The 71,854-nt window shown below is 48.8% G+C and overlaps 1 long non-coding RNA gene across 1 annotated transcript; it reads right to left on the bottom strand.

Annotated features, from left to right (window-relative positions):
• Window positions 1-38,455: 38,455 nt before the first annotated feature.
• Window positions 38,456-57,473, bottom strand: LOC108583661. The gene is made up of 3 exons (XR_001898479.3): window positions 48,398-57,473; window positions 42,972-47,979; window positions 38,456-40,868 (listed from the first exon to the last, which is right to left on the bottom strand). It is a non-coding gene; the product is annotated as an uncharacterized LOC108583661 (long non-coding RNA).
• Between the last annotated feature and the right edge of the window lie 14,381 nt (window positions 57,474-71,854).

Genomic DNA, 71,854 nt, shown 5'->3' with positions numbered 1-71,854 from the left:
CACAGTGGGCCAGGCCTTGGCTTCTGCACCAATCAGTTCCAAATCTGCTCTGTCGCTTCCCAGCTATGTGACACTCAGAAGCAGTGTCACTCTTCCCATGAATGAAAAGGGATTCATAATTGCCCAAAGATTCAATTAAGTAAAGTTTGTAACAGCGCCCATCACAGTGCCTGGCAGCGAATCTGCCTTCCCTCCGCGCTTCTTGCTTCACCTCTGACTTACTTTCTGACCTTGAACAAGTGCCTGGGCCTCTCAGGGCTCTGTTTTCTCATCAGTAAAGTGAAGGGGTTTGGCCTGAGGCTTAGTAGTGAGGCGCTGTGCAACATCCCTTAAAGACCAACTGGGACTGGAAGTGGGGACCAGGGAGGCTCTGGCTGCCTCTGAGCGCTCTGAGCTGTGTGCCTCACCAGGGAACGTGCCCACATGCCAGACAGCTCACACGTCAGCCACCTCCAGGCTGCTGTCGCCCCTGGCAACACCTACCTGGCCTCTGTTCCCTTTGATGCACTCATGCTCAGCATGGCTCAGTTGACAAGAAATTGCCAGGGGCAGCATACTCAGTTCACTGTGGTCTGGGAAAAAAGGAACTTCAGATTAAATCTATCATGATGATTAGGTTTGTAAGCTCTGGGGCCTTCCAGGGGCCTGAGAGCCTGAGCTTTAAGAATTGTCCTGTTTGGGATGGAATTATGAGTTTAAACCTGTTGGATTTGAGGCCTGGGGTTGCTGGAGGTGCTTGCAGAGGCCTGTGTCCCTGGGAAGTGTTGTAGCTTAGTGGTCACAGTGAAGGGCTGTTGCGTGCCCAGTCTGCTAATCTGCTAGGGTTGTTTAGGTTCTCTCTGACACTTAGTTTCTTCCTTTGTAAGGTAGAATTAATAACATCTACTGTAATCAACACATGCTGTTTTTATTCCCTAGTCATCCCTTCCTCCTCTGTGTGTAGTACCACCTTTACCCTTCATTTAGGAAACTGAGCCCTTTGCACTCCCCAGGCCATGAGGTTCAGAAAGGATTACTAATAACAGCCCACAACCTGCCTCCCCTCCTTAGAGACAGTTAAACGCCCAGCCAGACCAATCATAGATCAGAGATCCATTGATCACAGATCCATAGATCTCTGGAAACTGACTGGTCCAAGAAATGGGCATGTGACCCAATCAGGCCAATTGGAATCCCTGTCTGGGGTTTGGTCTCCAGCTATTGGGAGACAGCAACTCTTTCTCCACTATGGAGTCCCATTTGGGATGACGCAAGCTTGCAACTCCTGCCTCCCCTCTTTTGCCTGTCCCATAAGGTGGTTAAAGGGAGCGGGGACAGGGCCTGTGGTGGGAGTGACCAGGGAGTTTCCAAGGAAGAGGAGGCCAACATGAGTGGATGGGGGCCATGGAGAGCATGAGCCAGAAAGGTAGACAGGGCTGGATCGCTCTTGGCACAATAAAAGACGTTAAGAAAGAAGGAGATCTGATTATCTAATTTGAATCCCTGGATCCAGCCATGCCTGAAGCAGGTTTATCTCTATCCTTCCCAGTTCTTGGAAACACTGAACTAACTCCTTCTTTAGTTTGACCACTTTAATTTAGTCTCCAACAAAAAAGTCCTAACCAACTCATCTACTTCTCTGGGGGGCTGGGGGGAATAAAAGAGGTAATTGAAGTGGAGGGCTTGCAGGAGTGGGCTCAGTAGACACTGGCTTTTCTTATTGCTCCTGTCACAGTCACTGTGTGTGTCTCGAACACAGGTTGGGTTCCACTTGCCTTTGTGGTCCCAGTTCCTCACCCCCATTGCCTAGGAAGACAGAAGACACTCCAGGAGAGAGGACCAGCCTGAGCAAAGGGTGGCTGTGGGTAAGCAGAGATAGACTTCCAGGCACTTGGAGCCACTGTCCCTCTGCCTCCCCACCTGAGGGGCCCATCAGATCCCCCACGTCCTGAGCAAGCTTCCTCTGAAGGAGACAGTATCTGTTTCCTCCAGGAGTGGAGGGGGTGAGTGTGAGAACTGTACTGACAATTTGTCAGCCTGGCCTCAGTGGGTGACCTACTGCTCACGTCATGCACCCTCACACCTGACCCATCCTGGTGCAGGTGCATGTCCCCCCTCAAATCCTGGATGCAGCCCAGGCCAATAGCTGCACCTGTGCAGGGCCCAACAGGGGTGTCTCAGCCCCTCTTCCTGCCCATCATGGAAGAGCTTAGAATGGGTGAGTTGCCATGACACTTCAGGATCACTTGTTTCACAGAGGGGGAAACTGAGGCCCAGAGAAGGCAAGGGGCTTGTCCAACATCACACAGTAATAATGCAAGGACACTAATATTTAAGGTGTTAGCTTTTCTGTGCTTCCTTCACGTGTCTTGTCAGAATTTATCAATGCCACCATCCATTCATTCATTCTTCATTTGTTCATTCGCTAACTTAAAAACACGATGATGAAACCCCAGCTTCTCCTGAGGTGATGAAAAAGACAGAAAGGGCCCTGCTCTCCTGGGGCTCCTGGCTGGTCCTCAGGCCCCACGCTTTCTGTGCTTCTGTGGTATCTCACATGGCTGTCTCCTCACCTGGCTGGGAGCTCCTTCCGACCACGCCCGTACCACCTGTCATCCGTTTGTGTCCCCAAGGCTCTGCGCAGGACTTAGCTGCCAACAAGCAATAATGATCCAGAACTCAAATGGGGCTGGGTGCGGTCGCTCACACCTGTAATCCTAGCACTTTGGGAGGCCGAGGCAGGTGGATCACTTGAGATCAGGAGTTTGAGACCAGCTTGGGCAACGTGGCGAAACCCCATCTCCATAAATAAATAAACAAACAAAATAAGTAAAATAAGTAAAAGAACCCAAAGGGGAGCCAGTTTTGGAGCGGAGTCGTAGAGTTTGGCATCAGAAGGTGTGAGCCTTGATTTCTCCACCTGTCAGAAAGAAACAGTAACACTTCCCCCATGAAATCATTCAATGAAATAAAATGTGCAAGCCGCCTGGGACCCAGGGGGAGTCACTGCATGTCCTACTGTGGAGCTTATCACCCCACTTCCAGGAGTCAGGAGGAGCTTCTGGGGCAGGGGCACGGTCTCAGTCTCAGGGCCTGAGACACAGGGGCTGCTCAGGAGGTGTCTGATGCACAGAGGAGGGTGAATGAGACAGTGTGTATCCGAGTCCTCTTCCACCATGTCCGCCTCTGTTCCCATCCTCCCTGTTGCCTCCTGCATCCTGACCATGGCCACCCTGTGACCGAAGCTCAGTATGCGCTGCCCTTCCTCCCCGTCATGCCCCTCTGGTAACTGGGAGGTCCTTGTGTTCATTCATGGGTTACATCAGACATTTAGTGTGTGCCTACCATGTCCCAGGCTCTGGTCAAAGCACATTGGATAATGAAGAGAACAAAATTGCCCCAGCCCCTGCCCTGCCTTCTGGCACTTACAGCCTAGAGAGGCAAATGGATGAGAAACAAGGAAAGAGACTAGCCTGAAAGGCTGGTGCTGAGGAATGCAAAGAACATAGTCCCAGCAGGGGAAGGAAAGGGAGGGTGGCTGGTTGTGAGGAGCTGGCCAGTGACAGAGACCCCATCTCTGTCATTGCTTCCCTCACCATGGACCCCTGCCCCTTGCACAGACTGCACTAGGAGGCCTGGCAGTGGGAAGTAGAGCTCCAAGGGAAGTGGAGGTGAGGGCAGAAGAGCTGGGGAGACAGCAGCACCCCATTCCTAGAGCTAGGACCCAAGTAGGTAGGGCCAGGGTGCAAAAGCAAGGAAGCAGGAGGCCAGTCCATGTTGCAGGCAGGGCCCAGGCAACATCCAGGGTCCAGGCGACATCAAGGCTGGCAGCCAAGTAGCTCAGTCTTCTTGGGAACAGGCTTGGTCCATACACCTGTCCCTGAGCCTCAGTGTCCAGGAGGTTTCACTGTGGGACCACACAGACTGCAGAGAGCCCAAAGAGAAGGCCTTGGAGCGTATATTTACACACTTTTTTTTTTTCCCCAGATAATCACTGCCAGCTCTGAGCCAGACTCTGCCTGCCAGCTTGGGAGGAGGCAGCCATGATGTCCCGTAATGGGGCCCAAGGAGTTCAGGCAGAGGATGCTGAGCAGGGGCAGAAGCAGAGGGTGGAAAGATTGACTTAGGGGGATACAGGGACTTCATCTGGCCCTGCCAGCAGGAAAAGCCCAGTCCTCGTTCCCATCAGATCCTACCCTGCTTGAGTTTCCAAGTTGCCCCATATTCCCTGACTCCACCATCCTCTGCCATAGATTTCAAAACCTTGGGGTCTGTCAATAAGTGATGGTGAACCCAAATGGGAGCAGTCCCAGGAGAGCCGGCCCTTCCTGTCTTCTTAACCATGTCAGTAGAAGCTGGGTTTATTAGTCTGTTTTCACGCTGCTAATAAAGACATACCTGAGACTGGGTAATTTTTTTTTTTTTTTAAAAAAAGGGGGTTTAATTGGCTCACAGTCCAGCATGGCTGGGAAGGCCTCACAATCATGGCAGAAGGTGAAGGAGGAGCAAAGTCACGTCTTACGTGGTGGCAGGCAAGAGAGAATGTGCAGGGGAACTGCCCTTTATAAAACCATCAGATCTCATGAGACTTATTCACTCTCAAGAGAACAGCATGGAAAAACCCATCTTTATGATTCAATTACCTTTCACTGGGTCCCTCCCAAGACATGTGGGGATTATGGGAGCTACAATTCAAGATGAGTTTTGGGTGGAGACACAGCCAAACCATATCACTGGGGTTTAATTATTCTGGTTATAATTGAACTATAGTTCAGTGCACAAACAAATGAATGGTGGGATTGGTAAATTCTGACTTGGAATAGGGGAAGGGAGCACAGAAAAACACAGTCCCCACACCCAGGGAGCAGCCTGCAGGCCCAGGTTGCAGCTGGTCGGCCCGCTGGTCCGCTGTAGGACAATTAATTAACTAGTCGCCATGTGGGGCATGTTGGCATTGCACCCCGCCAATCCAGCTCACCCTGAGGACACACATGGTCAGGTTGCAGACAGGCCTGAGTCCGTCACATGGAATCAACCGGGTCAGGGAGTCACCAGCCCCACTGGTGACAACAACAGAGGCAAAATGGGGCAGGGCACAGAACAAGTACGGGCCTGGGGGTCACTCAGATTGGGCTTCAAATCCTGGTCCGTCTACTTGCTGTGTGACCCTGAGATTAGATGCTCCACCTGAGTCTCTGTTTGTCCATCTGTAACGTGTGGGTAATAATTTGATTTCCCTCATGGGTTTGTCCTGAGGATGATACTGAACCGTTTACTCTGAGTTCATTCATGCTGAGGCTCTTTTGCTCATTTCCTTCTTTGACCACCCTCTTGTCCACCTAATGAACTCCTGTACACCCTTTAGAACCCAACAGAGCTGCCCCCTCCTCTAATGGCAACCGTTGTTTCAGCTTGTAGCATCCATTCCTCTTGCAGCTCCTTGCAGGACCTTGGTTTCTCCTGGGGAGTGACTCTTGCCCCACTTAGTCACATGACCCCAGAGAAGCCGATGCTGCCCTCTGGCTCCATGCGAGGCCCGTGTGGCTAACACTGATTAAGTCCATCCCATGCGCCAGGCTCTGTTCTAAGTACTTTACATGGTCACCATGTTTGAATGCCACTAATAGAGAATGAATGGTACTATTTATTAGCCTGGAAAGAGGTTTAGTGCAATCCCATTTGGGTAAACTGCAGCGATGAATATTTATGCAAAGAGGGCGAGGTATCAGTCAGAATCTTGGTAGGAAATAAATTCACTCTGGGTGGTTCAGACAGAGACTCTAAAGCAGGGACTTCTTGTGGAGGTGACAGTAGGGCCAAAAGACCGTGAAGGGGTGTGAGGCACCCAGAGAGTAGCAATACCAGGAAGCCATTGCCACCCCTTTTGGCTGGAGGGATGAGGAGAGGAAACAGCATTTCTGGAGCCAGGTGAGAACTGGAGCCATGTGGGAGGGGCCTCCCTAGGAGCCGTGGTCCCAGCCATGGAACAGCAGCTGCCTGAGACCTGGAGTTGAGGCAGGAAGGAGCAAGGAAGGAAGACCTCGGCCCTCCCCTCCCCTCACCCTCACTCTTGGATCTCCTACTGGAGCCTCCCCTGGGTCACATCAGTGAAAGACAGAATGCAAGGAGCCTCCTGGTATAGTCCACACAGGCCGTCCTGGGGCCAGGTCAGGGCAGAGGCGAGGAAGGTGGGACAGGCAGGGAGTGGTGGAGGGAATCCCAGCCATAGAATATTCCTAGCAGTGTTAAGGGTGTTAACTCTGTTGCGTTTGGGATTTTAGAGTCTTTGTATTTTGGTGTCATTTTAATTTTCACAACAAGCATAAACCGTTTTTAAAAATAAAATTATTTATTTATTTTAAATAATGAGAATGAAGAACACTGAGGAGCCATACAGAAGTGCTGAGATGTCTCCACCCTCAAGGGCAGAATGTGGGTGAGAAACAGGGGAACTTGACCTCATGGCTCCACTGGGAAACGGTGTCACAGGCTCTTTGAGGCTGGGCAGATGCAGTGGTGCTGTGGTGACACCGTGGGCCAGGAGCCCAGAGACCATTCAGGCTCTGCCTCAGCTGCTGACTTGCAGTATGACTTTGAGCAGGTCCCCCCGCTTCGGGCCTCAGTTTCCCCATCCTGTATAGGGGGATGCACCCTGGGGAGATCCTTGTTTCTGGAAACAGTGGATCAGGAGCCCCTGAGAAGTAAATAGGTGTTGGTGCTGTCAGGAGGCGGCATTTCCTGGTTATCAGAGACAGATGACTTCAAACTCATCCATTTGAAGGAAAATAATAGAGAAAAACGTCTCCTGGAAAGTGCTTGTGGGACTTCCAGGATAATTAAAATCCAGTTATGAACACTCATAGTTAAAGTCTGCTGGGACAGGTGAGAAGCTGAGAGCCAGGTGCTGCTGCAGTTGCCTGGGAGGAAAGAGAAGAATCTGTGGCAGCAAGAGGGGGCCTGGCAACCCGAGTGGGGCAGAGACAAGGATGGGGCTGGGGCAGGATCCTGACTCTGCCACCCTTTGGATGTGTGACCTTGGACATACCTCTGTGCCTCTCCAAGGCTTTATCCCAGCTCTAAAATGAAGGGGTTAAACAGATAATCCCTGTGGTCCTGCCCAGCTTTGTGTCCATATTAACTGTGGAGTCTGGCAGGAAGCAAGACTTTGGAGGCAGATATTTCCATTATTATCATCATCAGCAGTAGCAGCAATCTCATTATTATCATCACTATCACCACTATCTTCATTTTCTTTATTTCTATTTATTTATTTATTTATTTATTTATTTATTTATTTATTTTTCAGATGGAGTTTCACTCTTGCTGTACAGGCTGGAGTGCAATGGCGTGATCTTGACTCACCACAACCTCTGATTCCTGTGTTCAAGTGATTCTCTTACCTCAGCCTCCTGAGTACCTGGGATTATAGGCATACTCCACCAAGCCTGGCTAATTTTTTTTGCATTTTTAGTAGAGACGCAGTTTCTTCATGTTGGTCAGGCTGGTCTTGAACTCCCGACCTCAGGTGGTCCACCTGCCTTGGCCTCCCAAAGTGCTGGGATTACAGGCGTGAGCCACTGCACCCAGCCCATCTTCACTTTCATCACCACTAGAATCTTCACCATTATTTTGTAATGCCTTGTGGGAGGGATGCCCAATCCTGGCACCACCATGCACCCAGATGAACTGACCTCCTGGATTCTGCATGGTGGGTTCACCTCCAAAGCTGCACTTCCCAGGTCTGGGAATCCCTGAGTCTATCTGTCCTGGGTCTGTTTTGGGCTTCAGGGGGTGGCTGCATCACTGCTCTGCCATCTGCTTCTGGATAGGCCCTGACCCTTGGGCCTGGACCAACTCAAATCTGACCAACTCAAATCAGACCAACTCTTGGCTTCTTGACCACACCACCACTTGCTGGATATTTCTCTATGACAGCTCATTCCACAGTGCTTGAGCCTGATCAAGGAGCCTGGCGAGTGCTCACCTCTGGACAGTAAAGACATTGGGGGTAATCGAGGCTGGGTCCCTCATCACACTCCCTCCTCATGGTGCCCAGCCCAGCACACAGGCATCCCATGTCCATAAGACTTTGTGGAAATAAGTAGAATATTTAAGGGGTCAGAAGTCATTTTCTTGTTAGCAATGTGGGAGAGAAAGTAAGAGAGAGAACTATTTATAGTTGTCATCACTATAAACATTACCGTCTTCACTATTAACATCACTGTAATTGCCACCATGTTCGTCATCATAATCACCGTCATCATCACCACTATGTTCACCATCATCACCATCCCCATCATCATCATCATCTTCACCACCATCACCATCATCACCATCTTCAATAAGACCATCACTATCACCATCACCACCATGCTCACCATCATCATCATCACCATCATCTTCTTATTATTACTTTACCGACGACGACATTATTTATTTACGACGATTAATGACGATTATTTATTATTTTATGGACACGACATTTACGACGAATGATGATATTATTTATTTTATGAAGCGATGATTACTTACCATTATTACTTATTTATTTAACATTTATATTTAATTTTAAATTTATTTTATTACATTATTTTATTTGTTTTACGACATTTATTACTTATTACGATTTTATTACTTTATTATTTATTTTGACGATTACGACATTACGACGAAGCGCGATTTGAGACATTATTACTTACTTATGTTTTTAATGACAGGATTGACATGACATTATTTTTATTACTTATTACATTATTACATTATTTTCTACTTATCAAGTGACATTAATAATTTTTATTTTATTTAATAATTTCATTGGCTTATTACTTACTTATAGCTTTATTTATGACACATTACTTACTTTATATTTAATGACATTACGAGACATTTTATTTAATATTTATTACACATTTATTTTCTGACATTTATTTATGTTTACGACATCTTATTACGATTTATTATTACACACAGCCCATTGCCATTACCATTTCATTATTCTCATGATTAATTAGTAATTACATTACTTAGAGCGGGATTTCATTGTGCTTCTCTTGACTTTTAGTACAACTGAGGAGCTTTACTTGCTTTGCTCAGTAAATCTCCACTGTCATCACACTCAACTTATATCTAAGAAAATAGAGGCTCAGAGAAACCAATAACTTGAAGGGGGCAGATAGACAGAGACAGGAACAAGTGCTAACTGAGCCCAGAGTTCATAGTTTAACAATCACAGGATACCTGCCCCTGTCTGTATGAATTGACTCAGATCTCAGGAGACTCTTGGACCCACCAACATCACTGACCATCTTCTCCAATTCTATCATGGCCCATATGGGGAAACTGAGGCCAGGAAAGGGAAGGTACTTGCCAAAAGCTATGTTTTGAACCAGCAGCAGAGCTGAGCACAGAAACCAGATCTGTCTTCTCTCTCTTACCTTCTCTCCCACATTGCTAACAAGCAAATGACTTCTGACCCCTTAAATATTCTACTTATTTCACAAAGTCTTATGGACATGGGATGCCTGTGCTGGGCTGGGCACCATGAGGAGGGTGTGATGAGGGACCCAACCTCGATTACCCCCAATGTCTTTACTGTCCAGAGGTGAGCACTCGCAGGCTCCTTGATCCAGGCTCCAGGCTTGCTGTGGAATGAGCTGTCATAGAGAAATATCCAGCAAGTGGTGGTGTGGTCAAGAAGCCATGAGTTGGTCTGATTTGAGTTGGTCAGATTTGAGTTGGTCCAGGCCCAAGGGTCAGGGCCTATCCAGAAAGCAGATGGCAGGCAATTCAGTGCAGCCACCCCCTGAAGCCCAAAACAGACCCAGGACAGATAGACTCAGGATTCCCCGGGCCTGGGAGGTGCAGCTTTGAGGTGAACCCCACCATGCAGAATCAGGAGGTCAGTTCATCTGGGTGCATGGTGGTGCCAGGATTGGGCATCCCTCCCACAAGGCATTTGGGGAGGTGGGAGCAGCTCCAGAACCAGGAGCTGGGCCCCTGACAGCCCTTGAGGTTACACTGATGACCTGAGAGGGAGCCACTCGCTGCCATGATTTCAGCTTTCTCCGAGTGAGCAGCTGAGCTCATGTCACTGCAGCCAGGAGCTCCCAGCAACTGATCCAAGAAGCCAGGTGCCATCCATGGATGCACCAGGCCATTCAGCTGGGCTTTGGGCTGCACACCCCCTGCTAAAGTACTGGCGTCTCATCTCACTACAAATTGTGCTCTGGGTTCCACAGTTTATCTCGCTGACAATCAGATTCCCCATGTGCCAAACTGGAGCTAAGGACACCCGCCTCCCAGGCTGCCGTGAGGACCAGATGAGGAGGCCATTTTTCTGTTTCCAGAGCCATAATGTCTTGACCATGGTGCTGATGATCCCTGTGCCCTTTCTCAGAATCCCCTAAATGAGCCAGACATTGTCATTGTCCCCCTTTGCCAATGGGGAAATGGAGACTCTGCCAGATCAGTTCCACACCCAGGTCCCCAGCTATGAGTGGCAAGGCCAAGACACACCACCAAGCTCCAGCAGTCCTGTGCATCCTTCTGCTGCCTGTGTGCCTCCCCTCTTCCCCCTCCCACAGCCCAGTCCTGCAAAGACAAAACAACGTGCCCGCTGTGAAGGGAGGTGGTGAGGTGGTACTGGCACAGTAGAAAGCAGAGCTTTTGGACAAGCATTGAACCAGACCAGGGCTGGTTACATGCAGCTTTTATGATCACCCTTGCTGGGAGCAGAGACCAGAGGGCCAGGCAATCTGGTTACATGTGTTGAAATATTGCTTGATGGTCCCTCTGTGAGGGGACAGATTGGCCTGACATATTGGATTGGGGGAAGGGAGAAACAGACACGGAGAGAGGGAGAGAATGTGCACAGACTCGCATGTGAGGACATGGTGAGTGTGAAAATGAGCTGCTTTTGTGGGGCTGGAGTGTCCAAGGGCATTTTGAAAAACAAAATCCCTCCCCAAGAAGACACAGAGGGCACTAGCAGGTATGAGACTGGCACAGCCCAGGGCCTCCTGCAGAGCACTGCATGGGCAGGGAGACCCCATGAGGGCCAGATCTACACTGAACAGCAACAGAGGTAAATCAGTACTGACCTGTGATCCAGGTTAATCGGCACTGCCCTGTGGCCCAAGTAAAAGAGCACTGCCCTGTGGCCCAGGTAAATCGGCACTGCCCTATGTCTCAGGTAAAGAAAAAACTGCAAACCTGTGTCCCAGGTAAATGAGCACTGCCCTGTGGCCCAGGTAAATGAGCTGTGTTCAGAGGCAGGGGTTGGGCTGAGGATGAGATGGGGGTGCCTCCCTCCTCTCCCATGTGAGGAACTTCAAGATTTTCTTCCATCTATGAGGGAACAAATCATATTAGCTGGCCGATGGGTGACCCCTATCTGCCTCTGGGTGTGAGGGATGGGACTGGGGCCATCCCGTGGCCTCAGAGGCCATCTCTGGTCTCCCAACACATACCTTAATCCTTTCTTCATGCATCCACTCAGTAAACATTTGCTAACCCCAGCTCCCTGCCCAGCCTGTCCTGGTCTCTGAGGACAAGGAGGTGAGTGGATATGGTCCCTGCCCTGGAGGTGCTCGGACAAAGCAGGGGGGCAGTTGGAGGACCAGGCATGCACAGAAGGGTGTCATGAAAGCCTCACACCCGCCAGCATTTTCTGAGCATGCACCACATGCAGGCCCAGCAGAGGGCCTTCCACGCCTCCCTCCCTAGTTCTCCAGGCACCCCAGGACCACTGCTGCTTCCTGCCTCACAGCAGTGGGAAAACAGAAGGCCAGCAAAGCTGTCCCTTGTCGGAGGCCCCACAGCCAGTCAGGGGCTTCCTTTTTTGCCTATGACTGTGTAAGAAGTCATTTCAGAATGTGTAGCTTACAAAACAACACCCTGCAATTCGTCAGGGCCTGGCAGGCATGGCTCAACTGTGTTCCCTGCAGCATCAGCTGGGGTGACTTCCCTGGGGATGGCAGATCATTTTCTAGACGGCTCACTCACATGGCTAACAAGTTCGTGCTGCTGTCAGCTGTGAGTTCTGTGGGCTTTGGATGGGGTTTGCTTCCTCTTCACCTGGGCCTTTATGTGGGCTGCTTGGGCTTCCTCACAGCATGGAGGTGGATGCTAAGCAGAAACACCCCAGGAGAGCAAGGTGGAAGGTATATTGTCTTTTAAGACATAGCCTCACTAGTCATATAGCATCATTGCCACTGTGGTCATGAGCCTGCCCAGATTCAAAGGGAGGGTGCATAGACTCAACTGCTGCATGGTAGGGGTGTCAAAGTCACATTGCAAGAAGAGCATGCACATGGGAGTTACTGCTGGGTCACTGTTTGGAGGATATAATCTGCCAAAGAGGCTGAGGACTTCAACCCAGGTCTGCGTGACCCTAGGCTGAACTTGAATGGGAAAGTCCTTGCCTGTGTGGAGTGAGGCGGCTGTGGACAAGCAAGCCTAACTGGGCTGTCCAAGAACCAAACAGAAGAGCCAGATTCTCCTTGGCTAAAGCCAAGAGTATGAGTTGGCTTTAGCTGAGCTAGGGACACTCCTGGGGAGGAAGATGATGTGGAGTTCACTTTGGGCCATGATGAATCTCTGATGCTTGGTAGACATCCAGCTAGAGGGGGGAATAGGAATCCAGATGCCCAGAGTTGGGGGAGATGTCTGGGCTGGAGATGTAACTTTGAGAGTTGTCAGTGTATAGATGGTTTTCAAAACCACAAGACTGGATGGCATCCCCAAGGGCACAAGTGTAGACAGTAGATGAATAAAGTCCAATCCTCAGCATTAAGAGGTTAGAGACTGAGACAGGACAGCCAGGGAGGTTTCCCAGAAGCCAATGAAGGACATGGTTTAGGGAGGGGACATGGCCAGCTGTATCAAGGGAATGAACATGCCAAGTCTGCTGAGGACTAAGGGTTGATACTGCATTCAGCAACATGGAGGTCATAGGTCACATAAAGATCGTAGGTGATGTGGAGGTCACAGGTGACATGGAGGTTATAGATGACATGGAGGCCATAGATAATGTGGAGGTTATAGGTGATATAGAGGTCATAGGTGATGTAGAGGTCATAGGTGATGCAGAGGTCATAAGTGATTTGGGGGTCATAGGTGATGCAGCGATCGTAAGTGATATGGGAGTCACAGATGATGCAGAGGTCCCAGGTGATATAGGAGTCATAGGTGGCATACAGCCATTGGTGGAGTGGTAGGAGTGAGAGGTCGAGGGGAGAGGAGTTGGAGCCAGGGATGGCAGACAGCTCCTTGGAAGCGTTTTCTTGGGGAAGTGTTATAGAATATGGCAGAAAGGGTGGCAGTGTCAGGACAAGAGCCAGCCACCTGCTCTGCACAGTGGCCAGTAGCTTTGCTCTTCACCCTGTTGGATGTTGAGCTCCTCGAGGGCAGGAAGCTCATCTGTTTTATCCCCATGTGTCCATCACCCGGTGAAGGGCTGGGTGATGTGGTTGGGCAGTGTTGGAAAGAGGGAGAGAGGAACAGAGGGAGGCTAGACCTACATACCGACTGACCAGGGGCCTTGCGTGGCCTCTCAGAGGAGCTGGGGAGGTGAGCTCTGTATTAGGTGGAGCACCAGCTCCAGAACCCACAGGACAAGGTCCTGCCCCCAGCTCCACACCCCATAGTCAGGTGACCTTGCACAATCCCCTAACAACCCTGCAATGAATATAACAGGACCTATCTGCAGGATTGGTTGTGAGGTCTAGGGACAAAATATTTTAAAAGGGCCAGCATAGTCCTTATGACATAATTGGCCCTCAATAAAGGATATCTCATACCATAATACTGAAGCCCCTGGATAATGAAAATGGTGACGGTCACCTTTCATTTTGTGCCTATTCCTGTGTTGTGTGCCCTACAGCCTTTATCTCTCCCTTACTCCATATAGCAGCTCTTTAAAGTGGGGATTCCTACCCCTTCAGTTTAGAGATGAGACATGGAGGCTCAGGGAAGTGAGTTTACTCACCCAAGGTCACCTGGCCAACATATGGCAGAGCAGGGACTTGAACCCGTGTTTAGGCTGACTCCATACCTGGGCCTTTATCTGCTCTGCTCTGTGGCATCCTGGGGTCAACAGCCTAGGATCCCCTCAGTGCAATGCCAGATGGGGAATTTGTGGCCTAAGCACGGCTTCCCAAATGCTGTGAAATGTGTCAGAGGTGGTGGCCTCTTGGACAAGGTGGCCTGGAGCACAGGAAGATGAATGGTCTAGCCGGGCTCTGTCCAGGGCCTCTGGCCAAGCAGGTGTGGGTAGAAACCTCCACCCATCCAGGCCCCAGCAAATAAGATTTCTACAAGCGTGGATGGGCCAGCTGCCTGTTACTGCCAGGAGCTAAGTTGTTTCTTTATGCCATAATAAATCTGGCAGTAGGAGTCAGCGAAAGCAATGATTACTTCTATGACCTCTCTGCTGGTCCCTGATTGGGGCGCATTATATACCCCAGGCACCCAGGAGATGGAGCTGTGTCACTGATGGATGCCACAGCCACTTGCAAGGCCCTCACTGGGAGTGGGGCCTGGCCACTCTCTCTCCCTGGGCTCCATGGACCTCTCCCTGCTGACCTCTGATGGACAGGAGCTTAATGAGCTTTGGCCTCAACACCCCCATGGCTAAGGGCAGTGTGGAAATAATGGAGTCATTGCACAGGCAGGATCAACAGGTTCAAGTCAGATGGTGGAGAATGAGGGCTTTGGACATGGGGATGTGAGAAAGCAAAGTTTATTCAGCCCTTAAATACACATTGCTAAGTGCTCTCCAGATTGTCACACAGCAGCCTCCAGTGATGCCTGTGAGGTGGGTACTGTGATCATCCCCATTTTACAGATGAGGAGACTCAGGCTCAGAGAGCTTAAACAACTTGCCCCAGGTAAGAGAGCCAACAAGGTCATACAAACAGCAGCAACCAGTGTGATCCTTTGAGAAAACAGGCCAGACCCCATCACTCACATGCTCAAACCCTCCAGTGCCTCCTACTGCTCTGCATGTGAGCACTGCGCTCCTGACCGTGACCTCTGAGGCCCGCCTGCCCTGGCTCCGCCCTCTCTGGCCACATCCCTCTTGCACGCTCCTGCATGCTTCAGCTTCTTCCCTTCCCCCATCACTCCGAGTGCTTTGCCTGGATACCCTTCTCCAGTACCACACACCTGGCTCCTGCCTTGTGTCCAGTCCCCAGATCATTGTCCCCTTCCTGAGATGCCCTCCCTGAATACCCTGAGTGGCCCTCCAGCACCCACTGCCCCGTCTCTTTCAGGGCCCATCCTGTGTCTGTCCCTCATTGCTTTCTCACAGTGGGTGATGAGCTTGTTCATTCACTGGGTATTTGTTCCCACCAGACTGTGAGTGTCGAGAGGCCAGGGCCATGGAGGTCTTGTTCTCCTGTGTCCCTTGCACTGGGCATGGTGCCTGGCACATGACAAGAACTCAATGAGTATTTGTTGAATGAATGAACGTTGCAGAGCTGGGGCTGGAGCTCAGGTCTGTCTCACTCCAAAGCCTATACTCTTAAGCACATCATTTTTAGTCATTGGATGACCACATGGCTTGATGTCATGAGGCTGGATTCCAATGCTGGCTCAGCTGCCACCATGCTGTGTGGCATTGAGCAAACACCTGGGGCTCAGTCTCCTGAACTGTCCATGAGGAGGTGGAACTAGGTGCTTTCTATGAGTGTATTCTAAATAGGACAGCATTGGGTTAAACATCCCTCAGACAATAGGGCTGACATTAGGCTATTGGCCTAAGCATCTAGTTTCTGAGCCCAGTGGCTTTGCGCTGACTTTAGTCTGATGACTTGCACCCCCACCCTGGCTGGTCCTGGTGATCACAATAGTGACTGTTGTGCATTGTCCCTAATACACTGTTTCTAATATTCTCAGCACCCCCAGAGGTGGGTATCACCAAGCCCATTTGACAGACAAGAAAGCCAAGGCTCAGGGAAGAGCTCTCAGTGTCAGAGCTAGAAAAGATTCAGTCTCTGGACTAGAACTTGGGACTGACTCCAAAGCCAGTGCTCATGCAAACTCAGCAACAACAGCCAGTCTATGCCTGCACCACACCAGCTGTTTGAGGCTGCTCTCAACCCTCAGCCAGGCTGTTCTCCCAAGTCTGCTCTAGCTGGGCTCACCTCCACTGAACCTCATCATCAACAGCCTCTCCAGGCCCAGGGCTGGCAGGCGGCGGGCCGGCTTGAAACACTGCCGGATCATCCTAGCCTGCTGAATTCTCACAGTGAGGGTGGCCCGAGTCAGCGGGAGCGCAGGAGCTGAGAACTCCTTTCAAGAAAAAGGAAACTGGTCTAAGCTCACCTTCTACTCTCTCCCTGGGGTGGGAAGAGGGACCTGACCAGAAACGTCATTTTCTGCTCATTTCAAAGTGAATAATGTGGCTTTCTTGGGCTGTGTTTATTCTCTTGATTTAACGCATTCTCTGTTTGAAAAGAACCGGAGGCAGAGTCCCCTTCCTAGGTCTCTTTCCCTGCTGAGCTCTGGGCTCCCTTCCCCTACACCTTCCTCTCAAACCCTCACCCTGTCCTCTGGTCAACTCTGAGTACCTCTGCCCATCAAGGTCCTTTAAAAATCCAGGTCCCTTATGCTCCCATCATTGGCCTCTCTCCTCACCTCTGACTCTTTTGGACCCATCCAGAGAAATTGCATCCTTGTGCAGAGATGAGGATGAGCTTGAGTATTGAGGAATCATGGAACTTCTCATTTAACCAGATTCTCTGAGAGAACCTCACAAAATGGCAAAATGTCACAAGGCTGGTGGCACGGAAAGAGCCAGGGTCTTTCCTCGGCCTCAGGATCAGGGTGACTGTGGTCCACGCTCAGCTCAGCTTCCATCCCACGCATTTTACAGATGGGAAAACTGAGGAGGAGGAGAATTTGTGATAAAAGCTGCTCACCTCTGCACTGCTCAAACCAGCCTCTGAAGGACTTCTCCATCCACAAAGACCTTAGTTATTTATGGAACTTTCATGGGAATCAATGTGCAACTGGGCAGGTCTTATCATTATTTCAATGAATGGGTATGGAAACAGGCCCAGAGAGGGAAAGTGACTTGCCCAAGGTTATTCAGCAAGTGAACTGCAGGGCTATTTCAAGAGCCAGTCCCCTAACACCCAGTGAGATCTTTTCCATGCCTCCTACTCCTTACTTTAACCAGGACTAAAAGTAGGAGGGGAGGAGATGGGGAGCCAGCGAGGTTCTGCCCCAGGACCATGGCATGCACACTGGCTGGTGTCCTCTTTGTGCCACCCATGTCCTGCCAAGCTCAGCAAAGGACCAAAGTGACCATTGACTTTCACTACTCTGGTCCTGAGACATGGAGGGGCTGCCCGTAATGACAACAATGCTGCTAAGCTGTATGCCAAGTCTGGCACCAGTACCATCCATCCCTCCCCTGACCTTCCTGTGGTCCATACCCACTCCCACTGCTCTACACTTCAAATGCTGCTTCAGGCCTGGGCCCTCTTCATGGCCCCTGTCCAGTCACCAGTCACCATTTGCTCCCAGAAAATAGTCCGACTTTCTCCCTGTTTGGGAAGTAGAGGCCATGAGGCACACACATCCTTCTCTTCCTTCTATGGAAGGGCATATTTACCTGTTCTCAGCCATTTTGTGGCAAAGTCCACCCTCCCCCAGTGGAAGGCACCTTCCCACCTGGATCCATTCCCTCTGCCTCTGCAGGGTTCCATCCACATCCGCATCTCTGGAGTTCTGGCTCCATGTATGGGTAAAAAAAAATGTGTGCTCAGCTCTCTCCTATTGCGTTAGCTCACCCAACTCTACCAGCCAAGGCTTCTCTGCATCCAACATGCTCAACTTTCCCCCATGTAATCTCCCTGGTCCCTGGGACCGTTTCCGTTTTCTCTCCTCCCTTCCACACACTGTTCCCGGAAGTGCAAGGGCAGGTGCAGGGACAGGAGGAGTTAATGTCTCAAGAGGTGGTGGTTAGTGCTCACACAGGAAGGTGGCTCTGGGGCACCCCAGCAGTCTCCCCAGCAGGACTGAGCCCCGCAGCTGCTGTTGCTGTAACCCATCCCTAATACATACTGCATTGACTTTTCTCCCTGCCTTGCCTCAGTCACCCCATTTCCTCATGTGTGCTCCTGGGGTACCCTCCCAGATAAACGGCCAGCACCGGGGCCCTTGACTCAGCTCCTGCTTTTAGGGCAGCTGCCCTGAGACACCCGCCTGTACCCCTAACTCTGGAAGGAGTTAACTGCTCCCTTCTCCTGTTCTTTGATGTCTGTTATTGTTTCTTGATGGCGAGTTTCTGCCTCTTGTTCCAGACTGTGAGTCCTCGAGGTAAAGGCAAGCTCTTCCCCATCTCTGTGTCTCCTTAACCTGGTATGTCACCCTGGTACATCAGTGGCCAAGAAATGTTTGCTGAGTGAGAAAGGGAATGGGTGAAGGGGACAGGAGTCTCCAGGACCACCCACGCTGGGTGACTAGCCCTGTGAAGCGAATTGTCCCATGGGTGTGGTCCTCTCAACCCCGCCTTCTCCTCTCCATCCCTGCCTGCTCCTGCCTGGCCCAGAGCCCCTCACCCTGTCGTGGACCCCTGTCCTACCCACTATGATGCAGTCTGCCTGGTGTAGGCCAGGAAAAGTCCCCAGACACGGGAGTGGGCGTCTCAGCAGGAGATTCTGGTTCTGGCTAAATGAAGGTCACAGGAACCGAGTGAAATGCTGTTATAATGTGATGTAATTCAGTGCTGCCTTCCAGCAGATGTTGCTTTGGAGGGATGGATTTGTCCCAGCTGGACTCTGGGGCGCTTTCTGAAGCACACGGGAGAACCACCTGCTGCTTCCGATGTGAGCAGCCTCAGGAAATAGTAATTTCGACAAATCAACTTATTCAGGCCAAATGCATGGACCCAGTTTCCAGCAGGAGGAATTACAATCCTGGCTGAGGAAGTGAAGCAGCTGCTGCAGAGCCAAGTGGCCGTGCAGGCCACGTCTAGCCCTGAAGCCCCTGGGGAACGGGATGCTCTGAGCACAGGTAGCCGAGCAGTCAAACTCAGTGCCCTGGTCCCGTGAAAGACCATTTTACAGATGAGAAAACTGAGGCCAGTGGAGGCAAAGGAGTGCTTGCCCAAGGTCACACACCATGAGTTAGTGGCAGTCCCTGTCTGGGGACTTTTCCTGGGCTGCACAAGGCAGACTGCGTCATAGGGGGTAGGACAGGGGTCAATGGCAGGGTGAGGGGCTCTGGCGGGGGCAGGCAGGGCCCTGAGCTGAATCCAGACAGCTCTGGCCCCACCCTCCCCCATGGCTCTGAAGAGCAGGCAAGTGAGACTCGTGCTGAAATAAAAACTAAAATAACTGACATCCTGACAGACTCACAGGTTGGCCTGCCCTTTTGTTACAGATGCTGACCTGGGAATGAGAGACTCTGGGATCTGATGCTGGTTCTGCCCCTACCTTCTGATGTGACCTGTTTCCCCATTCAAGTGGCATAATGCTCTGCTTCCCAGGACGCTGTGAGATCACATGAGGTCCAGGAGAAACTCCTTGGCACACTGTGTGAAAGTAAACCTGGGAACAGCATTATTGTCACCCACACACCGGCAGCGACGCGATGCTGAGGATGGGGATGGTTCCTTGGGTGAGCTGCTAGAAGTGAGGGAGAAATCAAGGCATCTTCTTCCAGACATATAGCTCGAAGCCAGGGGAGGGGCCTCGAGTGGGTTGTAAGTCTGGAGGCCTTGGCCTTCCTCCCATAATGCAAGGGTGTCTCTGAAGCCATATCCCTCTTGCTGTTGCAGAAGGTGATATGGAATCTCATATCTCAAGCTGCTTGTCCACAGAAACTTGGTGGTGCTGGGTTGTGGGGAAAAGACTAGGGAGGAAGATGAAGAAAAGGCGGAAAAAAGGGGAGAGCGACGAGGAGTTCTGGCTCCATGTGTTAGTAGAAAAATGTGTGCTCACCTGGCTTATCACTCAGTATTTGCAGGACTTTGGTCAAGTTACTAAACACTGCTTAACCCTGCAAAGTTTTCACATCTGTAAAATGGGGATGAGAATGGCACCTTTTTCTGAGAGTCAGGCTGGCAAGGCACTTGGTACCATACTAGGTTCAGTTTAAGTTCTCAAAACTTGGCAGCCAGCAGTGCAGGATGAGTCTCTGGATGGCCTTGGTGACCCAGCTCTTCCCCCTTTTCTCACTTGAAGTTCTCAGAATAACTGTACAGGGTGGTGATAATGCAACACATTCCAAAAATTAGGAGGAACTGGCAGGAATAGCCCAGGTTCTGTTCCTGTCCCTCCTAGAGCAGGAAATCCTACAATGCTGTGGCCCAGTGAGTCATATTCTCCCCGGGGTACAAAACCCAGAGCAAACTGCTTTCAGGATCTCTTGGTTGCAGTGCAAGTGGAGCACATGCTGGCAAGACTTTGACTACCTTGGGCAGTTTTCCTGGGCCTTGGAGGACTCTCCATTAATCAAAGACTTCTTTTGTCCTTTGCTGCCTTTCTATGAATAATAAAGTTGCTTCACTTAACTTGTGTGAGTGTCCTGTCTCACCAGACTCATAAAATGGGTTGATACTGGTGCATAGTATTGGGCAAATGTTTAGAGTCTTCCTCTGAGATTGATAAGGGCACACAGTGAGCCTGCTTCACAAGCAGTGCAGTGGCAAAGCCAGAGTAGTCATTGTAGATCTACAGTGATGTGCTCCTCAGGGAGGGGCTACCCACTCCACGCTGCTGACCATGGGGACAGGAGAATGAATGAGCTTGTTCATGGAGAGGAGCAGAAGGGCTCGCCCAAGCTGACAAAGACCTGAAGGACAGATTCCCAGACCACACAGGTGACAGATTGCATTTACCTACTTTTTGTCATGTTAATGGGGCTAGGAATTATTTATATCTGTCTAACTGCAATTATATTAGTGGAGATTACAGTCATGAGTTCATTGACTAGTGGTAATTATAATAATTAGTATAGTAAGAAGCTGAAGGCATGCCAGTAGATCAATCAGGAAGAAATGTGAATGGGGAGCTGTATTAGTCTGCTTTCACACTGTTGATAAAGACATACCCAAGACTGGGAAGAAAAAGAAGTTTAATTGGACTTACAGTTCCACATGACTGGGGAGGCCTCAGAATCATGGCAGAAGGCAAAAAGCACTTCTTAAATGGTGGAGGCAAGAGAAAATGAGAAAGAAGCAAAAGCGGAAACACTTGATAAACCCATCAGATCTTGTGAGACTTATTCACTATCACGAGAAAAGCACAGGAAAGACCGGCCCCCATGATTCAATTACCTCCCCCTGGGTCACTCCTACAATGTGTGGGAATTCTGGGAGATACAGCTCAAGTTGAGATTTGGATGGGGACACAGCCAAACCATATCATTCCCACCCTGGCCCCTCCAAATCTCATGTCCTCACATTTCATAACCAATAATGCCTTCCCAACAGTCCCCCAAAGTCTTAACTCATTTCAGCATTAACCCAAAAGTCCACAGTCCAAAGTCTAATCTGAGACAAGCCAAGTCCCTTCCACCTATGAGCCTGTAAAATCAAAAGCAAGCTAGTTACTTCCTAGATACAATGGGGGTACAGGTATTGGGTAAATACAGCTCTTCCAAATAGAAGAAATTGGCCAGAAAAAAGGGGTTACAGGGCCCACACAAATCCAAAACCCAGTGGGGCAGTCAAACTTTAAAGCTCCAAAATGATCTCCTTTGACTCCATGTCTCACATCCGGGTTACGCTGATGCAAGAGGTGGGTTCCCACGGTCTTGGGCAGCTCCACCCCTGTGACTTACTCCTTCTTGGCTGCTTTCATGGGCTGGCGTTGACTGTCTGTGGCTTTTCTAGGTGCATGGTGCAAGCTGTCAGTGGATCTACTATTCTGGGGTCTGGAGGATGGTGGCCCTCTTCTCACAGTTCCACTAGGTGGTGCCCCAGTAGGGACTCTGTGTGGGGGCTCTGACCCCACATTTCCCTTCTGTAGTGCCCTAGCAGAGGTTCTTCATGAGGGCCCCACCCTTGAAACAAACTTTTGCCTGGGCATCCAGGTGTTTCCATATATCTTCTGAAACCTAGGCAGAGGTTCCCAAATCTCAATTCTTGGCTTCTGTGCATCCACAGGCTCAGCACCATATAGAAGCTTCCAAGGCTTGGGGCTCTCACCCTCTGAAGTCACAGCCTGAGCTGTACATTGGACCCTTTCAGCCACGGCTGGAGCCACTGGGACACAGGGCACCAAGTCCCTAGGCTACACACAACCTGGGGACTCTGGGCCTGGCTGATGAAACCAGTTTTTCCTCCTGGGCCTCCAGGCCTGTGATGGGAGGGGCTGCTGGGAAGTTCTCTGACATGGCCTGGAGACATTTTCCCCATGGTCTTGGGGGATTAACATTAGGCTCCTTACTACTTATGCAAATTTCTGCAGCTGGCTTGAATTTCTCCCCAGAAAATGGAATTTTCTTTTCTATCTCATAGTCAGGCTGCAAATATTCCAAACTTTTTTGCTCTGCTTTCCTTATAAGACTCAATGCCTTTAACAGCACCTAAGTTACCTCTTGAACACTTTGCTGCTTAGAAATTTCTTCTGCCAGATACCCTAAATCATCTCTGTCAAGTTCAAAGTTCCACAAATCTCTAGGGCAGGGGCAAAATGCAGCCAGTCTCTTTGTTAAAACATAGTAAGAGTCACCTTTGCTTCAGTTCCCAACAACTTTTTCATCTCTATCTGAGACCACCTCAGCCTGAACTTTATTGTCCATATCACTATCAGCATTTTGGGAAAAGCCATTTGACAAGTCTCTAGGAAGTTCCAAACTTTCCCATATTTTCCTGTCTTCTTCTGAGCCCGTCAAACTGTTCCAACCTCTGCCTGTTACCCAGTTCCAAAGTTGCTTCCACATTTTTGAATATGTCTTCAGCAACGCTGCACTCCACTGGCACCAATTTACTGTATTAGTCTTTTTTCACGCTGCTGATAAAGACATACCAGAGACCGGGAAGAAAAAGAGGTTTAATTGGACTTACAGTTCCACATGGCTGGGGAGGCCTCAGAATCACGGTGGAAGGCAAAAAGCACTTCTCACATGGTGGTGGCAAGAGAAAATGAGGAAGAAGCAAAAGTGGAAACCCCTGATAAACCCATCAGATCTCGTGAGACTTATTCACTATTATGAGAATAGCATGGAAAAGATGGGCCCCCATGATTCAACTACCTCCCCATGGATCCCTCCCACAACATGTGAGAATTGTGGGAAATATAATTCAAGTTGAGATTTCAGTGGGGACACAGCCAAACCATGTCAAGGGCCATAAGCAAATGACTGTCATTTCTCCACCAAGACAGGTCCTCTCACCCCAAACTGCCAGAGCTTGCCCCTCTTAGCTTACTCCTCCTTGAAGTAGCTAAGGCTACAGGACTACGGGAAGATGGGGGACTCAGAGTTGTTTTTAATAATTTTTTATTTTGTAATTGGGATAAAATGCCTGCTGAATATTTGTTTTAGACTTTGCCTCCTAAGTTACTGAGCTATGAGATGATACTTTAATATGAGGGCTGTATCATCATATGCCACAGCTTGTTTCGTACATAGTTAGCTACTCACATGCACAAGGAAGCAGACACACACACACACACACACAGCACAAAGAAGCCCTAAGAGGCCCTTCAGGGTATTAAAGTCCAAAACTCATGAAAAATTCTTTTCCTGGCACCCTGAGACCCACACAGGAATAACTCTCCCATTCTTGTTCTTCCAGCTCTCCTCTCCCTCCAGTTGAACTTGTCCTGTGGACTGGGGCTCCTGAATGGAAGGGAAGTTTCCATTTCTCCTGGGCATATACTGAGGAGTGAGTTGTTGGGTCATGTGGTAACTCTATGCTTAACTTTTTGAAGAAATGCTAAACTGTTTTCCACAGTGGATGCACCGTTTTGTATTCTGGCCAACAGTGTATGAGAGTTTCGATTTTCCACATCCTCACCAACAGTTGTTGCTGTCTACCTTTCTGCTTATGGCCATCCTACTAGGGATGAAGTCGTATCTCACTGTGGTTTTGATTTGCATTGCTTTAATGACTAATGATGTTGAGCATCTTTTCATGTGCTTATTGGCCATTTGTGTATATTCTTTGGAGAAATGCCTATTCATATCCTTTGCCCTTTTATAGATTGGGTGGCTTGTCTATTTATTGTTGAGTTGTAAGATTTGTTCATATATTCTATATTTAAGTTACCTATCAGTATATGATCTGCACAAATTTTATCCTATTCTGTGGGTTGTATTTTCAATTTTTTGATGATGTCCTTTGAGGCACAAATGTTCTTAATTTTGAGAAGTACAATTTATCTACTTTTTCTTTTTTCACTATGCTTTAGGGTCATATCTAAAAACTACTGCCTAATCCAGGGTCATGATGATTTGTGCCTACGTTTTCTTATAAGAGTTTTATAGCTTTAGCTTTTACGTTGAAGCCTATGATATATTTTGAGTATTTTTTTTTTCTGTGTATGGTGTGAAATAGGGGTACAACTTCATTCTTTTGTGTATGGATACCTAATGGTTCCAGCACTATTTGTTGAAAAGACTATTCTTTCTCTCATTGTATTGTCTTGGCATCCTTGTTGAAAATTCATTGAACATAGGGGTAATGGTTTATCTTTTGATTGTCAGTTCTATTCCATTGATCTATCTTTATCCTTGTGCCAATAACTACACTATTTTGATTTCTGTAGCCTTGTGGTATGAGTCTTTCAACTTTGGTATTGATTGTTTTGGGTATTCTGGATCTTTTGAGTTCCTTATGAATTTTAGAATAAGCTTGTCAATTTCTGCCAAAAATGGCAGCTGGATTGTGATAAGGATTCCATCGAATCTGTAAATCAACTTGCGGTATATTGCCATCTTAACAATATTAAGTCTTCTGATCATAAACTTTCCCTTTATTTAGATTTTCCTCAATTTATTTCAAAATGTTTCATAAGTTTCAGAGTATAGATTTTGCACTGCTTTTGTTAAATTTATTCTTAAGTATTTTATTCTGTTTGATGCTACTGCAAACAGAATTGTTTTCTAATTTCATTTCAAATTGTTCATTGCTAACATATAGAAATACACTTGATAGTTGTGTATTGATCTTGTATTCCTTCAACTTTGCTGAACTCGCTTGTTAGAGTCAACGATTTTTGATAGATTCCTTAGGGTTTTCTATATAAAAATTATCTAATCTACAAATAGAGATAGTTTAATTTTTTTCCACTTCCATTTGGATGCTTTTAATTTCTTTTTCTTGCCTAATTGCCCTGCCTAGAACCTCCAGTACAATGTTGAGCAGAAGTAGCGAGGGTAGATATCTAGGCTTGCTTCTGATCTCAAGGGAAAGCATTCAGTCTTTCACCACTACATATTATGTTAACTGAGGTTTTTGTAGATGACCTTTGTCAGATTGAGAAAATTTCCATCAATTCCTTGTTTATTGATTTTTTTGTTATGAAAGTGTGGTAGATTTTGACAAATGCTTTTTGTGCATTTATTGAGATGTTAATGCAGTTTTTGCCCTTTATTCTACTAATTGATATATTCCATTGATTTATTTTCTTTTACAATGTTATCTGTCCATGTTAATTTCTTTATTTTTCATTTTAAAAATTTTAATGAATTTTATTGTTGGAACAGTTTTAGGCTTATAGGAAAAAATTTCAAAGGTAGTATAGGGAGTTCCCATTAAGCCCTCTACCCACTTTCTCCTGTTATTAATATTTTAGAATAGTATGATACATTTCTTACACTTAATGGACCACTATGATACATTATTGTTAACCAATTCATACTTTATTCAGATTTCCTTAGTTTTTACCTAATGTCCTTGGATCTCATTCAGGATGCCACATTAAAATTAGTGGTGATCTATACTTAGGTTTCTCTTGGACACACACACACACACATTTTAGCAATACATAATAGTTGTACATATTTTGGGGATATATGTGGTATCTTGATACACACCTACAATGTGTAATGATTGAGCCAGGGCAATGGGGACATTCATCACCCCAAAATTTCACCCCTTCTTTATATTAGGAATATTCTAATTTCTTTTCTTCAGCAATTTTGAACTATACAACAAATTATTGTTAACTATAGTTGCCCCACTGTGCTATAGAACACTAGATCTTATTCCTTCTATTGAACTCCATTTTCATACCCATTAACCGATCCTCTGTTTTTTCTCTTCAACCCACTTATCCTTCCCAGACACTGGTAACCACCAATCAACTCTTTACCTCCATGAGAACCACTTATTTGCTCTCACTGCATGTGAGTTAGAACAAGCAGTATTTGTCTTTGCACCTGGCTAACTTCACTTAACATTAATGGCCTCCAATTCCATCCATGTTGCTGAAAATGACAGGATTTCATTCTTTTTGTGGCTGAATAATATTCCATTGTGTATATGCAAGACATTTTCCTTATCTGTTCATCCACTGATAGCTATTTAGGTTGATTTCATATCTTGACTATTGTGAATAGTACTTCAATAAACACAAAAGTGCAGGTATCTCTTTGATACATCAATTTCCTTTCTTTTGGATAAATACCCAGCAGAGGGATTATGTGCATTACATGGTAGTTCTATTTTTAGTTTTTAGAGGAACCTCTATACTGTTTTCCATAGTGACTGTACTAATTTACATTCCCAGCAATAGTGTACAAACATTCACTTTTCTCTGAATCCTCACCAGCATCTGTTATTTATCTTTTTGATAAAAATCATTTTAACTGGGATGAGATGATATGTCACTGTGGTTTTGATTTGCATTTTCCTGATGATTAGCCATGCTGACCATTTCTTTTTCATATACCTGTTGGCCATTTGTATGTCTTCTTTTGGGAAATCTCTATCTACATCTTTTGCCCATTTTAAAATCAGATTTTTTTTTTTTTTTTCTGTTGAATTGTTTGAGTTCCTTATGTATTCTGGTTATTAACCCCTTGTTGGATGAACAGTTTATAAATATCTTCTCCTACTCTGTAGGTTATCTCTTCACTTTGTTGATTGTTCCTTTTGCTGTATATAAGCTTTTTAGCCTGATGGAATCTCATTTGTTTATTTTTGCTTTTGTTGCCTGTGTTTTTAAGGTCTTACCCAAAAAACCTTTGCCCAAATTGTCCTAAAGCATTTCCCCAATGTTTTCCTCTTGTAATTTCATGGTTTCAGGTTTTAGATTTAAATCTTTAATCCATTTTGGTCTGATTTTTGTATGTGGTGAGAGGTAGGGGTCTAGATTCATTATTCTGCATATCTAGTTTTCCTGGCACTATTTATTGAAAAGACTATCCTTTCCTCTATTTATGTTCTTGATGCTTTTGTCAAAAACGAGTTGACTATAAATGCATGGATTTATATCTGGGATCTTTATTCTGCTCCATCAGTCGTATGTGTCTGTTTTCATTCCAGTACCATGCTGTTTAGATTACTATGGCTTTGTAGTATATTTGGAAGTCAGTTAGGTGATGCCTCCAGCTTTGTTCTTTTTCTTAGGATTGCTTTGGTTGTTTGGAGTCTTTTGTGGTTCTATACAAATTTTAGTAATTTTTTTCTATTTCTGTGAAGAATGTCATTGGTATTTTGGTAGTGATTGCATTGAGTTTGTAGATCACTTTGGGTAGTATTGACATTTTAACAGTTAATTCTTTCAATCCATGAGCATGGGATATCTTTTCATGTTTTTCATCCTCAATAATGAATTTCTTTCATCAGTGTCTTTTAGTTTTCCTTGTAAAGATCTTTCACTTCTTCGTTAAATTTATTTCTAGGTATTTTATATTTTTTATAGCTATTGTAATTGGAATTACTTTCATGATTTTTTTTTCAGATTTTTCACTGTTGGCATACATAAATGCTACTAATTTTTGTATGTCAATTTTTATCTTGTAACTTTACTTGGTTTATCAGTTCTAACAGTTTTTTGGTGGAATCATACATCTGTGAACAAGAATAAGTTGACTTCTTCCTTTCCAATTTGGATGCCCTTTATTTCTTTCTCTCTCAGCCTAGGACTTCCAATACTATGTTGAGTAAAAGTAGTAAAAGCGTGCATCATTGTCTTGTTCCAGATCTTAGAGGGAAGGCTTTCAATTTTTCCCTGTTCCATATGATATTAGCTGTGGGTTTGTCATATGCAGCCATTATTATTTTGAGGCATGTTCTTTCTATATTGTTTGTTGAGAGTGTTTGTCATAAAGGGATGTTGAATTTTTTCAATTGCTTTTTCAGCATCTATTGAAATAATTCTATGGTTTGTGTCCTTTATTCTATTGAGGTGATGTATCACATTTATTGATTTGCATATGTTGAACCATACTTGCATCACTGGGATGAATCACCTTGAGCATGGTAAATAATCTTTTTAATGAGTTGTTGAACTCAGTTTGCTAATATTTGCTGAGGATTTTGCATCTCTGTTCATCAGATGTTTTGGTCTGTTGTTTTCTTTTTTGTTGTATCCTTGTCCAGTTTTGGGATCAGGATAATGTTAGCCTTGTAGAATGAGTTCAGAAGTATTCCATCTTCAATTTTTTGGAATGGTTTGAGTAGAATTGGTATTAGCTCTTCTTCAAACATTTGATAGATTTCAGCAGTGGAGCCATCAGTTCCTGAGCTTTCTTTGATAAGAGACATTTTATTACTACTTTGATCTTGTTACTCATTATTGGTCTGTTCAGGTTTAATCTTGGTAGGTTGTATGCATCCAGGAATTTATTCATTTCTTCCAGGTTTTCCAATTTTTTAACTTATAGTTGTTTATGTTAGTCTCCAATGATCCTTTGTATTTCTATAGTATGAGTTAGTCTCCCTTTTCATTTCTGATTTTATTTGTGTCTTCTTTTTTTTAGCCTAGTTAAATGTTTTTCTTTTCAAAAACATTTTGTTTATCTTCTCAAAAACCCAACTTTTGGTATTCTTTTAGTCTCAATTTAATTTATTTCTGCTTGGATCTTTATTATTTCTTTCCTTCTATCAATTTTAGATTTGGTTTGTTCTCACTTTTCTAATTTCTTGAAGTGCATCATTAGGTTGTTTATTTGAAATCATCCTACTTTTAATTTCTTTTTTATTGCTATAAACTTCCCTCTTAGTACTGCTCTTGCTATATCCCATAGACTTTGAGATGTTGTGTTTCCATTTTCATTTGTTTCAAAAAATTTTTAATTTTCTTCTTTATTTCTTCATTGACCTATTAATCGTTCAGGACCATGTTGTTTAATTTTCATGTATTTGTGTAGTTTCCAGTGTAGTTTCCATGTTTCTTTAGTTCTCGATTTCTAGTTTGTTTCATTATAGTCAGAAAAGATACTTGATATGATTTCTACTTTTGTGAATTTGTTCAGACTTGTTTTGTAGTCTGACATATGGTCTGTCCTGGAAAATGTGCCATGTGTTGATGAGAAGAATGTCTATTCTGCAGCAGTCAGATGAAATGTGTAAATGTCAGCTAGGTCCATTTGGTCTAGAGTGTAGTTTAACTCTGATGTTTCTTTGTTGATTTTCTGTTTGGATTATCTGTCCATTATTGAGAATGGGGTGTTGAAGTCCTCTACTGTTATTATATTGAAGTTTATCTCTCCCTTTAGATTTATTAATGTTTACTTTTTATATTGAAGTGCTTTGGCATTGGGTACATTTATATTTACGATTGTTATATCCTCTTTGTAAATTGATACATTTATCATTTCATAGTGACTTTGTCTGTTTTTATAGCCATTGACTTGAAGTCTATTTCATCTGATGTAAGTGTAGCTGTATCTGGTCTTTCTTGGTTTCTGTTGCAAAAAATATCTTTTCCATCCCTTTACTTTCAGTCTACATGTGTCTTTATAGGTGAAGTGAGTTTTTTGTAGGCAGCATATAGTTGGGTCTTATTTTTTTATTCATTCAGCAGTTCTATGTCTTTTAATTGAAGATTTTAGTCTATTTTCATTCATTGTTATTGTTGATAGGTAAGGACTTGCTATTGCCATTTTGTTGCTTGTTTTTTGGTTGTTTTGTATAATAACTCCTGTCTTCCTTTGTGGTTAAGTGATTTTTTTTTCCTAGTAGTATGTTTTAATTCACTGCTTTTTATTTTTAGTGTATCTATTATAGGTTTATGCTTTGTGGTTACCATGGGGCTTACAAAAAACATCTTATACATAAAACAAGTTACTTTAAACAGAAGATAACTTAGCTTTGTTCAAAAAGAGAAGAAAAGAAACAAAGGAAAAACTAAAAAACTCTACATGTTAACTGTGTCTCTCCACATTTTGACTTTTTCTTCTTTCAGTTTACATCTTTTTATATTGCTTCTTAACAAGTTGCCATAGTTATAGTTATTTTGGATAAATTTGTCTTTTAGTCTTTGTACTAGAGATATGAGTAGATTATATACCACAACTACAGTATTAGATTATTATGAATTTGTCTGTGTATTTACTTTTCCCAGTGAATTTTATACCTTCAAATATTTTCTTCTTGCACATTAGTGTCTTTTTCTTTCAGTTTGAAGAACTCCCTTTAGAATTATTGTAAGATTGGTCTAGTGGTAATGAATTCCCTCAGCTTTTGTTTATCTGAAAAATACTTTATTTCTCTTTCACGTATAAAGGAAAGCTTTGCTGGGCACAATATTTTCAGTTGACAGGTTTTTTTTTTTCCTTCAGTGCATTAAATATATCATACAACTCCTTTCTGACCTGTATGGTTTCTGCTGAAAAGTCTGTAGCCAGACAAAACAGAGCTCCTCTCCTTTGTTATTTGATTCTTTTCTCTTTTATTATAATTATTTTTTATTATACTTTAAGTTCTAGGGTACACGTGCACCACATGCAGGTTTGTTACATATGTATCCATGTGCCATGTTAGTGTGCTGCACCCATTAACTCGTCATTTACATTAAGTATATTGCCTAACGCTGTCCATCCCCCTCCCCCCATGCCACGACAGGCCCCGGTATGTAATGTTCCCCTTCCTGTGTCCAAGTGTTCTCATTGTTCAGTTCCCACCTATGAGTGAGAACATGTGGTGTTTGGTTTTCTGTCCTTGCGATAGTTTGTGAGAATGATGGTCTCCAGCTTCATCCATGTCCCTGCAAAGGACATGAACTCATCATTTTTTTATGGCTGCGTGGTATTCCATGGTGTATATGTGCCACATTTTCTTAATCCAGTCTATCATTGATGGACATTTGGGTTGGTTCCAAGTCATGAGTGAACTCCCATTCACAATTGCTATGAAGAGAATAAAATACCTAGGAATCCAACTTACAAGGGATGTGAAGGACCTCTTCAAGGAGAACTACAAACCACTGCTCAACGAAGTAAAAGAGGACACAAACAAATGGAAGAACATTCCATGCTCATGGATAGGAAGAATCAATATCATGAAAATGGACATACTGCCCAAGATAGTTTATAGATTCAATGCCATCCCCATCAAGCTACCACTGACTTTCTTTACAGAATTGGAAAAAACTACTTTAAAGTTCATATGGAACCAAAAAAGAACCTGCATTGCCAAGACAATCCTAAGTCAAAAGAACAAAGCTGGAGGCATCACGCTACCTGACTTCAAACTATACTATAAGGCTACAGTAACCAAAACAGCATGGTACTGGTACCAAAACAGAGATATAGACCAATGGAACAGAACAGAGCCCTCAGAAATAATACCACACATCTACAATCATCTGATCTTTGACAAACCTGACAAAAACAAGAAATGGGGAAAGGATTCCCTATTTAATAAATGGTGCTGGAAAAACTGGCTAGCCCTAAGTAGAAAGCTGAAACTGGATCCCTTCCTTACACCTTATACAACAATTAATTCAAGATGGGTTAAAGACTTAAATGTTAGACCTAAAACCATAAAAACCCTAGAAGAAAACCTAGGCAATACCATTCAGGACATAGGCATGGGCAAGGACTTCATGTCTAAAATACCAAAAGCAATGGCAACAAAAGCCAAAATTGACAAACGGGATCTAATTAAACTAAAGAGCTTCTGCACAGCAAAAGAAACTACCATCAGAGTGAACAGGCAACCTACAGAATGGGAGAAAATTTTTGCAATCAACCTATCTGATGAAGGGCTAATATCCAGAATCTACAAAGAACTTAAACAAATTTACAAGAAAAAAATCTAACAACCCCATTAAAAAGTGGGCGAAGGACATGGACAGATACTTCTCAAAAGAAGACATTTATGCTGCCAACAGACACATGAAAAAAATGCTCATCATCACTAGCCATCAGAGAAATGCAAATCAAAACCACGATGAGATATAATCTCATACCAGTTAGAATGGTGATCATTAGAAAGTCAGGAAACAACAGGTGCTGGAGAGGATGTGGAGAAATAGGAACACTTTTATTATGTTGGTGGCACTGTAAACTAGTTCAACCATTGTGGAAGACAGTGTGGTGATTCCTCAAGGATCTAGAACTAGAAATACCATTTGACCCAGCCATCCCATTACCAGGTATATACCCAAAGGATTACAAATCATGCTACTATAAAGACACATGCACATGTATGTTTATTGTGGCACTATCTGATTCTTTTCTCTTGATGCTTTTAGAATCCTCTCTTTGTCTCTGACCTTTGAGAGTTTGATTGTTATATGCCTTGGGGGTGGTCTTATTTGGATTAAATCAATTTGGTAATCTCTGACCTCCATATACCTGGATATTTATATCTTTCTCTAGGTTTGGAAAGTTTTTAAAATTATTTCTTTGAATAAGTTTTCTATCCCTTTCTTCCTCAATTCCCTCTTCCGTGCTAATTACTCTTAAATTTGCTCTTTTGAGCTTATTTTCTATATTTTGTAGGCTTTCTTAGTTCTTTTTAAATTTCTTTTTCTTCTCTTTACACTATATTTTCAAATAATCTGTCTTTGAGCTCACTGATTCTTTCTTCTGCCTGATCAACTCTGCTGTGGAGCCTTTAATGAATTTTTCAGGTCAGCAAACATGTTTCTCAGTTCTAGGATTTCTGTTTTTTTATATCTATTATTTCAATCTCTTTGTTAAATTTATCTGATAAATTCCTGAACTACTTTTCTGTGTTATCTTGAAGTTCACTGAGTTTCCTTAGAACTGTATTTTGAATTCTCAATCTGAGACCTCACACATTACTATCTTGTTAGGGTTAGTTACTGGCTCCTTGCTTTGTCCATTTGGGGAGGCCATAGTTTCCTGTTTGCTGTTGTTTCTTGTGGACTATGCCTATGACTGCACTGAAGGGTTAGTTTTTTATTCCACTCTTTGCTGTCTGGCTTGTTTTGTCTTTCTAGGGTATAGGGTATGTTTGCTTAGATGTTCTCTGTGATTGCCTCCTGAGGTCCCTTAATCTTCTATCTCTTCCTCCTTTTTGGCACTAGATGGTGCCTTACACCCAGAATTGCCTCAGCTCTTGCAAATATTCAGAGCGCTACCCATCCCAAATGAGGGGAAGGGTGTCCCAGAGGGGATACCCAATTGTTTGGGAAGGATGATCCCAAAGGGGATGCCACAGCTAGGTGGGAAAGCTGGTTCATGCCCAGAAGACCCATGAAGCCTGTCTCCTAGAATGTGTGCTGCTGAACAGCCACCATGATTTGACTTTTCCTTTGGCTGAGATAAAGAGCAGAGTTTTTCAGGTGGGGTTGCTGGTTTTGCCTCCTGCCTTTGTTTCTGGCTGTCCCCAGTGGGTTTTCTCCCTGCAGGCACTTGTGATGCTTCCCATGAGTTGTGTGGAGAATGGCTTTCCTGAAAGGGAACCCAAGATGGCCCAAAAGCTGGCTGTTCATCTTGTTCTCACTTTTTCCAGTGTAAAAACTGTGAGTACAGGAGGAATTTTCCATACGCGGTGCCTGGCAAATTGAGGGAGAGGTGTTGTGGATACAGAAGTCCATTTCTTCTACCATCTGCTCAGAATTTTTAATCTTTCTGTGGCCCCAGGGATTGTCTCAGTCTCATATTTGAGTTTTGGGATATTGCTGGTTGCAGTTTTGGCACTGGAATTTTTTTTTTTTTTTTTTTGGTTTTCTGTGGAGGCGAATGAAGCCAGATTGCTTCTACTCTGCCATTTTGGTGACATCACCCTGCTTTTCATATATTAAGCCAAATTTGCATTCTGGATAAATCCTACTTGCTTATGGTATATAATCTTATTCACATTCAGCTTATTAGTGTTTTGCTGAGGATTTTTGCATCTATATTTATAAAGAATATTATTCTACAGTTTTATTTACATATTAGCTCTTTTTTCTAGTTTTTGTATCAGAAAAATACCAGCCCCACAGAATGAATTGGATCGTGTTCCCCCTTCTATTTGAACAACGTAGTTGTCCTAGTTGAATAAAGGATTGGTGGCTTACAACAACTGGGGCCTTCCACCCTTTTGTTACCCCCACCTGCAGAACGGACACTTGCTTCTCTTCCTGTGATTTTGAGACCACTCAAGTGAGCACCCAGGGTTAAATCCCCAGTCAGACTGGATTCTTTCCTCCCCATGTCCCATATTTTTCCACTCCCAAGTCCAGAGTCCAAGAGCAGTTTTCCCGCATATATTTCCAGTTCCCTCTTCTCTTTTCCCTTTTCCCTGTCCTGCTCTAAGGCTCCGCTCACCTGTATTATTTCACACATTCCTCGCAGGCCTCTATGCTCTCCCACTTCTAGTTGCTCTACAGAGACTGTTTTCTAAAACCCCAACAAGGTCAAGCAGTGGCCCTGCTCTGTGTCCTTCTCTGACACTCATTTCCTGAACTTCGAGGATTCCAAAAGGCATCCACTATGAGCCCCTTATATCAAGGTAGGGCTTCTATATCCCCAGGGTGCCTAGAGGCCGGAGCTGAAGCAACCAGCCACTGGTACACTTCTTCTTGGAGCTTTCCAATTTAGTACTTCAAAACTATGCACATTTTGCTCTCTATGATTTATCCATGGTGTTTTAAATACTAAGTAATGGACATTTCTCTGATCTTGGAGAAAGATGACACCCTGAGAAGATGCTCCATGCCTGCTCCATGGCTCACTGCTATGTATTCCCCAAGGGGACAAGGAATTAAAGTGTTAGATGGGGACAACTTCTTGGAAGTTAACTTTACTACAAGTTCATGAAATAATGCCCTTTACTGCTTATTAAAACAATCATGAATAAGATTTCCCCAGGGACTGCACAGCACCCGGTCTTCTCTGAGCAGACCTCTAACTTCCCCATATAACCACCCACCACTTAATCTCTTTGCTCCAAGCCTTATCCTCAGATCTCAAACACAACATATGCATAAACAACATAAACAGTCATGCACACACCCACCCCCCACACAGCACACTCTGGGGCTCAGAACATGACACTCCAAAGTATGGTGCTTTGGCATGCTGAGTACTTTGAATTGAAGGAGATCAGAAGGTCTTGAAAGCAGAGTCTTTCTGACCTTCTCCTATCTGCCTGTCTTCTGCCCCTCTTTCTCCTGCAGAGTGAGTCTGAGTCATTGAAACCAGAATTCCTCTTCCCCAAGGTGGGTCGTAAAAACTAGAACTCCTCTCCTGCAAAGCAAGCCATAAAAATGTAGGAGGTCTTCTCCCTTGAAGACCTTCCTTCCAGAGGGGCCCTGCTCATACCCAGGGTTTAGGGGAAGCCAACCTATACAGAGAGGCTGAGAGGAATCTCTCTCTCTCTCTCTCTCTCTCTTTTTTTGAGATTCAGTCTCGCTCTGTCTCCCAGGCTGGAGTGCAGTGGCACGATCTCAGCTCACCGCAACCTCCGCCTCCCGGATTCAAGCAATTCTCCTATCTTAGCCTCCTGAGTAGCTGAGATTACAGGGCTAATTTTTTTTTTTTTTTTTTTTTTTTTTTTTTTTTTTTAGTAGAGACAGGGGTTTCACCATGTTGGCCAGGTTGGTCTCGAACTTCTGACCTCAGGTGATCCACTCGCCTTGGCCTCCCAAAATGTTGGGATTACAGGCGTGAGCCACCATGCCTGGCCCCGAGAGGAATCTGAACAGACAGGACTTGCTGGGTTCCCCCACTCAGTCTATTCCCATTGCATCATGTCCTTTTCTTCAATCATGTTTCTACACAACTGCCCATCTTCAACTATCCTAGGCGTAAAAATAGACCATTTCCCCTGGGTGGTGGGTTCTTCATTTCCAAAGGCTCCTATGTTATGTAAGACTTTGACTAAATAATTATGCTATGCTTTTCTCTTGTTAACGTGTCTTTTGTTATAGGGGTATGGCTGTATCATACCTTTCCACCCCTACACACACTCTCTCACACACACATTTATATACACTCACACACATACACACTCATGCACGCTTACATGCACTCACACACACATTATACACCCTTGGTCAAGCAACCCTACATCAGTCACCATTCCATGGACAGGGTGTAAATATCTACACAGTCCCCTCAGGCTGGTGGAAAGGGACTAGCATTTATTGAGCACCTACTATGTGCCAGACACCATCCTGCACCCTTTATATGTGCTGCCTCCCTTAGTCTTCTCACCAATCCTTGTTTACTTTATTTATTTATTTTTTTGAGACGGAGTCTCGCCCTGTCACCCAGGCTGGAGTGCAATGGTGCGATCCCAGTTCACTGCAACCTTCCGGTTTCAAGCGATTCTCCTGCCTCAGCCTCCTGAGTAGCTGGGATTATAGGTGCCCACCACCATGCCCGGCTAATTTTTTGTATCTTTAGTAGAGATGAAGTTTCACCATGTTGGCCAGGCTGGTCTTAAACTCCTGACCTCGTGATCCACCCGCCTTGGCCTCCCAAAGTGCTGGGATTACAGGCATGAACCACCGCGCCTGGTCCTTGTTTACTTTATGAAGAAGTGAACCAGAGGCCCAGCGAAGTACCTTGCTTCAAGTCACTCGTCACACAATTCATGGGGTGCTAGGATGGGTGGTTCCAAATCCTATGGCTTGTTCCTTGCCCCTCCCCATTTCCTCGATGAAGAGAAATTATCAGAGGATCAGCACCTTCTCATTATTAGTTTGGACTAGTGGAGTGAACTGCCCATGGGGTAATGATGATTTCACCGCTCGAGGTGTGTAAGTGGAGGGGTCTAGGCCCTGGCTGGATGGAGAGGGGAGGCCTAGGCACCTTTCAAGGTCCTGTGCCCAGAGGATATCTGGCCAGCATCTCCTGTGAGTGTGTCTTTTTTTTTTTTTTCAGCCCGAGCTGTTTGTGTTGATTTCAGACCCAGAAGAATTTCTCATAAATCTCTCCTGCTCCCTCAGCTGTGCTTACACTAACCTTGAGGAAAAGCTGCTTCTTCATGTACAAATCTTCTAGGCTATTAGGTCTTTCTGAAACTTAAAATTCCACTTGGGAATGAACAGAAAAACCAAGGCAAAGGCTGTTTCCTTAGTTTTGGCGGAGGCAATTATCTGGGTGGAAGCGCCCGCAGGAGTCCCCCTGCCCAGCCCCATTGCCTTCCTCATGCTCTGCCTTCTGGGCCTCCTGCAGAGAGGGACAGAAGGAGAAACCTGGGCTAGGCTTCGTGTGAATCCCAGTTGCCGCACTCACCAGCTGGGTGACTCTGAGTCTCAGTTTCTTCATCTATAAAATGGGATTGTAAGAGTCCGTTCATTTAAGAGTCACTGTGAGGACTGAGAAGAGAAGGCACACAGGAGGGCAGGCCAAATTCTGGGCACAGGAACTATGTTGCTATGGTTATTGTTTCCATTATCTTTAGTGTCTGACACCTCAGACTGTCCAAGTCAGACTTTGGATACTGCTTCCCAGATGACAGCTGGTGTATTAGTCCATTTTCATGCTGCTGGTAAAGACATGCCTGAGACTGGGTAATTTACAAGGAAAAAGAGGTTTACTGGACTCACAGTTCCACACGAGGCCTCACAATCACGGCAGAAGATGAAAGGCATGTCTCACATTGCGTGACCGACAACAGAAGAGAGAGCCAAGAGAAAGGGGAATCCCCTTACAAAACCATCGGCTCTCGTGAGACTTTTTCACTCCCATGAGAACAGCATGGGGGAAACTGACCTCATGATTCAATGATCTCCCACCCAGTTCCTCCCACAACATGAGGGAAATATGGGATGTGCAATTCAAGATGAGATTTGGGTGGGGACACAGCCAAACCATACGAGCCGGGGTCTGATTCTTTCTTCAGAATTATCCGCAGGGCTTTCCAAAAATGCAAAGTCCTGACCCCACCTAGGGAGAATGTGATTCCTCGCTCTGGTATGAGTCTGGGGAATCTGTATTTTGTTGTTGTTGCTGAGATGGAGTCTCGCTTGCTCTGTTGCCCAGGCTGGAGGGCAGTGGTATGATCTTGGCTCACTGCAACCTCTGCCACCCGGGTTTAAGCGATTCTCCTGCCTCAGCCTCCTGAGTAGCTGGAATTACAGGTGCCTGTCACTATGTAATTTTTGTAGTTTTAGTAGAGATGGGGTTTCAATATCTTGGCCAGGCTGGTCTTGAACTCCTGACCTTGTGATCCACCCACCTCAGCCTCCCAAAGTGCTGGAATTACAGGTGTGAGCCACCGCACCTGGCCTGAATCTGTATTTTAACAAGATGCCAGGAGGATTCTGGTCTTGTTGACTGCAGCACAGGTGTCTGCGTAAGCTCACACGCTCAGCAGATGCAGGCATGGTCCCTGCCCTGGGGGTGCTGGAGGATCAGTTCTGGGTGCAGGCCTCCCCTTTGGGCCTTCTCTGCTGCAGATCCTCCTTTGATGTCTGAGTGGAGCTTGAAGAATATGCCAACCACAGCCCATCCAGCCCTAGCTGGTGCCCTGGCCTGAGCCTCTCTTCTCAGTCCCGGGTCTTGGGTAGTGGAGAGGGCATGAGCTCTGGAACCAGACTGCCTGGGGCTTGGATCCTGCTCTGTCATTTATCACCTTGTGAGGCAGCTACAGCCCGGGGGTTAGAGCATGGGCCCTGGCATCAGACGGCCTGGGGTCGATTCTTGGCTCTGCCACTGACAAGCTCTGTGACCTTGACAAGTTGATCAACCTCTCCGGGCTTGTGTTTCCTCCTCTGTAAAGTGGGAATCACCGTTGTCCCTCCTTTATTAGGTGGTTGTGAGGTCTGAGTTAACACACACAAATCACACTTGGAAGAGAGCCTGGCCGCAGGTAAACACCCAAGCAGTCTTAGGTGTGGTTATCAGTGTGGTGTAACCTTAGGTACTCATGCCTAAACTCCTTGAGCCTCAGTTTCCTCATCTGCAAAGCAGAGAGAATAATGTCCCCCTTTGGAGACTGGTGTGAATATTGATGAGATGAGATCTGTAAAGTACCTGACCTCCTGGCACCCTACCCATTAAGACACATGGTGGGACTGTAAGCTTTGTCTCCAGCCCCTACCTCTATGCCAATGACTCATTATCTACCTGTCACTCGCAAACATCCAATTGTCTCCAGTTTCACCTGATGATAATAATACAATCTTCTTGTGGGGTTATTAGAGGATCACATGAGCAAATGCTCACAAAATGCTCAGTGGAAATCTGGGCACCTAGAAAGCACTCAGAAATGGGAGCTTATTATTATCAGCTAGGATGTGGGTCAACCCCTTGGAGGGTGCAGTGGTCAGGGAGGAAACCCAGCCTCTGGTGTCAGTTCTGCCCTAACAGGGAGCTGATTGGGGTAAGACCCCTTTCCCCTAGTGAGCCTCAGAGTCGCCATCTTTAAGGGAGGCATTGAGCTGGAATGGAAGGCCTGTCTCCTCTGACTGTCTGAACACAAGCCTCAACCCCAGGTTGATCCCTTTCTTGTCTGGCCCTTGTCCTGTCTCCTCACCTCTGCTGTAGACTCAAAGAGTAAAATAAACCTCCTGTGGTGAGTCCCACACCAAGGAGGTCATTTGAATCCTCTGGTCCACACTGAGAGTGAGACTCTATCATCTCTCTAAGAGTATCCATGAGGGTCCCCAGGACAAACAGTTCAATGCTCATCACTATTGAAACCCTCACCACTCTCCAATTAGCTTCATTTCAGTCTGGATTCAGCTCCTTGCTTTGACTAGGCATGGGTGGGGGCTTCTAGTAGGTCACAATGGAGGGGCAGAGGTGGGAAAACCACATTCTATGGGATCTAATTGACAGTAGAAGAGAAAGGAAATCCACATGTGTTGAGTGTAGGCTTCGTATGTCATTATGAGTAAATCCATTTTACATATGAAAAAATAGAGGCTCACAGAGTCATTTGCCTGAGATTGCACAGCCAGTAAGAGATGGAGGCAGGACACAAACACACCTGGGCTCTCTTCCTCGAAAGCCATTCTGGGATTTGACCGTGTGAGGCTCAGTCTGCCCTTCGGGGAAGCAGATCCCTGACTTTCCTGCCTCTGTGGACAGGTGTCTCTGAGTGACAGCAAGTCTCCTCGAAGAGGCAGAAAGCAGAGCTCGCCCTGACATGCTCATCTCCTGAAACTGTGGGGCTCCCGAGCTAGAAAGATTCTTCTAGAAACTAAATCCAGCTCCAGACTGGTCCTTGTGCAGAATAACACTCCCGGACCAAGCTGGTCAGTTTCCCCAGGTCTGGTCCTGTCGGGAAGTGGTGCTGAGTGCTCCACAGGAGCCTTGCCTTGCCTTCTCCTTGCGAGGAACTCCTGTGTGGTTCCAGGAGCACTGACTCTGGGGACAGACCTAGCTTGTCCAGGATCTCAACACCACCACTTGTAAGCTGTGTGGTTTTGGGCCAGTTGCCGACTTTCTCTGAGCCTCAGCTTCCTTGGATAGCACCTGCCTTGCCGACTTGTTGCAAGGGTTAAGATGTAGGTAAAATAAGTGTCAATTACTCTCTCTCTCTGTCTAACATCTTTTAATCATCTGAAATTGGCTTCCCTTCATGGTCCTTATTACAACTGTAAGCCCCCTGGCTTCTGATCCTAGAGAGGGAATAAATGAGGAATGAGTGATAGAATCTCTCTTCCTAACCTTAAACCCTCCCAAGGCTACTGTGCCCTACTCCAGGCTCTTGCCTTCTGCACGCTACCTGCCTCCAAGAGACGCATCTGAGCTTTAGAAGAATCAAGCGTGGGCATGGGATCACCAGCCCAGACCTCCAGCCCCTCACCTCCCTCCAGTGTTCTCCCCAGGGGAGAAGGTAGGTGCTCCCACGTCTGCCTTCCCTGCTCCTGCCTGTGAATACAGACACATGTCCCTAGCCTCTGAGCACTCAGAGGTGCAGCCAACACCACACTGCAGGGCAGGGCACTGGCTTGCTGGTTTTAAGGAATCAACCTGGGCTGAACCCCATGGGTTTATTTTATTCTTTGAGTCTTGTCCCCATGCATGGTCCCCTCATCATTGCCTGCCATGAGAAAACTGAAGAGAGTCCCTGATCTTGGCTGCCCAGGTCAGCTGCAGCTGGAGAGTAAAGGGTTAAGCTTTGGCGGGGAATTTTTCTTACCCTACAATCTGACTGTGGCTCAGCGAGCCTTCAACAGAGATAGAGGCTGTGTGCGAACTGAGGCCTCTGCAGTGCAGCCTGCATAGGAAATTTCATCTTGCAAGATTTCCTACTGCTCTAACCTGGGGTTGAGGCCTCCAGGTTGTCCCTGTCAGTATCGCACATGGCCCTGATCCCAGAAGGTTAGAGCAGGAAGGTGCAGCTCCCACACGGATTGGTCAACAGCCCCATTCACACCTGCTCTGTGGCAGGACTGTCCCAGCTTTGGGGGGCCACATGAATGGGTTGGAGATTGCCTCTTCCTTCAGAGAGCTCACAGTCTATGGGCTGATGGATGAATCCCAAATCTGGGCTCAGAGAGGGGGTGTCACTCAGCCCGGGTCCCACAGCCAGGCAGTGGGTGGGGTTGGGACAGAACCCAGGGCTCCTGGCACCCAGACTGCCCAATCAGGACTTACTATCCAAGGCGCCAGGCCAACATCAGGGATCAGTGGACATTTTCTAGGGCAAGATCTTTTCCCCTGATAAGAAATACAGATGGAGACAGAATCTAAAGGAAAAGGACTTGACTAACACATGGAGGTGCCAGGCACCTACTCACTGCTCCTTTTCCAGCTCTATCAGACTCTGCCCTCTAGAAATGCCCTGTACCCGTTAGGAACGTTCAGGTGAAAGTTGACAACAGATTGGCTTAAAGAAAGGTAGGCATTTGCTGGCTCAGCTAGCCTGGGCCTGCAGAGGTAGTTCTGCCCAGGTGTCATTTGGCCCAGGGCTTCAGGCTCTGGCCCAGGCCATACAGCCCTATGCTGCTTCATGACTCTGTTCATTCATTCTTATTGTGCCCTCCACCTGGGGTTCTCATCCTGACCCTGCTCCCCAGCCCATCCTCCAGATCCCAGCTGAAGCCTTGCCTTCTGCAAATGTGAAATGAGTCGCTTCTGCTGGGGGGCCCCCTGGCACCTTATTCCCACCACCATTTTGCAACACCATATGGTCAGGTTTTCTTACTGCACCCCCTCCACCCCCAAAACACACAGAGTTTGCCAGTTCCTTGAAGGCTTCGTCTGGACAAGTCTTAATTAATTTCTCTGTTCTCAGCCTCTAGGTACTGCCTGGTTTAGAGCAAGAGCTCAATAAATATTTGTTGAATTAATGAAAATGTTTGTGTTGAAGACATGACTTCAGTGAAGTTGTTTGCATTTTAACAAATGACAAGGCCCCAAGCCACAGGACTGGAGCTCCAGTGGTGGAACTCCAGGCACCAGTAAGCTGCAGACAGAGGCTTTCTCTATTCTTTAGTGCCTGGGGGAGGAACTGGCTGTCTTGGCAGGTGGAATTTTCCGTTTATGACTTTCTAGCGCAAAAACAATCATATTATCTCCTGAAAAACACTAATGTGCCACGGAAACAAATGTGCTTCCCCTTCAGCTTGCTGGTGGGAGGAAACTTCTTAGCCCTGTTGGATTTCCCTGCGCTGGTTCCAGTTGACAGAATGTTCCTTTCTCACATGCCCATGGTAGTGTCTGGGCTGGCTCTCCCTCCATCCCTGCTCCCTGACCCCACAGCCTCTGGGCCTCACCTGCCAATCCAGCTCTGCCTGGCTGGGGAGACTCCCATGTTAATTGGGAGTTGAAACGAGGTTTGTTTGTTCTGCAGTTCAGACATTTCCACATCAAACCCACTGGTCTGGCTGCTTCTCCCCACCTGACCTAGGGCCCATCCTTTGTGACCTCACTGGTCCTTCAGCTGAGCCCACCTCATGCCTCAGCTCTGCACGCTGAGCACCCTCTCTGCCCTCAAGCTCATCCCCTCCAGCCCACCCTCCAGTACACCCTAGAATGCCCCTCAGCAGCACAAAGCTGGCTGAGTCCCTCCCAGCTGGAAACTCTTCCCAGGCTCCCAGTGCCCTCAGCTCACAGCCCATGCAGAGGCACAGACATCAGCCAGGTGCAAACCAGCCACACAGAGGGAAGAGCATGTGCAAAGGGCCTGAGGCTGCAGTGGGCTTCACTTGTTTGAGGAACAGCAGGAAGTCAGTATGGCCGTAGCTCGGTCTACGTTTCTGCTTATAGCTATCCTAATAGGGATAGAAGTAGTATCTCACTGTGGTTTTGATTTGCATTGCCTTAATGACTAACGATGTTGAGGGGGACAAGGTCAGAGGGAACAGACTGGGGAGGGGCTTGTGGGCTGCGCCAGCAGATTTGGATTTTCCCTCGAGTAAGACCGGAAGCTGTGGAGAGCTGGGAGCTGAGCGGAATGGAATGTGCTTTACCTGTTACAAGTTTCCTCTGGCCTCTGGGAAGCCCATGACTGGGGAGAGCAGGTCCACATGGAAGCTAGAGGCTGGTCGGGAGCCTAGACTTAGCTGTTTCTGCCTGTGGGCCCCTGATCTCACCTCCTCTGGGTCTGGGGACCTGCCTCATTCTGTTGACCCACATCACAGGATTCAGCCCCTACTCTTGAGCCCATCCTGTGGCCAGGCCCTTGCATCCTCCCCAGTCGTGAGCCCAGTCTCTGGAGTCTCGTGTCTGCCCTGTCTTCTTGCTGCCCAGTCCTGGGCTCTCCCTTCCTGACCACAGTCACAAGGCTCCTGAGGCCACCCCCGATACCCAGCTTTCGGGAGCCTCTTATTTGCCTGTGGGCCTGAGAACCCATAGCCACCGGCCAGATCTATCCTCCAACCTCTAGCCCAGCTATGCAGGCGTGCCCGGCCCTGAAGCAGCCTGCGATGGGTGGAGAGATTCAGAGCCTGTGTTTGAATCCGGCCCTGCCACACACTTGCGATGTGACGTTAGTCAAGTCTCTAAACCTTTCTAGGTAGCAGTTTCCTTGTCTGTAAATTGGAGAGAATAATACCTACTCCAGTGGAGGTCCTGAGGATGCAACCTCACATACCAGGGCTCCTAGCAGCTCCTGGCCCCCAGCAGACTTTGCACACACTTCGGTTCCTCTTCTGCTACGTCCTTCCTGGAAGATGAGAAAGTGAAGCTCCTTCCCTAAGGTGACCCAGGAAGTCAAGGGGTCTGGATCTGTCCCTGTCTCCCAGAGCAGCGCTCTGGCCATGACATACTGCTCTGCGCCTCAGTTTCCTCAGTTATAAAATGGGAATAATAATCGTGCCCCCTCCTCCAGTTGATGGTGTGGGGACTCACTAGGTTGATTCACGTGGCGCACTCAGGACAGTGCCTGGCATATTGTGACCACTCAACCACTGTGAACCGAGGCTCGAGTGTGGCCTCTGTCCCCTCCTGCTCTCCGTCTTCCCCACAGTCTTTGAACATCCAGTAGAATTTAACAGCTCAAAGTGCCTCCAAGTGTCCAATTCAACACCCACATTTTGCATGTGGGAAATGGAGGCCCCGGGCAGAGAAGGATCAGCGCAAGGCTGGACTAGGAGGCAGAGGTGGGACTGGACTTTCTGCCCACAGGGTCTTCTGTTGCCTCTTTGGGGCACTCTGTGGGGCAAAGCTCAGCTGAGAGGAAGGATTCGAGGATTGAGGCTATTGTAATTATTGTTATTGTTATACCTGCAGAAATGACAGCAGATCCCACCGAGAGCCAAGGGTCAAACGGGAGACAAGAAAATCAAGCGTAGGGGGCTCAGAGGAGCTGCTCCCCAAGAGGAGAGAGTGATTCCTGCCCAGGCACTGTCCTCGCCAACTCTGCCCAATGATCTCCCTTTTTGTCAGCTTATTAATGCAGTTTTCACCCCAATACACACAGGTATGGCCTCGGTCATTCTGAACCCTCTGCTAGGCTGAGGGAAGTCCCAGATCCTGTCACCACAAATACCATAGAGTGAGGATCAATGAGAAGGTGTCAGGCATGGCACAATCCCTCATCTACACCATCTCATCCAGTCCTCCCACCCCACAGGGCAGGAAGGTGCAAAGCCCATTTTAGAGATGAAACAACTGAGTTCCAGAGAGGTTAGGTCACCTGACCAAGCTCTGTGAAGCAGAAAGTCTCCCTAAGGAGGGAGCTGAGGCTGGGAGGTCCAGGAGCTCACCCAAGGCCAGCTAGCCAGGGAGGAGGGAGTTGGGACCCTAACACTCCATCCTCCTGACCCCAGAGCTGCAGTTTTGAATCCAGGCCCAACCCCCACCTCATCCAGTAGGGGCTGAACCTCCTGCAGCCCTGATTCCACCCTGATTCCCTTGGTCAGGGTCGGCTGTTGGGCAAGGCTGAGCTTACAGGCAGTCTTTCATAATTACAAATCAGATGACATCACTCTTGGTGAAGGGTCTTGGGTGCTGTTGAGGGGACTCCAGCCTTGTCTGCTGAGGCAGCCTCATGACCACATACCAGTACCTGGGTAGCTGCAGCCCAGTGTAACCCAGGGCCCCTGGGAGGATGCTGGTTCACACGGGGAGCTGGAGCTGCATGGTGTCTTCAGGTCTCACTACCGCCCCTGTGGGGTGCACAGTGGTCTCCACTTTACTCTGTGGAGGCTCTCAGAGGTGAAGAGAGGCCCAAACTCACTCAGCTGCGGAAGAGCAGAGTTAAGGCAGGGCTGCCTAGGCCCAGAGCCCCAAGCCAGCCCCTCTGAGCTCTCATCCTGGGCAAGGCAGTGAGGTAGACATGCCTGTCTGCAGCCATGCCTGCTGCTCCCAGCTCTCCAGCACCCAGATGGCTCAGCAGCGATTGTTTCATTACTTAAGTCACATCCAGTAATTATTACTCCTTTGGCTAGTCATTGAGAAATGATCTCAGCCACTGGGGCGGAAGGTGAACGAGAAATTGCTGGAAAAGAGGGAAACAAGGTCAGCTTGATATAAGCTGAGGTGGCTCGGGATACAGAGAAAGACCCGAGATCAGAGAGGTCGGCTAGGGGTCCAGGGCAGTGGGCTTCCAGCCCAGAGACTCCATCACTGACTCCTGTGTGACTGGGGCAGGCCCATGGCCCTCCCTGAGTCTTGGCTCTCTCCAAGACACTCCACACCCCCAGCCTCATGACCCCTCCTCCCATGGTATTGGCCATCACAAGACCTAGAGCAGACCCAGCCGTCCATGACTGGATGTGTGGTCTCCCAGGTCCCAGCCCGCAGAGTCTCTGTGGAGGCCGCAGGGGTGGCTCCAGGCTATGAGGTGGGAGATTTGGGCTGAGGTCCCTGGACAGGCAGATGCGGAGCTTAGAAGACAGGACAGGGCCTGAACAAGATAGGAGCCAGCTATTGAACTTGGGCTTGCAGGGCTGAGGTGGGAGACACAAAATCGACCTGAGTTTTAATATGCAAATGAGTTCCATAACTGGACTCCCGTTGGCTGGAGGAGCTGTGCAAAGCCATGCTCTTGGAGAGGCTTCTTACTTTCTGATAGAGTCACTCCCTGCACTTCCAGCCACATCTTCCCTTGCTGATCCTACCAAAGGCCACTCATCTCTGCTTCCCAAAGGTGCCCTGGGCCCCACTTCCTGGCTATTCTTCTTACTTCCTCCTCCATCTTGAATGCCCTTCCCTCCTGACGGCCTACGACCCATGTCCCCACACTGCTGTCTGTTGAAACACCACGTACATGGAAAGCCCTGCTCCCAAGAGACCTTTCCCTGACCCCTGCCCAGGTCCCACAGCCACACGTCATCTCTGCCTCCTCTGCTCCAACCACACGGAAGGCAGAGATGAAATTCTCCTGGGGTAGCACGCAGGGCTGGCTGCAGACATGCACGCCCACAAACCGGGCCCTGCCACAGCAGGCTGATGGTCAGAGCCGAGATAAAGGCCCCTGTGCCTTGGATGCTGTGATTCTATGAATTTTGAAGTGGAACGCATGATGCTTGTCAAACCCCAAGCAGGCCTGGGTGGGAGCTGAAGCCTCTATGTGGTTGGAAGTAGTGAGGGGGTCTCTGCAGGAGTGGAAAGAGTGTGGAGGTGAAGCCGGGTGGACAGGGTTTGCACCCGGCCTCACACTGCCTGGCTGCGTGGCCTGGGGCCAGGTTCCTCCCATCTCTGAGTCTGTCTCCTTGTCTGTGGGATGGGGGTGGTGATGACCACTGACCCGCCAGCTTTCTGACCCTCACTAAGGTGCTCAATCAGTGTGAAGTTGATTGTCCCCGTAGGACAGTTGCTTATGTGTTACTTGGGTGCCCACGATATTTCTGGCACGTGGTCTTGTGTGAACCCACCCCAGCCCTTTTGAAGCCGCACAGAACAGGACGACCCGGTTGCCACTGGAGCCTCAGGAGGCTCCGTCTCAACATGGCGGACAATGGGAAGAAACAGTCCAGCAGCCAGAAATAACCTGGAGAGCAATTTTAGCTTTTATTTCCCCCTTTCAAGAAAAATTAAGGGCTTATAGCCCTTAATATCTGGCATATAGCCCCTGTAGCATTTCCTAAAGTCCTCACTTCTCAGAAGGGAAAGCTGCAGGAGACCTTCACGGAGCCACATCTGCAAACCGTTCCCTGATGAGAAGCTGGCTGGCTCTTTCCTCTGCCTCGTCCCCTCTTCACCAGCTTCTCCTGCTCCCTCCCCGATCTTCTTCATTATACAGATTAATTTATCTTTCCAGATCCTCTCCATTCTCACCTCTCCTGATTCCGCAGCCCCCACGACTTCGGAGCCATCTCACAAAGATAATGTTCCCCTCTGAGGGCAGGAGAAGGGAAGAAGCGAGGTGGGCAGAGATAAAATTCTCCTGGGGTAGCACGCAGGGCTGGCCGCAGACATGCACGCCCACAAACCGGGCCCTGCCACAGCAGGCTCACAATCAGAGCTGAGATAAAGGCCCCTCTGCCTTGGATGCTGTGATGCCATGAATTTTGAAGTGGAACGTTTGGTGCTTGTCAAACTCCAAGCAGGCCCGGGTGGGGAGCTGAAGCCTCTGTATGGTTTGAGGCAGTGAGGGGGTCTGGGACCGAGAGAGGCTGGCCAAGGAGGAGGGGCCTCCCCTTCCCCTCCCAGGCCCCTTTACCAGTGCACACTGCAAGGCACCCATGTCTGTGCCAAGGTCTGGTGCTGGACACTAGAGGGCTGAGTGGAGTAACTAGGACCTTGCCCCACTCACCCAGCCCCTGCCAGCTTCTGCCTCTGCCCCTGCATATGGCATGGACTCCTGCGGTTCCGCTGAGCTCTGGAGGTGCTCTGGTCTGGGAGAGATGGGATGCACATGCAGAAGCGGTGCTTGGAGACAGAGCTACAGTTCAATTCAAAGCAAAACAATGCCACCGCACTGTGATGACTGGTATGAGTCACTGTGATGCCTCCAAGCTGAGCCTCAGTGTTGTCACCTGACACTGGCTGTGAGGAGTAAATGAGACAGTGCAGAAAGAGGACAGAGCTCCATGAACCCAGCTGTGAGGCTCTGTCACCTTCTCCAGCCACGCCTCCCTGAAGAGTGCTGCTCTTCTCCTGTGCATATCAGTGAACACCAGCACCACGGCTGGTCCCTCAGGGCAAGGCACAGTGGCCTTGCCTGCCTCTCCTCACAGGTCTTATCTCAATGGCGATAATGTAACGAACCCCAAAGAACAGGGTGACCAACTCACCCTCGTGGCCTGGGACTTCCCTGGTTTCAGCGCTGGAAGTGCCTCATACCAGGAATGACCTCGGTCCCTGCCAACTAGAAATGGTTGGTTACTTTATTACGGACAGAGTTGACCAGAGTAGGGTCTGGGCTCAAGCAGATGGGGAATTCGGGGAGCATTCAGAATTGAGGCCTCCCTCAGCCTCCCCTGCTGTCCAGGTGAGAAGGCACAGGTGGGAATTTACCTGATTACCACACGGGGCCAAGGCAGGGCTGACAGACCCAGCCAGGTCTGCACGCTTCTCTGAGTATCCCACCTTGAAACAGAGACAGGAGCAGGTACTTAGAAACAGAGTCACAACTCAATTTAAATCAAAGCAATTCCACCACATTGTAATGACTCCATGGTTTACACACTCACTCGGTAGATTTCATGCTGCAAATGAATTCTTTTTAAAGAGCTATATCTTTCCAGGAGTTCATGACTTCTCTCAATTTATCTGCCTTAACAGATCTTCCACAAGAATGAACAAGAGATGCTCTCATTTAAAAGAAAAGAAATAGAAAAGGTTATCAGCTAGTAGAGAGGAAATTCTGCTCTTAACATAATATAGCTTAAAAGGAAATGCTGCATTTTGTCAAAGAGTCAGCGATGAGCCTCTTATCACATATTTGCTCATAAAGGCAGAAGGGAAGAATGCCCTCATGCCGGTGTCCCATCGTTAACAGGTGGAGGAGAAGAATGATTTCTGTGGGATTCTCAAAGTAAATGGGCAATTTTCATGCACATGGAGAATCTATTTCTGCAGACTGAGTTCAGGCCAGACCTACTCTGTCAAAGCCCGGCAGAGAGACCTGAGATGGCGAGGGCGGGAGAGGGACAGCGGAGGACCGTGCTATGGCTTGAGTGTGTTTCCCAAAGTTCCTTGTGTTGGAAACGTAATCCCTCATGCACCAGTGTGGAGATGTGGGATTTTTAATTGACTGATGGATTAATGTGAAATGAATTCATGTCATTATGGTGGGAGCGGGTCTGCTATGAAAACAAGGTAAGCCCCTTCTTGCCCTCTCCCATGCACTCTCTCGCCATGTGATGCCCTGTGCCATGTTATGACATGGCAGAAAGGCGCTCACCTAGTGCAGCCTCTGGATCTTGGACTCCACAGCCTCCAGAACCATGAACCAAATAAACCTCTATTGTGGATAAATTACCCAGCCTGCGATGTTCTGTTTCAGCCACAGAAAATGGCTGAAACACGTGGGATTCTGGAAGGGACAGGCAGAGCAAATGAGAACTGTGGGAACGATGAAAACCCCTCCACGGGTGCAGACTTCACTGTCTCAAAGGCCCCTCCAGACTCCCAGCTCAGGGTGACGCCTGCTGCCTTTGATCAGGTGAGTCTTTTGTGCCTGTGTCAGACACTTGACAAGGAATAACCGAGACTCAGTGGGAGGTGCATCATTTCATAGAAGAGGAAACTGAGGCTAACGGAAGGGGAGGAACCTGCCCCGGGTCACACATCCAGCAAGCAGTGAAGCGGGACACGAGTCCCAGATGTGGGACTGTGGAGCCCACAATCCTGACCCCTGGGGTGTCCTGACCAGGGGCTGGGAGGGAGCCTGTCCATCAGGCGCTGGGCTGAGCATGTTACCTGTTAAAGGTTATGTCACTCCCCACTGCAGTCCTGGGAGGAGGCATTCATATCCCCATCCCTGGCTCAGAGCAGTGAGGTCACTGGCCGCCTGGGGCCATGGAGCCCTGTGCTTGGAGGAGGGTCCAATTCCCTCCACTCACTCTACACCCAGGGGCTCTTCCCTGCAGAGAGTGGCCCCTGGGACACAGCGTTTCCGGAGCACCCCGCCCCTCTCTCCCTCCTGTGCCTGTCAGCACTCAGGCTCCCACCCCTCACCCTGGTGCTGCTGTCCAGCGCCCTCCTGGGCTTGCTCTGCTTCCAGGCCCCCTGCTGAGCTCACCCACCATTGCTGCAGCATCTCTGCCTGGTCTGAGAGGAGTCCATGCGGCTGGGCTGATGGGAGAGAGGCTGGTTCACCCCTTCCAGGCAGTGTGAGCTTTAACAGGTGCTCCCGGAGATACTACACTCGGCTGCAGTGGCCACATACAGCTTAAGAGTTGGACCTGGGCTACCATGTTTTCCGGAGGCATGACGGCCTGGTCAGGGGACAGAGGTGGTGGGAGAGAAAGAGTTATTTATTCTTTGTGGCTGCCTGGGGTTGTGTCCAGCTTAGGCCCTGACTTACTGTGTGAGTTGTACAGTAACTCCCCCAGCCCCTCTTCCCTTGCTGCCCCAGACCTCTCTGACTATAGTCACTATGGTGGATTAACTCAAGAGCTGTTCCTAGCCTCAATTCTCTTGGAGTCCCTGAGACCTGGATGAAGGGTTCTACTACATTTCTGCAATCCAGGATGGCCTGGGCCCCTGGGAGTTCAGGGAGCTCAGGAGAGAGCCCGAGAGAGGCCTGAGGTCCAGGCTACCATGACTTGGAGCTGCCAATTCCCCCCACTTTCCCACTACAACCCTCCTGTCATTGACTGTGACTCAGCCCTACCCTCTCCCTCCTTCCCACTAAAGCTCTCCTGTCATTGACCGTGACTCAGCTCTGCCCTCTCCACTCCATCCTGAACCCCAAGAGTCTTCACACCAATCTGCGCCCCAGCTCCAAGCACAAGGCATTACAAGAAGGTCCAATGGTTCCTACTTTAGACTGCACAACAATGGAAATGAAAGCCCAGCCCACCGAGGCTTGGTCCCTGTAGGGATTTCCCTCCTCTGCTCCACCAGCCAGACAAGGCACCTGCCTTGTGGGTCATTCATTCCATGTGAATGGAAACCCCGGTCCCTGGCAGATGTGTTCGTGCTTTGGTTGTATTTTAAATTGCTCTTCTCCGGACCAGTTTCATTCCCTTCTTTTCCAGCCTCCAGTCTTCCATTGCTGGGGCTCCCGACCCTCCCTCTCTAATGCACCCTTTTGTGTTGCTGCAAATTGCCTTCAATTTCAGCAAAGCAGACTGACAGCTTTCCATAAAGTCCAAATTTCCTGGCCCTGGAGGAGCGGCTGGCTCTTCACCTTCTTTCCTTCCCTCCCAGCTAAGCGCCAAGCCCTCATGGTCTCAGCCACAAAGGAGGAAGAAAGAGCACCTGGGATGTGACAGGACGGTCTCCCCTATGGCCATAAGAGCAACTCTCCACGAAGCGCATGAACCATCTCAGTGGGTCCACCTTCCACGCGCACCCAGGAAGGAGAATTCACACGATCATCATGAAATAACATGGATCATAACTCATGATCATGGAGCCCTTCCTGTGGGCCGGGTGCTGAGCTGGGCTCTTTCAGGCACTCTCTTAGTTCTCTGTAAACTCTCAGAACTCTGTAAAGTGAGTACTATGACTATCCTTACTCTACAGACAAAGTCATTAAGGCTTAGAGAAGTAATAAGCTCCCCCCAGTCCACACAGCTAGTAAGCAGCAGAGCATGTTGGAGCCCTGCATATGCTGATGAGGGAGCCCTGTGTATATCTAGGTGTCCCCACACCAACAAGCCCTGCCCACGGGCATTGAGAATGCACTCCTGTTTCACTGATGACACAGATTCCCATGTGCAGTGATGCACGTGCCCTCATGGACACAGCTAATCCCGGTGCCCAGGTGCAGCCTGGCCAGATGGCCTTTGGATTTAATGATGGACCCCAAAACACCCTCCACCTATGCCCCACTCCAGGCCCAGGGGGCTGCTTGGTAAAATGATGATGAATGAGTGAATGAATGCTGCGTGATCATGAATGGATGATCTGAGCGCTCTCTCCCCACATTCTGGTGGCCATGGGCACTAGAAAGATCCATAGATCTCTGCTCCTTCCTCCCCTTAAACTCATTTGCCCATTTACAAGCCTTTCACGCCTACTGCCTTGCCGGGGAAGCCAGCCTTCCTCAGCAACAGAGACAATAAACCGAGGCTGTCCTGGCTTAATCAGCTCCAACGTGGGCTATCAGGCGTGTGAATTATGGGCTCCCAGCCCTTCATCACCCTGAGTCACTGTCTTATCTTTATTCATTCTGGAAAATTAAATTGGCGCTGCCTTTCCAATATTTTCTCCAGAGCCACAATAGTGGCAAAGAGAGAACTGGCCAGCGGAGGGATGTCTGATGTACTTTTGACCTCGGCTCCCTGCCTCCAGGAGGCCCACTGCCTTGTAAAATGCCAGGCAGGAAGACCTCCTGGGGATGAGGTTTGGGGTCTTCCCCTGGATGAGACAAATTTCTTTTCTTCATTTCCTTTCACCCCTGAAGAGCAGTCAGCAACTCTCCTCCAACTCAGCTTACCCGGCTGCAGGAATACGACGATCCCATTTCACAGAGGTGGACCTGGAGGCTTAGAGGTGTCAGGAGACTCATCACAGGCAGGAGCAAGTAAGGGACATGTGGACCCAGGACTGTCACCTCCCATGTGGGGGTCCCTAGTGCAGGGGCTTCATCTTGTCCCTGGTGGGCACCCCACGGGTGCTTGAGAGGCTTCAGGTTGTGCCCACCTCTAGCCACTCATGGCTCAGAGATTAACTGCCTAAGTGGCTCTGGGCGTGGGCTTGATGATCAAATGCTGGGCAGATCTCTCTCCTTCCATCAGGGCATCTGGTTCAAACCTAAGACAAGAGGAGAAGAAACCTGTGCTAGGTGCAGATGCATCCCCCTCCGCCTCTGTGTCGCTAAGGGCACGCGGGTGGAATGCAGAGTGTGTCTTGACGGCTGGACTTGGGAGAATTAACTTCTCCACTCGGGGCTTACATTTCAGGCTGCTGTGAGCAGAGTCAGGAGGTGGTGGAGCGGAGCAGGGGGTGGGGAGGGGAAGGTGTGAGCTCCCAGCCCTGACGCTCCGGCATCTGTGGCTTCTCTGCTTCCTCTCCCCATTTGTGTGTATATTAATCTCTCCCTATCTTTTTTCTGTCTTGCTATCTGTGTCTTTTTTCCCTCTCTGCCCTGCACTCCATTTTTTCCCGCCGTCTGTCTGAATTGTATCTGTCTCCCTCCATCTCTGTCAGGGTTTGCGTCAGGGCTCTGCGCGGTGTGTGTGTGTGTTTCTCACTCCCTGGGTGGGTGCCTCCATCACATTCATTTTCAGAGCCGTTCCCAAAGCTTCTCTTTCTCGTCCGTGTGTGTTCGTGTGCACACACGTGTATGTGTTTTGTGTTTCTTTTTTAATGTGTTTTGCTGCCTCTGTTATCCCCTCGGTGTCTCGTACTCCTTGGCTTTTGTTCCCCCCTCTCTGTGTGACTCTCTGCTGTCTCGACCCTTCTCTCTCTGCAGCTGGCCTCTCTTACCCCATCCCTCCTGCGTTTGCTCCCTCTCTCCATGGTGGGCTGGCTTTTCTCTCTCCCCCGCCTCATATTTACTGCTGATATAAACAGGGAAGCCTGGGAACCTCTGATTGGATGGCCAGTTCCAGAGGAGAGTTGGTCATGGTTTGGGGCAGGCAGGGAGGGGGATCTTGGCAGTTATTCTGGAAAGAACACCTTGCCAACCCAAGGGAGGGTAGGGGGCGAGTCACCTTGTCTGGTGCAATGAGAAAAAAAAAATTGAAGCCCAAGTCCTGTCCTTTCCACTTCTTGTGTGACCTTGGGCAAGTCACTAAACCTCTCTGAACAATTAATAAGATGGGGCCATTGTAAAAATGAGATGAGATGATAGGTGTAAAACAGGAAGCCTAGTGTACAGTATGGGGTGCAAGAAATAAAGGGTGAGTGGAGACTCAGAGGCAGCCCTGGCATGATCAAAGGTCTGTGGGCTCCGGGTAGAGGGTGGGGGAAAGCTCCCCTGTCTGTCGAAGGAGAGGTGAACTCAGCGCTCCCCAGTCAGGAGTACCCACTGATGCTGTGTGTCCCTGGGCAGGCTGCCTAACCTCTCTGAGCCTTTGTTTCCCATATAGAAAATAGAGATACAGCAGCTACCCTCCAAACCACAGGGTCATTCTGGAAACCAAGGCATATCTGTGAATAAAATGTCATTCATTCATTCAACAAATATTTTTTGTCCACCTACTATGTGCTTTGAAAAGTCTGAACTGTTATCCCCATCCATCGACTGTGTGTGTTTGTATATATTGAGGTGACTCCACTTCACCTCCCTGTGCAGTACGTCCCTCCCCCTCTGTGACCTGCGGGACGGGGATGGGGACTCCTGCTCTGAGTGCAGACACGGCCTCCTGGGAGCCACGTGCTTGGAGCTGTTCAGGGACCACATGCGCAGCTCTCTTTAAATTCTTCACTCCAACCTGTACTGTAGGAGGCCTCAGGAAATGCAGGTTTCATGAATGAAACATCAAAATGTTTACCAAAGCAGTAAACACCTGACAACAGTCCTGGTTTCCTGGACGAGGCGACGGAGGTGCCCAGTGGACCTGGTTCCTCTGGGTGCCCCCTCGAGCCCCTCTGGGCACAGTCCCATGGCTGGTGAGCCCCCCACCCCACCTGTCCCTGAGCATGGGGACCTGTGGGAGCCCTGTCTACTGAGCACCTCTGTGTAAGGACTCACTGAACATGGGGCAGGGCTGTGGTCACCTCAGGTATAGAAGAGCAGCCAGGTCACAGGGGCCAACCAGGGTCCAGGACCCCGGAAGGCAGGTAGTAGGGCCAAGCGAGGGCTGGGGCAGGCCAGCTCCAAGCCCACTACAGGCCTCAGCTCTGCTGGTGGGTGGCAGTGAGGACAATGCCACGTGGAAACTTCCAGGCAGGAAGGCTAAACTGCCCTCTTGGGGTCGGGCAGCAAGCAGGCCCTTGACACCCTTCATCTCCAGCCTCCCGTCTTCCCTATGAGACGGCCTCATCCTGTTCTCCACATGAGGAAACTGGGGCTCTGAAGGTGCCCAAGGCCACGTGGGAGGGAGAGAGGACAGGAGATGCGCAGAAGAGTGGACAGGCCAGGCCAACCTCTGAGGCCCCTTCTAGGGACAGGGCCAGTTCAGCTCTGCTCTGCCTGATCCCCAGAGGGGTGAGGATGGAAGAGAAAGGGAGTCAGAAGCAGAGAGGGCCTGGCAATGGTTACAGGCAAAATAGAGGAGGTGGAGATACACACACAACACTCACACCATGTGCACGGACTAACACAGGTACGTGCCACTTACTTATGCACTGCTGGGCGCACCCACAACACACACTCACAAAGCACACTCGTGCAGGTGCCAATGCAGGCTGGGCCCACCCACAGCACACGCTCACAAAGCACATTCATCCAGGTGCCCGTGCAGGCTAGGCCCACCCACAACACACACAAAACACAGTCAGATAGATGCCTGTGCAGGCTGGGCATGCCCACAGCACACACTCACAAAGCACACTCAGGTAGGTGCCCACGCAGGCTGGGTGCACCCACAGCACACACTCACAAAGCACACTCGTCCAGATGCCTGTGCAGGCTGGGCGCACCCACAGCAAACACTCACAAAGTACACTCATCCTGGTGCCTGTGCAGGCTGGGTGCACCCACAACACACACTCACAAAACACACTCAGGTGCCTGTGCAGGCTGGGCATGCCCACAGCACACATTCACAAAGCACATTTGTGCAGGTGCCTGCACAAGACACACACGAAGCACACTTGTCCAGGTGCCTATGAAGGCTGGGCATGCCCACAGCACACACTCACAAAGCACACTTGTCCAGATGCCTGTGCCAGCTGGAAGCACACACTCACAAAGCACACTCAGGTAGGTGCCCACGCAGGCTGATCGCACCCACAACACACACTCACAAAGCACACTCGTCCAGATGCCTGTGCAGGTTGGGCATGCCCACAGCACACACTCACAAAGCACATTCATGTAGGTGCCTGTGCAGGCTGGGTGCACCCACAGTTCATGGCCCCCAGCTGTTGCGGAGCCTTCCCCTGCTGGCCTTGCTGCTCCAGCCTGGACTCCACCTCTCTCTCTGGCGGGATCCCCACTGGCTGGCCTGGCTCCCACCCCACTGCCCATCTGCTCCTAAGGATGGGCTCTGTCTCTCCTTGTGCCCCTCAAGGCCCTTCCTCTCCTTCCCTCCCAGGTGACGCAGCCTCCGCTAGTGGGCCCATCTCTCTTTTTCTCATTGCTGTGCTTTCTCTGTCTCTCTGTTTCTCACTTTTCTCTCCTCGCACTGCCTCTCTCGAGTTCTCTTTCGAGTCTCGTGTTTTAGCTCAGGCTCTTGCTTTGCCCAGGCTTCATGTCATATCTGCTTTTCTCTGTGTTTCTTTTATTCTAATCTATTCTCTGTCTCCTTTTTTCCTTATTGTTGATTCACTCTCTGCTCCCCTTGAGTCCCTCTTGGAATGTTGGTTTCTCTGATCTCTCTGTGTGTGTCTTTCTCTGATACACACACAGTCTTTCCCGCTGGCTTCTGGCCTCTGTCCCTGTCCTCCCCACTGCCTCTGAGACTCGGCTCCATTCTGGGCAGCCGCTCCTCAGTGGGCCGGCCTCCAGGCATCTGCTCAGATCTGGCCCAAGGATAGAAGGAAACCAGCGGGAGCCCCTGCAAGTGGGGCGGGGGCAGAGAGACAGGCCCAGTGGGAGGGGCCGCCCAGGACTTGGAAGGGAAGGTTTGATTTTCAAAGCACAGGCTTGTGGGCATTTAATGTTGACCATTCTGTGGCTCCTCCCACAGCCTGGCATCTCCCTCCTCTGTTCCTCCCTCCTCCAGGTGTGTCCCCAGCTTAACTCTAACAAGTGCCTGGGCCAGACCCTTACCCTGCAGGCAGGGACTGGGCCAGAGGAGGGGTGGGTCCTGCAGTGGCAGGCTGGTGGGCTGGGGATGGTCTGGAGGGACGGACTGAGACCAGGAGCTCTGCTTCTTTGGAGCCGTGCCCTCTCTCTCCGCATTCCCTCCTAACCCCACCAACCACGTCTTCTCTCCAGCCTTGCTCTAGCACCTTCTCCAGAGGGGACCCCAGCCCTCTGAGTCTAAATTCCTCACTACGAAAACAAGCGCAGTGGCGGTCCCCACCACACTGGGTTGGGAAGGATGAAGGAGTTGGCACCACAGGGCACCAGGCACTGGCCAGGAGCTCAGTGTGTGCTCGGAGAACAGTGGATGTGAAGGAAAGAACAGGATGAGGTTCAAGGCCTGCTCCATGGCAATGGCCTCTGAACCACTGAAAATGGTATCATGCCTCTAAAATAATCTGTAGTTCAGTGGAACTTAATATTGGCTGTGTCTGATCACAGCACATGTACAGGCTGTGCACATACAAGGCCAAGGAAAGGGAGAGAGGAGAAAAGGAGGAAGCAAATTGGCTTTGTCCAGGGCCCCAGGAAGCTGCTGGGTGCCAGGAGGGGCCCTCAGCTCTTGCTAGTGGTCGCAGAGCCCCCTGAGAGAATCAAGCCTCTCTTGGGCCAGCCATGTGGTGCTGAGGGCTCAGTCTGGGGTCTCTCTGATGCTCCTGGTCTAGGGACAAACGCCTTCCCCAGGTCCCCCAGCCCCAGGGCAGAGGCCACACCCTCAGTAGGGCTTTGCCAGCCTTGCCAGCCTTCTGTCCTTAGCACCCAGCTGCATCTTGTCTCCACCCTGCCCCTGCGCCTGGCTGGTCTCTGCCTGTGCCCAGGCATGGTGTTTGTGACGCCGCTTACTGTGGGTCCCTTGTTCCTCCTCTCTGATCTTGCCTGTCTTTCAAGGCACACTTTGGTCCCTCACCTGCTCCAGCAAGTCCCCTTCCCAGTTAGTCCCACCCCACACATGGGCCTCATAGGGAGTCAGAAGACACCAGAGGTCAGCCCCCGGGGCAGTCAGACCTCCCAGACCACGGTCAGGTCCAGGCTGTCCCAGCGCGGCTGTGTGCGCTGTGCTGTTTCCTCTCCTTGCTGAGCGTGTTTCCCTATCAGCAAAGCAGGGGTGACAGTGCTGTCTCCCTGGGCTGCTTGGAAGGGCTTACTGAGCTCTAACTATGCATTCCACCAGCACACAGTAGGCCTCAGTCTGGGCTTGTCCTCTTGATTGATTCCCCCTTCCCCCATCCTAGTCTGGCAAAGGAAACAGAAGTCCAGACAGAGAGGAACTTCCATGAGGGGAAAGAACCTGTCCTCTGCAATTCTCAAGTTAAGACCCTTTCCCAAATATTCCTTGGCCTCCAGAGCAAGCTGGGCATACTATGCACATGGGCCTGGGAAAGCCTTACTTCTGCCTTGGGGCACACAGTAGGAGCTCAGCAAAGGCCCTTGTTATTCCTTCATCAGAGTAATAGCATAGACCAACCATTTATGGAGCACGGGGCTCAACATTTCACTGGGTGCATTTACCTAACCTCTGTGAGCCTCAGTTTCCCCATGTGTGCCTTGGGTCATGATGCTTGCCTCACGGGGCTGCTGCGAGTAGAGGATGAGATTGTGGTCTGCCATATCAGGAGCTGGGCCAACAGTGGGTCCTGTCCGTGTTTCCAGTGGCTCCCTGGCTGTGCCCGGCCCTGTCCTGTCCAGCTTCGGGCAGGAGTCTTCCCACCTCCTGGCTCATGGAGAAGCCCCTGCTCCCCTCTCGGATGCTGAACACCCTGCCTGTCCATCCTTCAGGGCTCAGCTTTGGCCTCCCCCATAAAGCCTGCCTGAACCCCAACCAGATGAACCCTCACCTGGCTCTGAAGCTCTATCCAGCCCCTCTACCAGCCTGGATTTGCCTCTAGAAATGACTGTGATGACAAAATGCAAAACCATAAGTAAAATCCTGGGTGAACTCTGCAGAGTGTTCACTCACTGGGCACTGTGGTAAGCTCCCACTTTGCTGCATGCCACTGGGTCCTCATCGTATGCAACTGTCCCTATTTCAGAGCTGATGAGACCCCGGCTCAGAGAGGTTGCTGTTGCTGGCCGAGATCACACAGCAAGGAGGTGACTGAACAGGACCTGGGGAGCTGGCTTTGCTGCCACCTCTCCCTCCCAGCCCCGACCCATGAGTTCCTGAAGAACAGAGCTCATAACTGCCTGCCTTTGTTCAGCATCACCTAGACCACCAAGGCCCAGGGCTCAGCCTGTGTGATGGAAAAGTGTGGCCTCCATGGAGGAAAGATTCCTGGACTGCACACAAGGAGATCTGATTCAGCTACCACTTCTCTGGGTAGGTCACCAGAGTCACCTGACTTTGGGCAGTCACCTTCCCTCTCTGGGCCTCAGTTTTCCCATCTGTAAAATGGAGGTGTGTCTTAGTCCGTTCTGTGTTGTTATAACAAAATACTGTTAATACTGGGTAGTTTATAAAGAAAAGAAATTTATTCCTCACAGTTCTGAAGGCTGGGAAGTCCAATATCAAGGTGCCAGCATCTGGTGAGGGCCTTTGTGCTGTGTCATCCCATGGTGGAAGGAGAAGGGCAAGAGGGTGTAAGAGCAAGAGGGCAAGTGGGGGCTGAACTCACTTTTCTAACAAGCCCACTCTGGCGATAACTAGCTCACTCCCAAGATAATGACAATAATACATTCGTGAGGGCAGAGACCTCATGACCTGATCTATTCTATTCCTTCTATCGACCCCACCTCCCAACACCACTGCATTAGGGATGAAGTTTCCAACACATGAACTTTGGGGGACACATTCAAACAAGCAAGATGTCAGAGTCCAGGATAAGTTCCCATTCTTTGCACCTGTTGTCAGCAGATGACATCCAGGCACTTCCTCTTCCCCTTAAGCCTGATTCTCCTGGGCCTCTAGCAGCAGGTCAGTTGGCCTTACGCTGCTCTGGGCACATTCTCCCCTGATCCACAGACAGTGTGGTGCGTACCTCTGGGACCATCAACCTGGGGCTGGCTCCCTCCGACCCAACTTTGGGTGAGCACCAGAGAGTACATGAAGCTACAGAATAAGCAGGTTTTTTTCCCTTCTTTTGGTCTCAGATGGCAAGGGATATAAAATATGTTTCTGGATTAGAATCAAGACAGAGATATGTTGGAACAGATTGCAAATGTCCCATGAACTTTAAAGGTAAACACAAGTCTTCAAGGGTTCTTCCGCAGGAGAGGTTAAGAGGCACTGGTGGAAACAGATCTTTGGAAGCATAAGGACAGTTGCTTGCCCCATCCCTACCTCTTAGCTGCTGTGCAAAGTTGGGCAACTTGGGTCATCTCCCTGAGCCTGTTTCTTCGTCTGTAAAACAGGCAGAGGTATTTTGAATGAATGGGAACTAGGGCTCATGTTCTCGTGGCATGCAGCATAAGGTGTCATTCCTCCTGTAAGTATCTATTTGCATGAGTTACATGCAATGGGTTAAAGGAGAAGAGATGGCTTTATTTTAGAAAACAGGCCTCTGGGGATAAAGACAAAAATGATTCTGAGGAAGGGGACACATGCACCAGGCTCCTTCCGTCCCCTACCTCAGGGCGGGGTTTCCAGTTTCCAGGGGAGAAAGGTGCAGGCTAGAAGCAGAGCCATGTTCAGGAAGCTCTGTGTGAGGCTCAGGACTCAGGCAGTGCTGCTTAGGGGGCCAGGTAGCACCCAGGGTCAAGAGTTGGGGCATTCTCCCCACAGCAGGCCACAGACCCAGCACAGCCTGGGCCTTCTAGGGTTTTAGGATGAGCACAGTGCAGAAATTCCATGCCCAGCCCTCAGCAGAGGTGCAGGATCCAGGACACCAGCACCGGTGGCAGAGGCAGGAAGCCCCACTGATGGCCTGTTGCGGTGGGCAGTCCACAAAGAGGGCAGAGAGGACGGCTGAGGGGCAGTGGCACTGAGCACGTGGGTGTCCACGATGTGTGCTTGGAGTAACTAGGGAGGTGGAGCAGGAGATGAGGATCTGCAGCATCTGGGTGGGCAGAGGTCTGTCCCCTGTTGTCAGTGTGGTCCCTTTAGTTCTTGCAGGCTGGGAAAGAGGCTAATCTGTGCTGCCCAGAGCAGCAGGCTCTGAGGGATGCTGCGTTCTGAGAGATGCTGACAGGCGCTTCCCAAAAAAGGATTCCATCCCGAAATCTGCTTGGGTGACTGTATTAGATTTTCATTTTTCTTTTTAACTTGTTCTCTGTAACAAGCTGAACATCTCAGGGGCTTTCGCAGCAAACACTTCTCTTTCTGTCTCATGAGTCCGTGGCCCATGACCTAGGGTGGGGGGCTCTGCTTCAGGTTTCTGTAGGTTCTGGGGCTGCTCCTTAGGCCTGTTCTGAGCCAGTGGCTCCATGTTCTTCTCATGACCTCTCCCAGCCAAAATGTAAAGGGGGCACATGGGGAAGCAGAGGAAGCCTCTTCAGGCCCCAGCGGACAACTGGGAGCTGTTGCTTGTGTCCCATGGGTCAGCAAGAGACACGTCGCAGCACCCAACATCCGGAGACAGGGAAATGTCTTTTGCCCACCCGGTGCTCTGCAAGGTCACATGACAGGAGGAGCAGGAGAGGAACTGGGAACAAAATCTCACCTGCCACCTTAACATCGCAGGCTCAGCCCCCCTTGCAGAGTCACCAAGCACTCAGGCCCCAGTTTGCCAGCAGGGGCCCCCAAGTCCTCCAAACTCCTTACCTTTAACAGCATGTAAACCAGCCTGAGCCCCTGCCCTGTGTGCCATGGGATGGCGGAGGTCCCCCTAGAGTCTGCAGTGCGCCGGGGCTTCAGATTGCCATATTCTCCTCCCTCTGGTTTCTTGACGCTGCTCTTTCCTTGGGCTGCTGTCTCTCCACACTAAGCTCAGGGCCTGAGCTTATAGATCCTGGCCTTTCCTCTGTCTGGCTGAACAAAGGGCCATCTATTTTGAGTTTCTACCCTTTAGTATTATAAGGCACTATTGAAAGTGGATGATTATGATTATGACCTGTTATTTTTTCCCATACATGATAAAATTCTTTCCCTATCTGGCTGGTAAGCTAAAGAGAACACTTTAAAGATTTCTCTCCTGCGTGCTCCTCCTGCTGGAGCTGGCCTCAGGCACTGTGGAGAGTTCTCTTTCATCCCGCCGCACACGTTAGCACCTGACAGGTGGACTTGGACAAGGCCACAGATCTTTATTTGAATATCTATTCCCTGCCCTCCGACCTTGGATGTGCAGGAAGAGGCATCTAGGGTTTAGGGTTGTTGTGAGGCTTAAATGAGGGAAACTGTGTCAAGGCCCCTGGGCATTGGTAGGAACGCAGTGTCAGTCTCCCTCTTCTTTAGAGAATGTCCTCACCTTAGGATGATCCTATAATTACTGTCCAAACCAGGACATCTGAGAGTGCAAGGCGACACTGCGGTTAACTACACTGAGGCTATAGGCAGAAACTGGGACTGTCTCAGGCCAAGTGGGACTTATGGTTGCCCTGTCCCACCCCGACCTCAGCACACACTCCAGTGCCTCCATTCACCTCCTCCCCTCTCTGCGCGGATGGCCCATGGCAACTGCATGGGGATTCCCCACAGGCTGCCTGCTGACCTTGGGGGCTTGACCGTCAGTGGTGCCTCATACTTCTCCAGGGTAGAGTCTGTGATCAGGGCTTACATGCAGGCATGCTGTACTAACTCCAGCCTTGTGCTTCTCTGCTGGGAGCTGGTCCTTAAGTCATCTTCCTCGGCCCTTTACGACAGTACAAGTGAGGCCCCTGGGAGAGGTCCCTGTCTGCAGAGCCTCCAGCCCCATACAGTAGCTGCCTACTCCAGGATTCTCTGCAGAGCAGGAACCAGACTTCCCTGGACCAGCTAGGGTGAGGGTGGGCAGTGTGGGGACTGGGAGGAGCTGGGAGACCTGGATGAGATCCTTCTCTGCCATTGTGTGACGTTGAGCAGATGGCCCCACCTCTCTGGGTCTCGGTTCCTTCATCTGTACAGTGGATCTAGTTGTACCTCCCTCTCAGGATTGTCATGAGAACCTAGTGAGTCCCTGGAAATCACCCAGTCTCATTCTGTCTCCACAAGGTCAATAGTACCAGTTCCTGAAACACACACACACACACATACACACACACTGCATGCAATCACATGTGCACACACACCCACACTCACCCCTAGAATATTTTTGCTTTTCTTGCTCCTCTTTGATTCACAAACTTCCCCTTCCTTCAGGAGTGCAGCTCAGAACCCCCTCCCCGAGGCAACCTCCCCAGGATTCGCTAGAGCATCAGCTCCTCGGAGCACCCCACCTCTCCCCCTGCTGCACTCTGCAGGCCTCGAATGGACCTTCATGACCCATGGGTCACCTTGTCCCACCATTGACTGACAGGTCTTTTGCCCTCTGGACTGTGGTCCCCTTCATGGAGAAACCTTATCCTGCCCTTACACAGGGGCCAGCCAGGGCAGAGGCAGAAAGAGATTCACAGGATGAATTAAATGGGGGCTCCTGGGAGGGAACAAAGGACTGAGGACGACTCCAGATGTCTCTCCTCTTTCCAAATCCATGGCCTGCATCACACATTCAGATTGCATCGCCAAGGGTCACTCTTCAATTGTCTCACCCACCACAGAGGATGCCTATTGCTCTGTCCATCCAGGCGGTCTATCAGTTCTGGGAAAAGCTACTTGTTTGAGGCAATGCCCGCCCCCTCCCAACCCCCCAAACTCCATCTGTGTGATCCTAGTGGCAGCTGCCATTCACCCTCCAGGACAGGCTCATGAGAGTCCTTCCCTGGGAGCTTCCACATCAGAACCCAGAGTGGAGAGCTCCCACTTCTCTGATGTGACTCCAGGAAGGGGGACCCTGAGGTATAACCCATGGCTCATGACCTGTGGCTCTCAGCTTGAACTGTGGAAGATGCCATTTGTGGTAGAGGAGGAGGCAGTGGACACTAAGGAGGCAGTCTGTTTCTGAAGGAGGAAGCAAGCAAACTTGAGGGAAGGAGGGAGGGAGGGAGGAAGTGAGAGATGGAGGGGGAGAGAATGAGAGAGAGAGAGAGAGAGAGAGAGAGAGACCCAGTGTTCCAGCCTGATTATGGCTTGGCTATGTCCCCACCCAAATCTCACTTTGAATTATAATAATCCCCACAGGTCAAGGGCAGGGCCAGGTGGAGGTAATTGAATCATGGGTGTGTTTTCCCCAATATTGTTCTTGTAGTAGTGAATTAGTCTCATGAGATCTGATGGTTTTATAACAGGCAGTTCCCCTGCACAAGCCCTTTTGCCTGCCGCCATGTAAGACACGCCTTTCTCCTCCTTTGCCTTCCGCCATGATTGTGAGGCCTTCCCAGTCATGTGGAACTGTGAGTCCATTAAACCTCTTTTTCTCTATAAATTACCCGGTCTCAGGTATGTCTTTATCAGCAGTGTGAGAACAGACTAATACACAGCCCTTCCCAGGACTGGTTAAAAGAGAATGCATTTCTTACTTTGCTTACATCATGTTTCTGTCACTTGCAGTCTGAAAGTCCTGGCTATCATATTGTGTGTGCACAATTCTTGGGTAAATTATAAGCTCTGTGAAGGCAGTGACCAGGCGCTGCTTGGTGTGGGAAGGCAAACAGGCAGTCTGTGGTCAGAAGACTTAGATTTCTCTCCTGACTCTGCCCATCCCCAGCCATGTGTCTTGGGCATGTGATCATCAAAGCAATTCAGGATTGAAAGAAGCCTCAGAGAACCTCAGATTGAACCAACTCACTGGTGACTACTCCAAGATCAGACTGCAAAAGAGCAACACATTCTCAGTAAAATTCACGTTTCCTAACTGTAAAACGAGGCCATGATTTCTAAGGGCCTCTCGGGTCAAATATATATGTATAAAATAATAAACCCCTACAATGTGCCAGTACTGCACTTGGCCATGGGACCGGACAGTGAATTAGACTTGATCCCCGCCCTCCACTCTGCGTGGAAGGAGAGACATCTGCTTTCTCTTGACCTTTGAGCCTCGGTCCAAGAGCAAAGATTGGTTTAGAAGGGCCTTTTGTTGGTGAATTCTGGCTGTAACAGCAGGAGGATCCCACAGCACCTGCAGGCCTCCCCACACTTGCACTGGTTCAAACAAATTTCAGACCAAAGTCCGAGGGAGTTGGTGGAGACGAGGCCACTTCTTCTCCAGTTGGGAACTCTATTCACGACTCACCTGCTGCTCTGGGGAATGATACCTGTCAAGGCTCATTTGGAGCCGTTTGCCTGCCACAGACCCCCTGTTCCCCACAAGACAGCCCTGGCTGCTCTCCGGGAAGTGAGGGGAAATTACTTCTCCCCCTACCTCTTTGATTGATCTAGCAGTTGGGTGCAGCAACATCTCAGTCCTGCCAGGCCTGATAATGAAGCTGTCATGGTCAGACTGGCTCCAAGAGGTGAGCAGGGAGGATTCCAGGAAATTGTGGAGATTGCCTACAACATGGGCCACCTCAAATGTGATTGCCACAGTGAGTGGTTTCAGACCATGCAAACTGCATCTTGAGCTCCTCTTTCCCTGACCCTCAACAGGGCCTGTCACTTCACCTCTCTCGGCCTCCAATTCCTAAAGCACTCCCCAAGACCATTATCATTAGAGATGGCTGGATCTGGGCTTGAATCCCTGGGCAGTAACTGACTGGTGTGTGACTACGGGCAAGTTACTTTTTGGTAGTGTGGAGGAAATGGGTACAATAATTTTTTTAATTGGGCCCATTTCTCTGACAAAGGACAGAAACTCAAATTGGCTTAAGCCAGAACAGGGAATTTATAGATTCACGTAACTGAGAAGTTCAAGGGAATTCAGGTATGGCTGGATTCAAGTGCTCAGGTGAGGTCGTCAGGCACCCATCACACCCTATCTCTTAGTTCTGCTTTCCTCTGAGTGGACATCACTTCAGGCAGCTCCTCTCCTCCTGGAGGCCCCAGTAGCTTCAGCAGAAGAAGAGCATTTTGCTTGCCCCATAATTCCAACAAAAATCCCAGAATAAAGTCTCATTGGCCAGGCCAGGTTATCTGCCCACTCTTGAAACTGAGAGTGGGACCAATCACACTGAAATAACAATTGGTCTGGGGAAGGATGGTAGTGGGTTCATATAAAAATGGGAGGAGCTGTTACCAGTGGAGGAGGGAGCAAGTGGAGGTTGCATTTATATGATAATCATAGCATGCCAGTTATGGTGCTCATTCCCTTGGTCTATTTAACCCATCTAATCCTCCAACAATGTGATCAGGCAGTATTATTGCCTCCATTTTATAGATCAGGAAACTGAGGCCAGAGAGGTTTGATAGCTTTCTCAAGCTTGTCAGTGACTGGCCTGAGATTTGAACCTAGGGCCTTGGACTTGAGAGTGAGTGTTCCAACAACAGAATACTCAAGAGGATCGAGAGACAACAAGGGGCTGGAAGGCAAATGCTTGGCAGGATCCAGTGCTCAGTTAATTCAGATTAACTGTGGGTGCGCTGAACCCTCACGGAGCGCCTGCTGTACTGCAAGGCGCTGGGGTTTGATGCAGAAATGAGCAAGCAGAATTCGTTACCCTTGGAAGGACACAATCTGATGGGAATGAGGAGATACATGGACAAATAACCATGATTTCACAGGAGGATGGCAGGAAAGGTTCGAGGTGTTGAGTTCAGAGGTGGCTGGAGAGGCCCACTGGGGGAAAGGTCAAGGTGGGCCCCAGGAGGCTGCAGCAGCTGCGATGGGCCCTGAAAGAGGGGGTGGGAAATCACAGTCAGTGACGCTCCCTTTGTGTCAGGCCTTAGAGATCCACTCCAGCTAACCTACAACAGAGTGGGACTCAGGACCCAGGCGGCCTCACCAAATCCAAGGGCAGGATTGTGATTGGAGCCCAGAACAGTGAAGGCTATGGTGTGAGCAGCACTGGGGTCCTCTCACATCAGGATTCCTCTCTCTTCCCTTGCCTGTCCCGCTTCCCCCTCCCACCCCCATCTTTCTCTGCAGACCCGATTTCTCCTCGTGTCCAGGCACAAGAGTGAGCTCTATCATAGGCACCGTTAAAGTTTACCTGTTAAAGGTCGAATTCCAAACTCCAACCTGTGGCTGCAATGCAGGGAGATGCTCAGAATGGCTGTGGGGTCCACTGCAAAAGGTGGCCCGTGGGAGAGGGAAGACAACTCAAGAAGGCCCCCATAGGAAGAAAGTCACCAACCCTGACACATAGGGAGGGCGTTCTGAAGACCGGAGGATGGAAAACGTGGTCAGGAACAGCAAATACACCTCTTGAGTGCAACTGTGAGAACCTGTAAAGGGGTCTTGAGAAGTGGTCCCAACAGCTGTCCTGTCTGTTCCACCTCAAACTTCAGGACACCTTACTCCACAGTCAAACCTCAGGTCACCTCATTCCCAAGACAAAGCTACAGGTCACCTCTCTCTCCCACCACCCTCAGGTTAACTCACTCTCCACTCAATTCTCAGGCCACCTCCCTCCCCAACCCCCAGGTCACCTCACTCCCTCTTCACCCCCAGGTCACCTCACTCCTCAACCCCATTCCACCTCCCCCCTCCACCCCTCCCTCCCCCTCCAGCCTCCACCCCCCCAGGTCCCCTCTTCCACCTCACTCAACCTCCGGGTCTCCTCCACCTCCCCCCCTTCCCTCCCCTCCACCCCTCCCGGTCCACTCCTCCACCCCTCCACTCCCCCCTCCTTTCAGGGTCACCTCCCCACCTCACCTCCACTCCCCCTCAGCCTCAGGTCCTCCCCTCCACCCCTCCTTCTTTTCTTCTCACCCTCTTGGCCTCCCTAAAAGACCCCTCCCTGAGGCCCTCCAAAATTGCCTGATCTGTCCTGTCTCTGGATACTCCTAGGATCTCTTGGATCTCTTTCCTAGGGCTGAGGTAGCACAAACGGAGTGTCCCTCCTCATCCTGCTGCAGCCCGATGAAGCTTCTGGGTGTTTCGTGACCATGCCCAGGACTTTCCCACTACAGATCACCTGGCTCTGAGTTCCCCTCACCTTCTGCCTGGAATGTGTTGTCTTGTGTCATGGGTTCATTTGCTGTATCTCATTTCACTGTAAGTGAAGTGAAATCCACAGCAGTAACTGCTGTGCTGTCCATTCCGGCCTCAGCAGCAGGCACGGGCCCTGGACACAGTAGGTGCTCGGCAAGAGCTTGCTGAAGGAGGGGATGGTAGGTGGCCGGTGCAGAGGCTCCGACGCCTGTCCAGAAGGCAGGAGTTAACGGCCTAAATGGGGCAGTGGTTGTCGGGGACATGAAGGGGCCCAGTGTGAGATACACTTGGCAGGAGAGCTGTGGTCTCTGACGTGGTCCTGGTGAGGACCATGGAGGGGCCTCCAGCTCCCTCAGCCTTGAATTCGCTCAACTGCCTTTAGGAGCCAATGAGGTGTCAGCTTCAAAACTGGCCTAAAATTCCTCTTTACATCTGGAAGGGGAAAACAGATCCCTTCCTCATGGTGAAGAAAGCTCTGGCAGGGATCAGTTCTCCTCCAGGATCTTGGAGGAGCCCACAGTTCTACTGATTCGCTCTGAGAGGGACGGTGGCCACCCGGAAGCCAGAAGCCTGGTAATGCAGCCTGCTCCTCCACTTATGGCTGCTTGGACTTGGGCAGACATTTCCCATCTGTGGCTCAGTTTACCCTTCTAACGACTGGGGACAAAAACCCCTGTAATAGTTTCCTAGGGCTGAGGTAGCACAAACGGAGTGGCTTAAACCAAGCAATGCATTGTCTCACAGTTCTGGAGGTCAGAAGTCCAAAACCAAGGCATTGGCAGGGCCATGCTCCCTCCCAATCCTCCAGGGGAGGATCCTTTCTTGCCTCTTCCAGCTTTTGGCTCTCCTGGGCATTCCTTAGCTTTGCAGATGCATCACTCCTCTTTCTGCTTCCTTCTTCACACAGCATTCTCCCTGTGCATCCCTTTGTCAAAATTTCCCTCTTCTTATAACGGCACTGGTCCTATTGGATTAGAGCCTACACTAGTGATCTTGTCTAAACTTGATTATATCTGCAAAGATCCAATTTCCAAATAAGGTCACATTCACAAGACCAGGGATTAGAACTTCAACGTATCTTTTTGGAGGGTATCTACCAATACCACAGTGTCTTGATTAATGTAGCTGCACAGGAGGCCTTCATGTCAGATAGAATGATTCCTCCCATTTTCTTCTTTGTCAAGATTGGTTTAACTATTCCAGAGCCTGTGTTTTTCAAAACAACCCATTCTACTCCCCACTAGGATTTTTCTTTTTTCTTTTGAGACAGGGTCTCTATCTGACTGCACCCAGGCTGAAGTGCAGTGATGCAATCAAGGGGAGCTTTGCAGGAGCACGCACCAGTGTTAAATTATGGAAACTGCTCTGGGGTCTTTTCCAGGCCCATGACTCTGTGACCTTTGATTTCCTGGCTTCTGAAGCCTCCTGGGAAGGTGATCCTGGTAACCCAGAGACGTAAACACCCCTCAGGTAAGGAGATGTGATGGATTGGCCGTGTCTTCTGGTTTGCTTGCTGTCACATTTAATGCAGGCTCCAAGCCTGGCCACTCAGTCACTGTCATCCAACACTTCACTCAGAGCTAACACCCGCTCTTTCCCATTAATGAGGCTCCATTTGGAGACTCTGGCCTTTACCCCAATCTTGTTTCTCCTTTCCCTTCCTGTCACATCCAGGAGAAAGGTGGTGTTCAAGTTATCTGTCACCCAGAGGAAAAGTTAAACCTTGTGAGGCAAAATTCTCAAGGAGTTGTTTTTCTGATTTGACTCTTGCAGAGAAAATCTTGACTGTATCATGTGGTCCTTCCCCCATCCATACAGCTGTATGTAGTGTTACCTGAAGTGGCTTCTTGACTCAGATTTATGAAATTGTTTGAAGAAATTTTGAGAAAGTTGAAGTCAATCTGTGAGAAGAAAAACTGAGGACAATTAGACAATTTCCCATAAGGGCGATTCAGTGCAAAACACTTTGAATAATATTCAATGGAACTTGTGCTCCCAAACAGTAGACACAAAATATCCTTATAATTCCCAGCATCCTTTGCAGATAAGTTGTCATCATGTGACTGGTAATGGTCAATGGACTGTGAGCAGAAGTAACATGAATTATTTCTGGCCTGAGGCAGTTACGAGTAGATGTGACAACTCCATTCTTCTCTTCCACTGCAGTGGAGAACAGAGGGACCACATATCCCATATGGAACAAACAGGCTTTGTCTATCTTGTCCATTTCTGGTCTCAGCACATAGGAAAGTATGAGGCACATAGAGGTATCCAATAAATACATGATGCATGAACAGATGAATGAATGAATGAATAAATAAATGAGATAATGAAGTTTCTACACATCTCCAATGTTTCTCTATTAAGCAATGGAAAGAAAACCCTTGTCCAGGTGTGGCTTGGGAGAAGGTTTCAGTCTTCCTCTTCCTTCTTGCCTGGATCTGGTTCCATGAATCCTTTCCTGGAGAGTCCTGCTGTCCCTGCTTGGGAGACAATTTGTGTATCTCGAGTCTGCTTCTTCACGACAAAGTCTGTTTTTACGTGGTCAGAGGAATCCTCCTCACACAGGCTTTCACAAAAGCAGTTTTAAATTCCAATGTCTACTTTATCAATTTGTTTTCTGCTATGGATCACACTTTTGGTGTTTAACAACTCTGGCCGGATGCTGTGGCTCACGCCTGTAATCCCAGCACTTTCGGAGGCCAAAGCAGGTAAATCACTTGAGGTCAGGAGTTTGAGACCAGCCTGGCCAACATAGTGAAACCCGTCTCTACTAAAAATACAAAAATTATCCAGGCATAGTGGCAGGCACCTATAATCCCAGCTACTTTGGAGGCTGAGGCAGGAGAATCACTTGAACCTGGGAGGCAAACGTTGCAGTGAGTGGAGATCAAACCACTGCACTACAGCCTGGGTGACAGAGTGAGATCCCATCTCAAAAACAAAAACAAAAACAAAAACAAAAACAAATGAACAAAAAAGAACTCTTTGCCCTAGGTCATGAAGATTTTCCTACATTTTCTTCTAAAAAGTTTTATAGTTTTGTGCTTTATATTTATCATTTATGTATATTATTCATTTTTAGTTACGTAGAAAGTGTGTTGAGATTCCTCTTTTGCTTATGGATTTTGTGATTACTCTAGCACCATTTGGTGAATAAGATAAGCTTCCCCCATCCAACAGCTTTTGTACCTTTGTCAAAAATCATTGAACATGTTTGTGTGGGCCTGTTTCTTGGTTTTCCATGGATGTATGTATCCCT

Source organism: Papio anubis, chromosome 1, assembly GCF_008728515.1.
Source record: "Papio anubis isolate 15944 chromosome 1, Panubis1.0, whole genome shotgun sequence".
NCBI classification, from domain to species: domain Eukaryota; kingdom Metazoa; phylum Chordata; class Mammalia; order Primates; family Cercopithecidae; genus Papio; species Papio anubis.
The sequence above is the reverse complement of the archived record's forward strand: the minus strand, read 5'-3'. Positions and strand labels throughout refer to the sequence as shown.